Raw genomic sequence first — 72,089 nt, forward strand, 5'->3', positions numbered from 1 at the left:
CTCCCCGTATCGGGATCAACATTCTCTAATAAATAGAGAGGCCGAGTCGGTATTTTTGAGATTGCTAGCTGATATTTGCGTAAGTGACAAATTCAACGCGATTACACTGTTCATCGATAGAATAAAGACAGTCACATCCCCTGCGCGTCAAGATCATTTTGTTTGGTACAAACAGTCGACCAAGAGAAGGTCATAAAGGGCTTTTGAAACCTCGGTAAATATAATGTAAAGTGGACAAATATTTAGTATTGTCAGCGCCATTATCATGCTCAATTTTATATCTGTCTTGAACTTGGCAAGCGTTTCAAGAAAGAGAACCAATTCGAGAAACTGACATATTTGTTAAGTTCTCACAATTTGGCGGTAATGATCGCTCATATCACTCTCATACATCACACGCAATATTGCTGTTAGAGCAGAACAGTAAGGAGAGATGGAAACGGTTTCCGATAGGTTTTCGTGCAAATCTGTCAGTGTGGTCATAACATACAAATTACGAATCAATAACATATCATACTGTACCATCGATAAACACCCTACGCAAATATTTAAAAGCCACGACTGTGGTTAAGCGTATATTCGAACGACATTGTTACATAGCTGTCGAAAGCACCTTGGACAATTCTGATAGATCCACCGCCTGAGTAACAGCTGGCAGCTACTGTGCAATTACATCAGTGCAATGGATTTGTTAATCATATAGGTCATACTAGCAATCAATAACGACAACACAACTTTTTTAATATCTACGCTTACGTAAAGGCCTACTACTGTGGCAGAGAGGGATCTCATCATAAATACATCCCCGTACACTGCATATTTAATCTTCTTAAGTAAAAATTTTAGAAATAGTACTTTTTTATAATTCTACCTCACCTTTTTAAGCTTACGCTAAAGTCTGGAGTATGAGATGAGGAAAATTGTGCTAGCAGTTTAAGTGCAAAGCTGCCATCATATTTGATCCAATAATTTTTCTTCTTCTTGCCTTGTGATTCGCCACCTAATTGTTGATTTAAAGTGGTCAAAAATGCGGCTTGTTGAAACATGAAGACAATTTCAAGTATTCTAAGTATCCGGTTTTGCAAGCTTTTGGTGGAAAGGCTGTGAGTTTTAGTCGACATTCGTTTGTGCAAGACAGTGGGAAATGAATAACATTTATGACACTTTCTTCTCGTTTTTAGCTTTGTCTGTTCACACCGTCACATGCTTAGCCAGAGCACTAGAATCACCTCTATGCTTTATTATAAAGTATTGTGAGCACTTAACAGAAAGTTTCATTCAATAGTCATTTTTGGGTGCAGAAAACGTTGAAGAGTAGTGCAGTGCCGAGTCCTGATCATAAAACCTTTCAAATTAAGCGAAACAATTGACTCCGTTTGCCCTATTAACGGCACGATAGAAAGTATTTGTGAGCGCCAATGCGCCATAACGTAGACGAGTGATACGATGATGTCACAGAGGTGTTGAAATGTCAACTCACTTTTTCGATATCTGGCTGTATTGAACAGTTGCGATTGCAAATTAATACAATAGAATCTATTAGCATCTTTTGAAATCGTTGACAACGGGAGAGATTTAATGTCAAAGGGTAAGCACTTTCGAAGGACAGGAGCTGCCAAGGAGAATGATACTTGAATCGTTTTTTTAGTAGAATTTTGCCACACTGTAGCAGCTGGATCAGTATCATCAACTAACGATACAGGCTCGTGCGATTAGTTGCTTGAACCGAATCGTCAATCTTCAAATCAATTCATCAGAACCGCTTCAAAGTATGTATTTTCCGAACGTGACGTGAGTGAAGAGGCTATGTCTTCAGATAGCCTTACGTAATTTAGTCATCTTTGCAGGTGAATATCGTATTGCGTTGAAACCTTGTTGGAATTCGTATTCTTTGGGACGAGCGACGAGATGGGAAACGTTTTCGGTAGGTCTTCTTGCAAATTTGTCAGTGTGGTTAATCTGTACAAATTACGGATCAAAAACATACAATACTGTGCCATCGAACAGAACACCCTACAGAAGTATTTAAAAGCCACGAATGTGATGAAACGTATATCCGATCTACATTGTTACATAACTGTCGAAAACACCTGGCACCATTGTGAAATGGATTTGTTAATTGTATGGGCCATAATAGCAATCAATAACGACAAAATAACTTATTATATATCTGTAAGCTTACTTAAATGCCTAATACTGTGGCAGAGGCGGGTGTCATCATAAATACTTACCCGTATACTGCATATTTAATCTTCTTACGTCAAAAGTTGAAAAATTGTACTTTTTCAGGGTGTATTTCACAATTTTACCTCACCCGTTTTCGCTTACGCTAAAGTCCAGGCTATATGATGGGAGAAAATCTGCTAGGAGTTTCAGAGTAAAATCTGCCATCACCGTTAATGCCATATTTCGTCCAGTCATTTTTTTCTTCTTCCCCTGTGATTCATCCTCTCATTTACGATTTTAAGTGGTCCAAAATGCGGCTTGTTGAAACCTGATGAGAATTTCAAGCATTCTAAATATCCGGGTTTGCAAGTTCTAAGTGGAAAGGCTATGTGTTTTTGTTGACTTCTTCGTTTATGTGAAACAGTGGGGAATGAATAACATTTGTGACAGCCTCTTCTCGTTTTTAGCTTTGTCTGTTTACGCCGTCACATGCTTAGCCAGAGCACTATAGAATCACCCTCTATGCTTTATTATATAGGTATTGTGAGCACTAAACAGAACATTTCATTCTATAGTCATTTTTGGATGCAGAAAATGTTTCGGAGCAGTGAAATTCCGAGTCCTTATCAAAAACCTTTCCAATTTAGCGAAACAATTGACTCCGTTTGCCCTATTAACGGCACGATAGAAAGTTTTTGTGAGCGCCAATGTGCCATTAACCGGACGAGTGACATCATGAATAATGACGTCACAGAGGTGTTGAAATATCTAATTTTTCGATATCTGGCTGGCTATGGTATTATAGTTGCCATTGCAAATAACATATATTAGAATCTATTAGTGTCTTTTGAAAGCGTTGACATCGGGAGAGGTTTTTATTCCAAAGGGTAAGGACTGTCGAAGGACAGGAGCTGCTGAGGAGAGCAATACTAGAATTATTTGTTAGCTAAAGCTTTGCAACACCGTAATAGCTAGATCAGTATTAACAATGAACGATACAAACTCGTGCGATTAGTTGTTGGAACCGAATCGTCAGTCTTCAAATCAATTCATCAGAACCGCTTCAAAGTATGTATTTCTCGAAGGTGACATGTGAGTGAAGAGGCTATGTCTTCAGGTAGCCTTACGTAACTTAGTCATCTTTGCAGGTGAATGTATAATTTCGTCGAAACCTTGTTGGAATTTGTATTCTTTGCTTGCTACGGATTCTTTAACTTGTCAATTACAAAGCAACTGTTCAACAACGATAATGCACAAGTGATATTTAAACATACCAAGACAGAGTTATTTTGACATAAATGGCGTTTTGTTGGCGGACCCAATTCGTGACTGTAATTGCAGAATGATACTATGAATCTGCCGACAACAAAACAAGATGTTGGTCCAGTCACAGAGAAACATAGAAAGAGTCGCAACGGGTATTGTTTAAGGCGTGAAGCGGTTACGTAACCCATCCATGTTCGCCTCGCCTCAGGTTGCTCTCGCCTCTCTTTTCCGAAGAGTGCCGACCATGCATCCTTCGGTAATTTTCGGATTTTCGCCAATTGTTAAGCGAAAGTATGTTCGGCAAAGTTTGTGTTGTTGCTGTCGTGTGGTGCTGAGCGGAATTGACGTGCTGGCAAAAACGGGAGTGTTTTGAGCTTCAGGAAAGTGAGTTTTACCGTTTTAAAAATTCCTCTCATATTTTTATGAATATATAATGAGTGTGTTTGAACCAAATTTGAAAGTCTTTTATCAATACTGTCTCGTTTTACTCAATGGTTTCAGTCATACCGTCTTTTACACGTGCGTCAAGGAAGGACATCTTTATGAAACTGCTGGCGTGTTATGTTTTCATTGGCGTGAAGCAGTGTTTCTGGCCTGAGAGCTCACAAAGTAACTATGGTTGCTACGCGACTGGCAATACGATGCCATCTCGTCGTGTTTTTCGCATAATCTCGTGTAATTATCAACCACAAACAAAGCCTCCAAAACGTTTAACACCTTTGAAGCTCATTTTAATATGAAAAGCCAATAGTCTACCGAGACGACCATGGAACAAAAGGCATGCAAGCGTTGCGACTCTGTCTATGTTTCTCTGTGGTCCAGTGTATAACCCGTACCAGCAAAGGTGCTAGAATCGTATATTTATTTTTTCACGTAATTTTACCAACGTTTCTTTCTGTCTTGTAACTACTTTGACTGAAGTATATTTCTAAGTGTTTGTATAATGGATGGTAAACTATTCGTTGATCTCTTTTTGATAGAAACATTGCTTCTCTGTAATTTGCGAATCATTCACATTTTGCCATTAATTGCAATTTTTTAAATTTCCAAACAACTGACACAATAAATTGTTTGATACTATGAAACAATCGCGCAATTCCAAAATACTGGTGAAATTGTGCATGAGGAATTTGAAAGACGCAAAGCACAGCATGTCCTGGATACAACTGCAACACGACAATAAATGCCCCAGTACGTTAATTTTTTCCAATAAAAATAGAAATACATTACAGACATTAAAGCAGTTTTTCCTTTAACAAAGTTATGACGATATCTATTCATGGATGTCCGATTAATAGTCTAAAACATGGAAGAATTTACAAGGACACAATGGTCAAGTCAACAAATAGTTCATTTGCATATTTTATGAAGTTTTGTAATTGGTCATATAACTTTGAAATAACTGCACAAATGTGATGAAATCTGCTGCAGACACTGCCTAATAATCATATAACAGATATCTGACTGTTCTTATTACACGCCTCACACGGGTGTCTATTCTACTGGTATGAACTGGATTTATTGACAGGAATATTGAAAAATATAATACAATAAATCCTCATCAGAGATAGTTACTCTGGGAGTAGACCGTACACACGTATGGTCTTATCAGTAGTTTGTCTTCAACTCCGCGTCTTGTGCTCAATTGAACTGCTGTCAGAATATACAATATCCGTCTTTGTCTGTCTCTGTGTTTTTGTTAGTGATTATCCTGAGGTCAGCAAATGTTGCGGAACACCTCCTTGCTCGTTGTTTTGTCACTGTAAAGTGAGACAGGTCAAAAGTTCAATTGTTTTACACAACTTCATAACAGCCAAAAAGTATGCAGTAATTCATGTCATACTGTATTATTTCGTGCGTCCAGTAGTGTCTGATAAATGTCAATACATGTCGAATCATCAGCAGTCAATGCTTGATAACTAAATTTGTAATATTGTCAAACTCAAAATCTGTACAAGTCATTTGCATAAAACACGTCATTCCTTCCATTCAGGGGTCACATTAGTGGATCAAGTTGTTCTGTTGAGTAAATGCTAAAATTTTCTAGTCTGTTTACTAGATATCCAACATTCTGTGAAGCGTACTACTATTAATGAACCTGTTGTAAAACCCCTGAGCACATTCAGTTCACATCTGGTTTTTGAGATATATGACTAACTTCATAGAATATGAAAATGAGCTGTTTATTACCTTGACACTGCCCAATGCCCCTTAGTACAATTAGATATGTATCAGGTCAATGTTTGTAGCAGTTATCATCAAATTTGGTGCAGGAATTTCAGACTCAAGTCACTAATTACAAAAAATCATTGAATATGCAAATGACTTGATAATTGACATGACGCTCACAGTATCATCATAATGTTCTGCTATTGTCATCTGTGAAAAGTTTCATGAAATTTTGTGCAGTATTTCTTGATATATGTCGACACAGTCAGTACTGTGTCCATAGGGAAGCCATTATATGAAAAAAATGATTGTCATAATTTCATTAATATGCAAGCCACACTAACCAAAATCTAATCAGTTCTTGCAAGTAGCATATGGTACCTGTCTACCAAATCTGACTTAAATCTGTTCTTGCTTTTCTTAGTTATTGTGTAAACAGACAGACAGACACACACACACACACACACACACACAAACAAACAGACAGACATTGCTATGACATTAGCTCACGTGCGTGAACACGCGAGCTAAAAATATATAATACAAACTAAGCAACAGAGAAAATTCGAGAACAATATAACAATTCGGATAGTTTTCAATCGGATTCGAACCCACAACATACGGCATCAGTCGCCTAGCTGAGAGGCCACAGACAGAACCACTCGGCTAAATCTCCACTCCCAAAAAAGAGTGGTTCAATAGCCGGCTAAGTTGTTACATTTTTCTGACTGAGACCGCTCAACACGTTGTAGAGTTCGTGAAGCACTCACGCACGCATGCTCACTATCATACATCGCACATACACGCTTTATCGAAGCGAAGAAACGAATTTCATCGCTTTAACTGGGCGAACGATAACCTCGGGGACAATTCTGTCCACCAGCAGTGTTACCAACCCAGGGTAGAAAATTCGGATAGTTTTCAATCGGATTCAAAAGTTCTCTCGTCTAGCGAATTCACGTCTCGTTGAATCACAGATCCTGATGTCCGTCAGATAAGGCACTGCATTTAACATTTGTCGCTGCATTTTATGTGAAATACAAGCACGTTATACGTTCATTCACCTGAAAGAGATAAAATCACATTTTGTTATTAGAAAAACGATAGATAAAAAAACTTGGTGTCAGGGGGTTAAAACGACATACGTTCCAGATTCGACCCTTCGTCAAATGAAAGAGTTAAATTTCACAAAGATTAAAAATCTTACAGACATGATGAATGGCATTGCTCCAGAACAATGGATATAAAATAAGTGTCAGCCAACGACCTTGTCACTATGGGAAACAAATTATAATCATTATATGTGCCACAAGTGGTGCTCTTCAAATTTTACGTTCAATGAACAAAACACACAGCCTTGTTTCCGGTTAGACATCTGAAAAGCAGCTAGGATCATTGCTACAATTCGAATGCACCAATATACCGCTTTTACAATCTTATTAAGGGCTCTTAGGTAATATATTTTACAGTATTGGATCTTTTCCAATTAATGGATATAATTCCTATAGAACCTCTTTCTTCCAGTGTTAGAGGCTGGATCAAGATCATCTGCATAGTGTGGTACCTCACACAATAATTATTGACGCATTCAATAATTGATACCGATTCAATCGGACGAGAATATGTGCTATTGACAAGTTCAAAGAAAGATATTCTACCTGCGCCAAGATCACCTCATTAAATAAAGTCACAGCAGAAAAAAAATTAACAATAGGTACCAATATAGAATGGTACGATAACATTTTATACAAAATACAAACATTTTATACGCCCATTCATCTCAAATCGTTAATGTTCACAAAGCTTAAAAATTACTGACGTGATTAATGACATTGTTCAAGAACAGTGGGTTAACAGCTTTGCCTTCAAAGCTTGGGGCACGATTAATGTAAAATCAATGTCAGCAAATGACCTTGTCACTATGGGCAAAAAAAGATTTATGATCGTTTTCAGTGTAATCTACACATTCTACGTACACTGGGAGTAAACACAAGACTTGTTTCCGATTTGACATCTGAAGAGCCGTTTGGATCATTACTACATTTCCAATGCACCAATATCCAATATACAGCTGTTACAATCGTATTTAGAGCTGTAAAGTAACATATTTTCACTGTGTTGTTCTTTTCCAATGATAGGGAAAATTTCATTATCTATCTGTGATGAAGCCATAGCTACTGAAAATCCCTGTTTTTCAGAGACCCGAAATTTGAGGAACACGCTGTAGTACACAGCAATTGTGGTCGACTGGATAGCCGTGTAGGCAAATATATCAAACGAATTTGGCGAAGTAAAATATACGGCGGTTTCAATTATCTTATCAAGACATCACTTAAGTGAGCCGCGGAGGCTTGACTGTGTCCGGTTAGAGCATTCTGTTCGCAGTTTCCAAGCGCAATTTCTGCTTTTCTGGATTGTGTGTGTTTGTTAAAGATGTAGCAGTTGATTCTGTCAATGACTTGGGCTCGGAGATGCCACTTTATGCATGAAGCTCCCATGGAACATCTTTCTTTCAATGTTCACTTCTAGAGACAGGGTCAAGATTGTCTGCAAAGTATGGTAGCTATATATATATATATATATATATATATATATATATATATATATATATATATATATATATATATATATATATATATATATATATATATAATACAGTGGTGAATGAAAAGTGACCCATGTGGGACTCGAACCCACACCCCCGTATACATTACGGGGATCAGTCGGCTCAATGTGGGCGGTCCTGACTCTTAGATGGGGCTTTTTCATTCTATTGTGCGTTAATGGTGAGTAAGACAGCTAAACTCATCACCTAACCTTTCAGCCTAAGGATACCGCGGGATTCTACAGGGCCTCGCACACAAGACACCAACTTAGGAATCGGTTAATGGTAATGAGGATCAATCAAATAAATGATGCAAAGCCAAACAAGGGTATACTTGAAATGACTCACCATAGGAATGTTTTTTATGAAATACTGTGGTGAATGAAAAGTGACCCATGCGGGACTCGAAGCCACACACCCGTATACATTACGGATGCTCTACCAACTTAGCCAATGGATCAGTCGGCTCAATGTGGGCGGTCCTGACTCTTAGATGGGGCTTTTTATTCTGTTGTGCGTTAATGGTGAGTAAGACAGCTAAACTCAATCTCCTATGGAAAAATAAAGCCAGAAATAGACGGGAAAAATTCAATTGCTAGAGTCCAATTTGAAAACATTGGAAGGTCTCTCTGTTATTAATAACTCTACAGACACTTTAATGGAGATACATGAAGTCAAGAGAGAGCTGCAGGATGAGCTTTACTATTAGGTCGAGGGAAGTATTATCAGATCGAGGGCAAATTGGTATGAGTTCGGGGAAAAAATTCTAAGTACTTTATTGGTTTAGAGAAGGCCAACGCAAAAAAAATCTTAGATTATTCAGTTACTAAATAAAAGGGGGACATAATTACAGACTCTAAAATCATTATGAATGAGATAAAAGACTTTTATGTACAGCTATATAAGTCTCAACAAACTGACCATTCTTCATGTAAAGAGTTCTTACAAAACGTTACTTTACCTAAACTCAGTTATTCACATAAGAAGTCCTGTGAGGGACTAAAATCTCTTGACGAGGTCTTAGCGACTCTGAGGAGCATGCCAAAAATAAAACGCCAGGAAACGATGGTCTTACTAAAGAATTTTATCTTAGGTTTTGGCCGCTTATTGGTACTTATGTGGTGAATGCTTTAAATTTTGCTTATTCTAAGGGAGAATTGTCTTCCTCTCAAAAGCAAGGAGTGATAACACTTATAGAAAAAAAAGGTAAAGACAAGCGTCAAATCAAAAATTGGCGTCCAATTACATTGTTAAATCTTGATTATAAAATTGGTGCAAAATGCATTGCCAAACGTTTAGAGAAAGTTTTACCAAGTATTATTAATAAAACCCAGTCTGCCTTTACAAAAGGTCGCTCCATAGGTGACTGTATTCGGGTTATTGAAGGTGTCATGGAGTACACAAAACAGTGTGATCTTCCGGGTATCCTTTTAGCCATAGATTTCGAAAAAGCCTTTGACAGCCTAGAGTGGGAATTCATGTTTGAATCTCTACGTACTTTTAATTTTGGTTCTTCTGTTATAAACTGGGTTAAGACATTCTATTCAAATCCTTCCAGCTGTGTCCTAAATCGTGGTATTAGTACAGGTCTTTTCAGTATTCAAAGAGGTGTACGACAGGGTGACCCTCTCTCACCCGCGCTTTTTGTCCTTAGTTTGGAAGCGCTTCTTGTTGGTATAAATCAAGACTCTAATATTAAAGGGATAAGTGTGTTAGGCGAGACCATAAAGAATTCTGCATTTGCAGATGACCTCACATGTTTCTTAGCTGATGAGAAATCTACCTTAAATCTTCTCTCTATTCTTAAAAAGTTTCAGTTTGCTTCAGGTCTTAAAGTTAATTTTAGCAAAACGGAGGCATTGTGGTTGGGAAAGTGGAGGAACCGATCTGATCATCCCTTTGGTATCTCCTGGCCAAAACAACCACTTAAGATTGTGGGAATCCATTTTTCCTATGACACGGACAAAGCTTATAAGGAAAATATTACAGCCCCTTTGAAGTCGATAATTTCGTTGATTAATTTGTGGAAAATGAGAGGTCTTACATTGATTGGCAAAGTGCAAATTATTAAAACCCTTGTTATTCCCAAATTCCTTTATATCTTCAATATGATAAATATTAAAACTAGTGATCTGAAGTTAATTAATGGTATTATTCATAATTTTTGTGGAATGGTCCAGATAGGGTGAGTAGGAATACTTTAATTGGTAACATAGGGGAAGGTGGCATCAACATGATTGATATTTTTTCATTGTATAAGGCATATAGAATTTCATGGATTCAACGTTATCTATCTGACTCTGTCAATCATCCGTGGAAGCTTTTCTTTTCTTACTTTACAAAAGATATGGAAATGAGTTAATTTTCCATTGTAACTATGATGTTAAAGTGTTGCCCATTTGGCTTCCAAAGTTCTATGAAAGTATGCTGTACTGTTGGCAGGAAATCAATCCGTTTTCCTCCACTCCTCCAGTGGAGCAGGTTATATGGAATAATGCAAATATTCTTATTGATAACAAATCTGTTTTTCATCCATATCTGTACAAAAAAGGTATTATTTATTTATCAGATATTTTTGGGAACAATTCTAAATTCAAAAATCAAGCTGATTTTAAAGCTCTTGGTTGTAATTTAAACCATTTTATGTTTTGGTTGGGTATTCTCGATGCCATTCCATTGAAGTGGAAAAAATGTGACTCTGTGCTAGTAAGACCAGTATTGCCAATTGGAATCTTTCTCAAAACAAAGTTTGTTTGCTTATCTAGCTGCAAAGTAAGAGATATTAGAAAGCATTTTTCATCCAAATATTTCATACCAGCAAAATGTAAACTTTATTTCTCACAGTTGTTCACCATTGGTACAGAGGAATGGCCAGAAATATTTTTGCTACCCTTTAAAGTGTCTCTAGAATCCAAGTTACAAGACTTTCAATGGAAATTAGTACACAATTTGATTTATACAAACAGAAGACTGTACAAAATGAACCCTCCTCGTACAAAGAGTAGTCTTTGTACCTTTTGTGAACGAGTAGAAGAGACCTTGATGCATCTTTTTGTTGAATGTGAAAGTATCCAGTGTATTTGGAATGGTTTTGTTTTGTTATGGGGTGTCTCGACTGAAGCCCCACAAAAGCTATCCGCTAAACAAATTTTGCTGGGTGACACCTCTTTCTCCGATCTTCTAAATTATTTGTTATTGATAGTAAAGAAAACAATTTTTGACTGTAAAATTAAGAAGATTATCCCTTCTTTAAGATTAGTTAAGTTAAATATTAGAACTTCAAAGCAGACTGAACTTTACATTGCAAAAAGAATGAGAGCTACAGAAAGTTTTTAGACAAATGGTCGAATTTTGAAGTATGACTCCTTTGTCAGAGAGTAGAAGCATAATGTATGTGTATGTATTCTCTTTCTTTCTTTTCATCTAAGTCATCTGTTGTAAAAAGGGAAGAACTCGAATAAAAAATGTTAAAAAAAAAAAAAAAAAAAAGACAGCTAAACTCATCACATAACCTATATATATGGCTTTATGGCAATTTCTGAACTTGGGCACAGAGAGTACGGATATATATATATATATATATATATATATATATATATATATATATATATATTTATATATATATATATATATATATATATAATCCCATGGTATTTTTCTCTGTTTGACGTCATCGTATACGAGTGTTTTTCGCGGAGCCGTACAACTTCGAGCCTTCGGCTCGAAGTTGTACGGCTCCGCGAAAAAACACGAGTATACGATGACGTCAAACAGAGAAAAATTCCATGGGATTATATATTTATCACATGAACAGTCTTCTTGTTTTTCTTTGATGTGGATGGATCAAAATTATTGTAACAAAGTGCATGATTTTTATCGCGATTTTGTGTTTTATTTACGCGGATTAGTTTTATTTAATGAGTAAAGCGGCCCGTCACCCAGGAGATTTGCAAATGTTTACAGGTATACTTTCATTCATAAATCCGATTAAGCCTAAATTTTGTTACACCGAATGGTATCTCAACCAATCAGACATACGGATTCGGTCACGTGCGCCTGTCAATCATTGTCTCGCGCTGGACCGATGCCGAGGCAAGTCTGCCATCGGCGGACATAGCTTTCACCGCGCTAGCGACGGATAACAATAGTATTTTGAGTTTTTTAGAATATTTACAATTATATTTTTGAAGTTCATGCAATGACACGATCATCACATTACAGTAACAGTAGTTATCATTCTCAGAGATGCCGTGGCTTTTAAAATATCACAAGTTTACGACCTTTGCGAGCCCGCAAGATTCACATCAATGACACACAGAGTGTAAGCTTATACGCTTGTAGTGGCCACTGCCGTCACCGGTATCCGCCGGTGGCCATCTCGGTCGTCAATGTTTTCGTATTACGGACTTTGATGTTTGCTTTGACACATATATCGCCCGTAGGTACATCCCAATTTTGTTACTTGACGGGAACTCTGTTTTCTGTTGTGACTGTTGTCAGAGTCAACTTTCGAAATACATCGGATTCTACAACGCTGCACTGCAGGTCGACAGCTTATGTCTTCACTACAGCCATACGCTGCAGGTTTGATTCCGATCGAGAAACAACGGAATAATTTGTGTGATGAAGGAAATTTATCGTTGTTCGTCAGTAGTAAGATATTATTGACCTCCAGGACAAAATAAGAATTTTACACCCATTTTATTCATTTATCTACATGGAGCGAAGGAAAATTTAACCATCCATGTAACTAAAGTGTGACCTGACCTATATATGAACTCACGCAGCAGTGCATTGTCCTGTACTAAGCGGGGAAATTCCCTGCTGAGTCATTCACATTCCAAATGGTACTTGCGCAATACAGTAGCTATGACTCACCCCCACTGAGCAAAACAGAACGACATTCTATCTCTCTCTCATTTGTTAGATAGATTCTGACTGAGCCGTACCGGAGCTCTTACAAAGACCCGTATCGGAGCTGCGGGTCTCGTTTCTGGATGTGAATTTTATCTGCTGGCTGGTCCATTTTCACTATGTTGGAGTCGTCGGAACGAGCGGAACCATAGGGATGTTGCGCAATACCCTATCAGAAAACTGTTGTGCAATACCCCTATCGGTACGTTTTCAGGCAGGAACTTTCCAGTAGGGAATTTCGCAATACCGCTTTCGCAATACCGGGCTTCGAATGTTGCTTAGTAACTTGTGATGTCATGTTCAATGTCTGTCATTCTACAGTTTTCAGAAAATCGTTCCGATAGGTTTCTGTGGAATTTTTCTGAACGACTCTAGTTAACTTGTTCACCCGATAGATAAAATTTTAGTAATTTCCTCTGAACTTAAAATATGACGAAAGACCATTACTTCAAACAAAATGAGTCGTTTCAGATGAATGGTACTGATATCTAAAGTGTTCACTCTTTTATCTCTACGTACAAATGTAGTTCCTAAGTCGTTCTCTATTCTATTCCCACCAACAAAACATTCAATACTCATTTCCCCTCCCCGATCTTTATCAATACTTATGATAATATCACAAGTTGTTCTGTTATCTGTTTTCATAGCATAATATCCAACCAAATCGTCAAATTCATCTCCCGTAGCTAACTTTACACATCTAATGAGAACTGTACCATGTTGAAGTATTTTCATATTATCAGTCATCTGTTGATTTACTGTCTGTAAAGTGAGAACAGCTGCCTCATCACCGACACTTTTAAGACCCAGTTTCTTTAAAGTTGTGTCCCAAAATAATCTAACTGGAACTCCGCTAGCTGTATACGAGCAATAATTCTCCCCCTCGTTTATCCACCTTCTTAGTGTATTATCTGCCTTCATTATTGTATTAAGAGGACTAATTTTAAGGTGAATCGGTATACCAAGAAGTGCAATGTATGGATTCGTAGGAGTAAGCCAACTACGAAAATCTAACAATTTATATTTGTTTACATTGCTATCAAAATAAATCACATTCGGAGTTCCTGGTGGTTCAGCAACACCTCCTGCAATTTCACTATCCAATATATCTAAGATGTTACGTGGTACATTATAAGGCATGAATTTCTGACTAGCCGAATCCCATGTCAGAGCAAAAGGAGTAGAATCATTCGAAGCCTTTGTGGCGTCAATTACAGTTTCATCAATGTCTTTAAGTTCGGAAAATTCTACAGCATGTTCGTGGGGTGGCGCCGCGGCATTGGCTAAAACGAAATATTTTTCGCGGTCTTTATAACGAAGGACGTAATCCTTATTATGATTAGCAGCCATTTTAGTATTATTGTTAACTTTAACATCACTCAGATCTTCAAGCTCAAGATTTTGCATACGAATTGTACCTAGACCGAAGCCACTTGGATCAGACATACTCCGTAGGGACCTATATACAGTGAAAATTAAAATAATACCTTGTAATATACATACACAGTCATGGCTTCAGCAATAGGAATGACAGTTCTCGGTGCTGTATTAAATGCAACGGCATTCACAGGAGGAAATATTATCGGACAAAAGCTTTCTGGGAATGGTGACGCTCTTATTGAAGAAAAGGTCCGACATGATAAAGCATTGAAAAAATTTGAACATGATCGCAACGTCTGGTCAGAAAAAAGATTACTACAGGCTGACTGGGAAAGAGAAAATCAGGCAAAGGACGCACATGCTGCGGCAGAATTAAGAGATACAGATGCAGAAATCCTGGAAGAAGCAGAAGCGGTGCAAAGCAACTCTACGTCAAGTCCAGCGCAAGCGTTAGCGCAATTCTCAGATTATTATCAACCCAGCCTGAGCAAAAGAAATATGAGATGATCTATATTGCTGGAGGATTAGTCGTGGGATGGTTTATGTTACACCGGTAGGCGGAACGACTACAATAATTCAATACAAAAGCTAATTGGCCAGTTATTGAAATCGATCATGTTCCCATCCTGATCTGTTATCCAGATACGCATTGAATTCATGTAATCTCCCCCTTTTCTCAATGGCATAGAAATTGCTCCGTTTTAAAATCGTAAGTAACCTTTTCACTTATTTCTCTCGTATCCCGGATGGGAAGTATTTGTAAACAGTTCGATACTTTCCCCTGTATGTATCCTCCGGAGGCACCCGAACCAAATGAAACATAATTTCCAGTAACATCGACTACATCTGAATGAACTATATATTTAGTGACTGTTAAGAAATCCACTTTCTTCGGACTCATAGTATTTTTTATAACTGGGTTGTCCTCAGGTTTATCTGAAAAACCAACTACGTTGGCGAAGCTACCTGTGGCATTGAAATAGACTTTAATATCTTTAGCCAAAGTTAGATAAACATGGTTTGTCGGCAGATGTTTTTCAAAATTAATTTTTTGCTTCAACCCGATTGCTTTGTTTAACGTATCGATATTGTAGTTACCTGGACGTATTGATTTAGTCTTCTTCGGTTGGTCACCTTCTTGATATTTTATTACATTATTCGTCGATGTTATGTTATGCCATGAATTATATAGTCCACACTCTAGCAGTCTTATCTTCGTAAACTGCGTCGTGTCAATGCAAGGGTAAAAATTAACAGTGACTGGTTCACCTGTTTGACTTTCAATCCAAATGATCATTGTTGTGCGCTGTATATATTACTAAGTATAAATGTTCGATGAATAATATTCCGAAGGTGCCCATTACGAAGTATAAGGTTCTGCAGGAATAATATTTTTCTGTTCAAGGAGATCTTTGGTTGCTACAGCGGCAGCAGTCGCACCGCCTAATTTTGCCAAGCGAGTTAAATTTGGTCGACTTGGATCGCCAACCTCTATTTTCAGAAATTTGCTGGAGATCATTAGATATCCCATCGCAAGTCCTGCGATTACAATACCATCGTACATTGTGTTTACAACTGTTTTAATATCCATGATTGCTGACTAGTATATAAAATAAAAAATAAAAATAAAAAATATGGGGAGTTAATCCATCTCATACAATGTAGAGGAGCTGGGAACACCCCCCTCCCCCTCCCCCTCCCCTGTCGGAACTGTTCCAGATGGAGCTGCTACGTGCTCTGTTTTTTTCGCTTTCTGGGGAGGATCTTTCCGGGCGGAACAGGGGGTATGCCGAGCACGCCCCCAATATAGCCCTAATGCAGTCAATGAAACTCCCACAATTCCTAAAACAAGATAACATTTATTATACCAGCGTGAATTATTATCACACTGTTCTTTCATTGTAGGCGGTAGGCTTATACAGTTTGTCGCTACCGCATCGATCCCCTCCCCTCCCTCCCCCTCCATTGCTTTTAGTTTCTTCTCCTTGTTTTTCCTGTTCCATTCCGCTAATTTCTTGCCCGCAGCAACTCTCCCTGGATGCTTCGTCGGTAACGAAATTTTCTCTATGTTGCGCTGTGTCGGAATCGTTTCCGTTTGCGGTGTGGGCTCCGTCGGCGGGGCTTCTGACGGAGTCCCTGGCGGAAGCGTTTGCTGAGTCGGCGAAGTTGAATCCATTTATTTCAGGTACTATATTAAACCCGATTTTTTTAAAATTTAAATGTTTACCCGTAATTAAACCGGTGGAAATTAGAGCAATCACGGGCCCCCACGTGTAGGCTATCCGTCCTGATAATCGTTTTATTTCACTGTTTAGAATAAAATCCTTTTTAAGATCAGTGGCATAGTTATCTCGATCATCGATTGGAACTACCTGACTAATTGCGCGGGCTCCTAGATCGATGAAACTTTGAGTGATGGTATCACTTATAAGAGAACTGTATTTCGCTTCATAGACTTTAAAGGCTCGTGTTATGAATTCATCTTTCCACGTTTCCACTTCTCTAACTGTAAACTCCTTACCAAAAAATAACTTACTTTGACCACTTGCGATGACACAGAGTATTTTTTCACGTTTTGTCTCTATTATGGATTGATTATTGTCCGAAGGCGCCGAAGGTGCCGAAGCCCCTTCGGAATGCGCTGTCGTATTTGCCGCTGCCGATGTCTTTATTAAATTCTCCATGTTTGCAGTATGTTATCTATTCTTAATAAAAATAAAAAATTCGTTTAAACCTGAATCCGAAATATAATATTAACATGGTCTGGAATGTTAGAATGATTCCGACAGGGATTCCGAGTATGAAAATTCTCCTCCATTTAAATCTATCTGTATATAGAAACACAAATCATGAGTACAGACTTATTCCCAGTTGCTTTTCAATTGAATAAGACGAGCGTACCGACAGTACAGCATGCTGATATTCCTTCCAAACCGAATGGAGGAATAAAACCTATTCTCATGGACTTAGAAATATATGTAACGCCGACAGATAAATTTACTTTTCATCCACGGGATATATTTAAAGATAACGTAATCACTCATCGATCAGCGAAAGAAAGTAATGTCTGGCTGGGCGGTCCAAACATGAAATATTGGGACCAGCAACTGAATTTTGCTGTATGGTGCAGCACTACTGGTTGTGGTATATCATTCGCCCATCTCTTCGATAAGAAATTTCCTCCGCAAATACGATCATTCTGCCGTTTCCATGTATATTTTACAATACGTAGGATCCTTCATGAAATGGGCGTTGCACTTCCAGACGATACCCCCACCTTCAAAGCCGGCGACAATCCATACAATCTCGTCCAATATGAACTTCTATGTACAGAATTTGGAAATATAAGTCCAACGAAGTCCGACTTTCGATATCGAAAAGGCCAAAATAAGGGTCTTGGTTATGGATATGAATATTACACTAATCGTGGGCCTGTTCGACAGCCAAAAGCGATATACAACGGTCATGACTTTTTCCTCTCCGCCGACGGAGGCGTTTTCTATACACATACCATTTTTGGAAAGAAAAAACATGTACTGCCCGACAAAGACAGACCACACTATTATTTCTTCCGAAATGATGGATCGGAGGGACAATACAATAGTTTCATTCCTCTGAAGGGAGACTCGGGACTAACAAAGGCTGGCCTAGCCCGCCTCAATGAAAGCCTTGAAGCCTACGTATATTGCATACTCGGCGCACAAGCAAATATTCGCAGTACCATAGTGGGCGATACTGGCAGTGCACAGCAAGTAAGAAAAGAATTCGGTGTTCTCCTCGAAGATGAAATTCGTAATACCGACAAAGTAATTAGTTATAGGCGATACCAAGACACAATAATGAATACTGGTGTCAAACTTGATATGGCAGTTTCGCCCAATTTACTTCTCTTACCGTCTGAGATGGTCATCCTTTCGGGCCCGGCGATCTCAGGTTATAATAATGAATTGCAATACGCTACAGAATCTATGTCCTTCGGGGTGAACGGTGATATAAACACGGAAGTTCGAGAAAGTGCTGTACACGAGATGGAGGGGGAGGCGGATCCTGTGAAGTGGCAAGACGAGCCCGGAGAGTCACCTCACAATGACACGACTCGGATTCGGTCCCCTCCCCTCCCCTCCCCGGAACGGGCAGCAGCCGTGACCAGCGTAGACCCTATTCACGAATATGGTAAAATTGGTTTGTTATCTTTAGCAATATTCATTACTATTGTAGGTACTGGAATAAAGTCACTAACTATATAGTTCATTCAGATGCTGTCGATGTGACTGGGTTTCATCTAACTCGAACCAGTAACTTAAAAGAACTAGAAGAGATTCATTAATTTACAGTATATAGATCCAGAGGAAATGTCAATATACGTAACTCCACCATTCAACATGATTATAACTGGACCGACATATTCTGGCAAAACAGAATTTATGTTGGACCTCCTCACCGGTCCGTACTTAAGGAAATTCGAATATGTGATATTCATTTGCCCAACATTCATGAATAATAAAGCGTATAATAGAAGATTCATTTTCACCGATGATAATGTGTTTATATTTCCAGTCGGACTCGATGCAGTGGATGATACATTAACCTACGTGCATAAAGAATGGGCCGGCACGAACACTTTAATAATCCTCGATGACTGCGCCTCGTCCAAAGATATGAAGAAGCGCAGTAACGTTTTAGTCCACTTGGTTTCAGCGCAAGACATGACGGATTATCTGTCTGGGTTCTGACTCAACAATATACTAGTATTAGTAAACCATTTAGGGAAAACATACAGATGTTAGTACTATTTTACACACCGAACAAGATAGACAACAAAACTATTATAAAAGAATATGGAATGGAGGTGTCAGAACGGGAAGCCGTGGGCCTAATCAAGCAATTGAAAAGTAGGCCATTCAGTAAACTAGTATTTCGTTTACGGAATCCGTACGACATAAAATTATTCGTATAATATAGCAATTATGGAAGCTGAAGCCGAAGGTACTCTTAGAGAATTATATTACAACCCGAAAACTGGTTTTGGAGGTGTACAAAAATTGTATGACGCAGCACGGGCCAGCGGACCACGAAAGTGACCAAGAAAGAGGTGCAGGAGTGGTTAAAAACTCAGCTAACTTATAATCTACATAAACCGGTACCTCGTTCTCATGCTACGGGCGGCCGTCGCGTTTTTGTAACATCGATAGACTCTCAATGGCAAGCGGATCTCGTGGAATTCCCTCCCCCGTTCGCAAAAGAGAATCATAACATTCGATACATGCTAACAGTAATCGATGTGCTCAGTAAATACGCATGGGCCAGGCCGATACAGTCAAAAACGGCTGATGATACGTTGCAGGCGCTACAAGACGTGATTAAGAAATCCGGGAGAAGGCCCGACAAACTTCAGACAGATGAGGGGCGGGAATTTACAAACCGAAAAATGCAGGGGTGGTTGGAGGAGTCAGGCATTCATTGGTTTCACACCTACAGTGACAAAAAAGCTAGCGTTGTTGAACGTTTTAATCGAACCCTCAAGACGATGATGTGGAAATACTTTACATATAAACAGACACGAGAATGGCTCCCCATTCTACCAGAACTTCTTGAGAATTACAATAACACCGTTCACGGAAGTATCAAAATGAAACCCAGGGACGTAACAGAGGAGAACGATTGGCAGGCATTTTATACACTATTCGGTCCTGAGTTGGCAGCCGGGGGAGTTAACCCTGAATTCAAGCCGGGAGAACGGGTCCGAATTACAAAATACAAGACCACTTTCAAGAAAGGATATTTACCAAATTGGACAGAGGAGATTTTCGTGGTTTCAAAAGTTGTGTACGCAGCTGGACTAGGAACGCCACCAGTTTACAAAATAAAAGATCTGAATGGAGAGGAAATACTTGGCACTTTCTACTCCGATGAACTTCAGAGCGCACCTTCAGAACGTGGTGCTGACGAGCTGTACAGAGTAGAACGAATTTTGAAGACGAAAAAAATTAGAGGAAAGAAATATTATCTGATAAAATGGAAAGGTTATCCAGAAAGTTTCAATAGTTGGGAGCCAGAGGAAAATGTTATTAGAACTTCGTAAGTTCCTGTCCATGGTACTTGTCAAGTACTACGTAAGTTCCTGTCCATGGTACTTGTCAAGTACTACGTAAGTACTAACGTAAGTATTTACGAAAGTTATTCAATAAGTACCATGGAAAAAGTCTTAATTTCTTGAAAGCCGAAAGTGTCAGTTTACCACCCCACTTCCACCCCCCACCTGGCCAAGTATTTATCATGTACTGTCGTAAGTAATGTTCACTTACTGCATCTTTTTCGGCAGTATGTGGATGAGGTGGGGGCCCCTCAGTTCCTGAACATATTAAGTTTGCAAGATCTTCAAAACGACTTCTCATGTTGCCATAGTCCGTTCTTTCGAGTCCCCCTTTTTCAGCTTTATCTATAAGTTCTGGTTGAAGTATAATGTACACAACTGACATGAGCCATAGACAAGTAACTTCAAAGTCCCTTTCGGAACCGTAGGGTTTCATAATGTCAAGTGCTCGTAGGTCAAACGAAGCATTATAAGCACACACAGATTCACAAGCGTTAAGAAGTTTGTGTAGGTTCTTTAGTGAGACTCGAGGTTGTTCTAGTTGTTCTTGACCAGGTGGAAGTACGCTTTTTCAAGTTCCTCCTCCTTGAAACCGTCTATTAAAAATCCCTGGCTGCCGCCGCTCCATGCAATTCCAAAGTCAAAAGCTCGTGGATATTCTACTGGTCCGACTGTCTCGGTATCAATTGTTGGATTAAGTATATTCTTGAGAACGAGGGGGGTAAGAGCATTCCGAATTACCAAACATGGAAGTCTGTAGTCGTGGCAAATTTCTAAGAAAGTCTGTTTGAACTTGTTGTGAATCTCTTCTAGTTCTTCTAAGGCGCCTATTTCGTACGACCTGGCTCGAGTCAACACATTCCGCCTGCAATAATCCCAAGGCATATCTTTGAATATGATAATGAAACTGGGTAAATGGTCAAATGCTCTAGAAACAATCTTTTTTTCTTCCGACTCCGTGGAAACGCCCCGGATTCGAGAAAAAGTCAGATGTTGAATTATGGAAGAGTCACAAATAATGTATTGTTCTGAAGGGAGGCCCCCCTCCCCCTCCCTCCTCCTCCCAGCCTGACATTGTAAACTAAGCGTATGTTCTATAAACTGGTTCTGAAAATCGGCAATCGAAACGTGGGAGCGCCCATTATAAAAGTCGGCAATGTTGCTGGAAAAACTAGTGTCAAATTCTGGTACGTGATACGGATCCAAATTTACTGCATCGTAACTCTTACCACTTCCAGTTGGTCCATTTATGAATATGTATGACATTTTGGGGATACTATATCATAGAAAAAATTTTTTTAAATTATTTTTATAAGATATATACGATAATACAATGACAATCCTTTCTATTTCAGATGCAATAAAAATACTTGAAACCGGAGAAAACATCAAAATTGATGATGGAGGCAAATTAGTATTTGATGAATATGTAGATCCTTTCATATACGTAGACAGTGAGCTAGAAGTAGTTTTCAACATCGGACCTAAATATGGTTCGGGAGAGATCCAGCTACATGTGATGGGTGTGTGTCCGTTGGCAACCGAGTCTTCAAAAGTTTACTGATTTAATAATATTCCGTACCCTAGGTGAAAGTTTCGATGCATCTACTGCTAAAAGTTATGCTGCAAGCCTGGCCGCTCACTCCAAGAATACTACTGGATTTTACAATCCATCTAAAGTGTATCAGAAGCGAGGGAGCGAGGGGCCTCAGCCAGTTGCGTATTTTAAATTTCAGTTTAAAAGAGGGAGAGGGAGAGGGGCTCACGATTTCGCTACATGTATTGATATGGTTCAAGAAATTGACTGTGCTTTTAAAGCAGTGAGCCCATTGCCAGTCCGAGAAAATCCTGCTATTGTACCTCGTAATATCAGGAAAGGTAGTAAGATAGAATTCTTAGCATTTAAACCGCGCTTAAGTAAGCGTGCTCTTTCTTTCACTGTTGAGAGATTAATATTTTGTGCTGCGCCTAATAAACCAGAAATTCAAGATGTGGAAGAACTAGTCGACTTAGAAAGATTAGGTGAGATATATAAACAAATAAATGCTGCCAAAAAATATTATAGTGGATTTTGATGAATTAGAATAGATATTTCTTTTAAGAAAATTTTTTATGATATATATAGGACAGTACAATGGATCCAATCGTGAATGAATATAAGATAAACCAATTGGCCGATATACTTGACCTCGATTTAAATAGAGGGCTAGACACTCAGAATTATCTGTATACCATGACTCACACAGATTTAACAGATTCTTCAGGTAAAGGTTTTACTCTAGAAAATCCCTTCGGTAAAAAACCATGGATAGATTTCAATGATCTTAGAGAAGAATTGGTGAAGAAATGGGAGAAGGTGCCGCCGCAGTTTATTCCAAGGAGACTTACTGTGCATTACAGCATAAAAAAACGTCGCTTACGGAGTGCATTCAAAGATGTAGTTATAGAAAAAGATTTTTCCTCCGAAGTCAAGCGAGTCGAGGATATCGCGCAGATTGATATTGAAGGTATAGCCAAAGAAAGAAAGATGTACCGTGTTTTTACAGAAATGGAAGTCAAATTTTCAAATCCAAAAGATCAAAGTGTGCAAAATCGTACACACTATGTTAACTATAAGGAGGGTATATACACAAAAGATAAGGGAGGGGTGGCAGTGAAAGAACAATTAGTAAAAGACTACAAAGAATGGCTTGATAAAACTGAAGCTGTTGAGGGCTCTGGTCTAGTTCTCGAGGAGATACTTAATTTTAAAGTAAGACTGGTAGAATTACTACTTGGGGCGCTGGCCCCGGCCCCCAACTGCCGGAATGGTTGAAAAATAAGAAATGTGTGAGCGATCTGGTCCTACTCAGAGGCGCCGAGAACTGCTTCCAGTATGCCGTCGTAGCAAGTTTAAAGTTAGCCGACCCCGAGTTTCGTAAAAAGAAGGCTGGTAATACCAGAAAAAATTGGAATACGTACTCTCCATTTATAGCCGATTACTGTTGGGAAGGTATTCCCTTTCCTACACCCGCCGATGATACTATTTTCGAGCGTTTTGAGCGACAAAATCCGGGCATCAGACTCAAAGTATTTCAGATCTACGAGTCCGATCCCGATCCGTCCGGTATAACTGTGTTTTATAGTAGCGGAGCTCCTAACAGAACCCGTCCCGGAACCGTCCAGACAGCGAAAATTTTACTAATAGTCGGTGAAGACGGCGGGGACCACTTCGTACCAATTACTGCGGAAAATCGCCTTATTAATTCTAATAAAAAACGTAAGAATGTGCACAGACGGAAGTGTATTTGCCTGGTTTGTGGAAAAGGATTTGCGTCAACAGGAGAGTTGAAAGAACATGAGAATTATTGTGGAACAGACACTGCCCAGCCAGTTTTTCCTAAGGAAGTATGTCAATTTGAAGGACATCGGAAGAAGGTCCCCGCCCCCTACGTCGTCTACGCAGATACTGAAGCAATTATTGAGCGGGGCACTGGCCGACACATTCCAATCTGTCTGTCGTATGTTATGGTGGAACGGTGGGGCGCCTTCGGAACGGGGCGACCACCCACTGTTTATGGTAAAAGAACATTCACCGGGCTATCCTGTGTTACAGACTTTCTGAAGGATATGAAAGAACGGGCTGAGGATTATTCGAAATCGTATTATTGGAAAATAAAACCGATGGGGGATCCTTCTAATTACGGCAATCCAGTCTGTATTGCATGTGGAGAGCCGGCAGGATACCAAGACGGTGATGATACTTTTTATTGCGAAAAGTGCCGTCCGTCGAGAACCATTCCTATCTACTTTCACAACCTCAAGGGATACGATGGTTCTTTTATTTTGAAAGAATTACATGAAATAGATGATGGTCCCGGACAAGAGCCAAATTTAATAGCTAAGACGAGCAATGGTGGAATTATGGGTCTCTCGAAAACATTTATTTTTCACGCCTCAGTTGTTGTCGATGGGGAGAGGGAGCCAAAGAAACGTTTCTTTTCTATAAAGTTTATGGATAGTGCTCAGTTGATGTCTGGGTCATTGGCGAAGTTGGCAAAAACTGTGCCGGACCACGGATGGGCGGCGGTGCCACTTTCGTACCCGGACATTCAAAGAGCGAAAGGTTTCTTCCCGTATGAATATTTAGATTCTCCAGAGCGATTGGAAGAAGAGGAGCTACCACCGAGGGGCAAATTTTATAGCGAATTGACGGAAGAGGGGATTTCAGAATCTGATTATGAGCATGCATTGAAGGTGTGGGATGAAGTGGGATGTAAGACGATTAAAGATTATATGGAATTCTATTGTGAGACGGACGTTCTCCTTCTTGCGAATATATTCGAAAATTTCCGCGACACATGTTTAGAAGCGTACAAGTTAGATCCGGCCCATTACATGTCGGCGCCCGGTCTAACATGGGATGCTATGTTACTTTATACAGGTAATAAATTTGAGCTCATTCAAGATGCTGAGCAGATGAATTTCATTCAGAGGGGAATTAGAGGTGGTATCAGCCAGTGTAATATTCATTATTTACAGACAAATCATCCAGCTTACACCACAAACGGAGCTGGCGGGAACTGGGATCCAGAGAAACCGTTAACCGAAATAAAATATCTTGATGCTAATAATCTTTACGGCTGGGCAATGAGTCAGGCAATGCCCACGGGCGGACTTCATTGGATGACGAAGGAAGAATTGTTAGAATGGTCTGCTCAGAATGACGGAGCAGGATTTGATTGGGGACCTGGCGCCACCTTTCCACCAAGTTTTCTAGAAGTAGATCTAGAATATCCGGCCGAATTACATAAAGAACACAGCGATTTACCATTAGCGCCGCATCACTATGAATTTCCGAGGCAGGGCGGTCGACTGATTACAAGTGTGTTGGACAGAGAGAGATACGTCTTACACTACAAGTTGCTGGAATTCTATCTTCGGATGGGAATGAGATTGAAAAAGATTTATCGGGTGCTTGCTTTCGATGAGAGGGCATGTCTCGCAAAATATATTGACTTTAACACTAAAATGAGGACAAAGGGGAGGACAGATTTCGAAAAGAATTTCTATAAGCTGATGAATAACGCGATGTTCGGCAAGACAATAGAAGACGTTCGAAAGTACAGAGATTTTAGATTTGTTTCGGACCGCGGTTCCGGCCGTAAAAAGATTCAGAAGTATAATCCAAAGATGAAACATATAACTTTCATAACTTCCGAAGAGGATGGCGATTCCTGCGACAGTGCCCTACTGGAACTGAAAACGGATGAGCATAGATATGTAAAACCAGTTTTCATCGGCGCCGCAGTACTGGAACTTTCTAAGCTGCTTATGTATGAGACGCATTACAATTACTTTCGGATCCAGTTCCCTGGAATACGATTAGCCTACATGGATACTGACAGTTTTGTTTACAGTGTGCCCCTCCCGGACCCGGACATAACTTTCAATGATATAGTTCGGGAAGATGTGGAAAAGAATGGTAAGGAGTCGATCTACGATACTAGTGGGATGAGCTCCGCAATAGCCCCCAACTTTCCGAAGATTAATAAAAAAGTGATAGGTAAATTTAAAGATGAGTTGAATGGTGAACCTATTCTTGATTTTGTCGGCATACGCTCGAAAGTGTATGCTTTTCGAACTCCAACTTCGGAGACGAAAAAAAATAAAGGGGTGAAAGATGTTTGTGTTAGAAAACATTTGAACTTTGAAGATTATAAAGATCTATTTGAAACTGGGAAGAAGCCGGAGCCGGCACAATTTGTACAGTTTGTACGGAAAAAGGCTGGAGAAATCCGTAGTGAAAAGCGCAGTAAAATCATGATGGCGCCAAATGATATCAAACGTGTGCAGTTATATAATCCAGACACGGCGAATGGTTGCAGAAACATGGCCGATAGGACGGACGACGGGTCATGGTTAATATTGTAAAGACATTAATCTACTATTTTCAATAGAGACTAGGGCATCACTGATAACATAAATGTGGGCAAATATATTGTCATCGCGAGCGACATCGCCAACCTTAATTGAGGTGTCTTTCTTCAGAATTTCAAGTTGAATTCCGTCCTTTGTGTTCATTACTTTTAAACCATTTCCATGAAACTCAATATCTTTAAAACTACGCAGATCGATAAACAGACAGAATTTATTCTTCAAATAATCAGCCTCATCTATATCAATTTCACACCAATCTTTATCTTCAGCAAAATACCGTCGCACCTCTCGCCAAAATTGTCTTGGTATCATCTTCTGAGCGTACACTTTATTTGCAATGCCTTCGATTGATACAGACACAGATTCAATGGAGGGTTAAAGAAAAGTTCACTGTTCAGTTCTGTCTGATTCTGATTTTTAGTGAAGAGTATAGCGATACCTCTAATGCTACGTCGTGGTACATTTATATTTTCATTGATAACCGTGTCCGATTCTTTGAATGGTATTGTTCTAAAATAATGTATATGCTCGTAAAGGTAACTTTTTCCACCGTTGTAATAACCAGCAGTTGACCTCGCGAGATCGAGGTCAGAAATTGTCTCGTATTCCATTTGAATGTTTTTTAATTTATAATTGGTTGTAATAAACTGATTACTGACAAGTAATTGGGGGGCGGGTGCCAACGTAATTTCCCATTCAATATGACTCCCTAACGCTTTTGGATATGCAACTCCATGACCTGTCACGAGGGGGTGAGTGAGACGAATAGCATATTTTGTTTTATATGTGTCGAAAAGTAACTTATCGCCCACGACGTTTTGATCTGCATCGGTAGAACCGCTTCTCAATTTTCTTAGATTTTCGTTCTGAATTCCGTACAGTGTCATGTTAGTTCTCTCCTTTTTATGTTTGAAGAGATCGCGATAACATTCAATAAGGTTATATTTATTCAAATCGAAAAGTGTCTGACCCTCAAATGTGAGTTTCATACGCTCCACCAAATTTTTTGCAACATTTGTACTACTCGGTTATATTCATCTCCCATTACTTCGAGATCAAAAACCAGGTCGAAAGTATCTGGAACTAAGAGTACTCCGCTTTCTAACTTCGGACATCGTATGATAAGTGTCTGGCCTGGATCTGCCTCACTTGGATTATGAGCAATCACGTGATGAGTTCTTTCTGACTTTGTTCCATTCGGTATTCGGTTGGTGAAAGTCGGTGATAATGTTCTATCGTACCCCATTTTTCGTGTAATGTATATAGTAGAAGAAAAAAAAGAAAATAAATCACATCTTACGTTTCACTTCGTGTATATAATGACTTAGAAGAAAAAATCACATCTTTACATAAATATTTCCGTCTGCCTGAAAGATAAATCGATTGCCTGTGTCGCGAATCAATCGAAGAACCAATATTCTTGGAGATGATGAGCCTCTTGGTCATCCTCAGTATCCTGGAATACAGCTATGAATTCTAGTCGCTTAAAGAAGTTAGTCTTCTGACATTCCTTCACGAAAGCTAATATGTTATGATATAGATTATCATCTTTGAGTCGGACACCTGGATTTGCTCGAAGTATATGTCGATTTACTCGTCGGAGTTTGCACCATTCCAATTCGACGGAGAAACCAAACAGGTTTTTTTTAGAAAGAAACTTTGCAATATTCTTTTCACCAAACATGTTGATGCCATATTAATACATAATTTTATTTATAATGACTAATGTTAATCCAGTTAAAAATATCCATAGCTGTTCTCCAACAAATCCGACAACCGATCCTGCTGTTTTTAATAGAAAACTGACGAGGGAACCGATTAAACCTGGTATTGCAGCAGCACTTTTTGCGGCCAATGTTTTTAACCATTCACCAAATTGCTTTACAATTTCTTTCGCTTTTGTATATACTTTGGGCGGACCTGAACCAGACCCGCCAGTTCCTGCTCCTGCTCCCCCTCCTCCTCCTCCTCTAGTCACAGCCAGGGCAATTGTTGATATTGTCATTCCAAGGGCAGTCAGTATTGCAGCTATTGTAATACCATTTCGTTTAAATAACTCTGTCAGCTTCAGCCTGAGTGACAATTCTGGATCGGAAATTACATCACGAAGAGACCTAGTCGTAGCTAGACTTTCACGTGCCTCACTGATCTTACCATGTTCGTATTCAATTCGATTGTCAATTTTAGCTTCTCTTGTTATGAGCTCAGCTAGTAGTTTCTCGGCTTTTTCTTTTGCTTGGGTGTGTTCTACAGGAATTTCCTCTAACTGCTTTTCAACTTCTCTTTTCTCTAGCCTTATTTTAACTTTTTCATTGTTAAGGTCGCTAATACGCATATTCGCAATCCTTAATTCATCATTAATAGCTCTATACTCAGGGTTTTCATTATTCCATTTTTCGATTTTATTTTCGATAGTACGTATTTCATCGGCATTATCGCTAAAATTTTCTCGTAAATCTGTTATTCTATCTCTGAGTCGTCCAATGTCGTAGGGTTTGAGTTTATCGACCGACCTTTTCAATAACATTTTTGCTTCATTATCAGTCAATTCTGATACAAAATCTGAATCTATTCCTAATATATCTTTTTTAAATTCTGCAGCTCCCTTACCTTTTATTGAGGAGGGCATTAAAGATTTCGTGCTTTTATTTGATGTCAGCCTAGCGTCTCGATAATACAGCTCTCCATCCCTAATACTAGCATTCGTATGCATTAATTCTCGTTTATGCGCATCAGTAATCCTATTACTATCTAAGTATTGGTTAGCCGTTATATCTGTAATTTCTCCTCTCTGTCTAATCAACGACTCACCTGCGGGTCTGTCGCTTGAGCCGGCCTGGAAAGGCTCGGCTTCTGCAAGGGCATTATCGTTGTTTATTAAGGATGTTTCAGCAGTAGCGTCATCATCATCATTTAAATTTGCATCAACGAAATCCTGGATGGTATATCTTCTCCTCCTTCTGCCATATTGTATTTCTATATTACTACAATTATTTTTTATCATCCCTTACATATACAGTAAAAATGCACATCTCAGTTGTTGAAAGCGTTGAACAATTGGCTGATTACATAGAAAGAACAAGTGCTGCATATCGACGAAGTTATAAATTAATGGGTCGAATTGATATGGCTCTCAATATTACTAAGGGAATTCTTGTAAGTTCTGCTGTAATAGCAGCAATTCCAACAGTTCCAGTTCTTTTAGCTTTAACTCCTATACCAGGTGTTATTATTGATGTAATACAGGGAAAAACGGGTGTAGCAAAGAGACGAGAGAAATATAAACATTATTATGTGCAATATAAACAGCTGCTTACACAAATACAAGAAAAAGGCGCAACCCTTCGGAACGAGGAGGCTCCGGGTCAGAACTTATTCAGGACATATTTCATCAGGCGCTAGAAATACAAAAACAAGAAGGATTTAGTCCGCCGCTGGAGCGATATCTACGATATATGGATTGAATGGATATGAAAGTTAGATTCAGAAAAAATTCCACAGAAAATTTTCTGAAAACTGTAGAGTTTCAGACCTCTGAAACCACGTGACAAGTTGCTAAGTAACTGAAGTCCAGTATTGCGAAAGCGGTATTGCGAAATTCCCTACCGGAAAGTTCCTGCCTGAAAACGTACCGATAGGGGTATTGCGCAACATCCCTATGGTTCCGGTAGGGGAAAATCTCGTTCCGACGACTCCAACATAGTGAAAATGGACCAGCCAGCAGATAAAATTCACATCCAGAAACGAGACCCGCAGCTCCGATACGGGTCTTTGTAAGAGCTCCGGTACGGCTCAGTCAGAATCTATCTAACAAATGAGAGAGAGAATAGAATGTCGTTCTGTTTTGCTCAGTGAGGGTGAGTCATAGCTACTGTATTGCGCAAGTTCCATTTGGAATGTGAATGACTCAGCAGGGAATTTCCCTGCTTAGTTCAGGACAATGCACTGCGCGTGAGTTCATATATAGGTCAGGGTCACACTTTAGTTACATGGATGGTTAAATTTTCCTTCGCTCCATGTAGATAAATGAATAAAATGGGTGTAAAATTCTTATTTTGTCCTGGAGGTCAAAAATATCTTACTACTTCGTCAAATGACTTTATGCTTGTGCCTTCTAGGTCGCTTTCCCGAAGATTATACGGTACTCATTTATTAAGTTGAACTTTCGTTGAGGTGTATCTCTCGGGTTTATCGCCAACCGGGATTGCCAGGTACGTCCTGCTTGGCGATCGATCACCAGGTACGACGACGTCCACATTGAGCCTTACGACTGGAGCCGTGACGTTACTGAGCCATTAAAACGATCGACGGTATCCTCATTCGATTCTTGGGAATAGCTAAAGCTTTAGCGACTCGAAATTTCGTGGGCATGGCTTCTATGTTTCCATATCTGGATATATCGGGTCACCTTTTTGTCAAAATGCCATGAGAGCACGGCATCAATCACGACAAATCGGTCTGTGTCGCGACGTGCACGTACGAACGGTACCATTGCAGGAAAAAAGTTCCGGTTGATGACGTACAACAGGGGTAATATGGATTTCTTATCTGTGCTGGTGTACGTCACACAGATGGAGATACGGGACAGTTCATGTGATAAATATATATATATATATATATATATATATATATATATATATATATATATATATATATATATATATATATATATATATATATATATATATACACACACATATATATATATATATATATATATATATATATATATATATATATATATATATATATATATATATATATATATAATATATATATATATATATATATATATACACACACGTCAAGTTAGAAATAACTTTACATAAATGATTTGAAATTCCCTTTGGGCAAATGAAATACTAATATGATACAGTTTAATTGTTCTTTTCAGAAAACAAAATCGAGTATGTTTACGAGCGTGCTCAACCCCGTGTCTCCGTCTACCTCCCATCGTATTATCGTTTATTTCTCTCGAGTCATTGATTTATTGGTCAGACTACGTATAAGCAGGTCTTTACGCTTCATTTCTACGGAATGATGTGTACAGTGGAGTCTCTGCAGCTTTCTAACCATTTGCTATTGCGAATAAAGGCTAAGAGAAATGTCCAAAAGATTTAGTTTTGACCCTTAAACTATTTTAAAAGACAATCTCTGCACAAAGGAAGATCATTAGAAAGGTAGTCTAACAACCTTTACTAGAACACAGGTGCAACTCGAAGAATTGATGCTTGATGATTGACGTATCTATTTTCAAACGTCTGCCTAAATAATTGTTGATGTGATATCAATCAATACAGGATTAGTTACCTTGACAGCTGGAGCAATTCTGATAGGAATAATATCTTGTCTCTCAATATCCGGGGAAATCACTGTTGTACATATTAAATTGAAACAGTGAGTCAAATCACATCGAATCGTCGGAACTGCGTCATCGTATCGAATTTTCACTCGTGAAAGGTAGGTGTACCGGCAATCTCTCATTCAGGAGATATCAGAGAGTGAGCTATTAGCGCTTAATGATGAATGTAACTATGTTTCCATGTATTTGTGACATTTTTCTGCTAAAGGTATGTGCAAAGGATCGGTTTTAGAGCCAAGATCACTGTTTAGTTTGAGAGTTTGGTCTTTTCGCGAAACAACTTTAAGATTGAAAAGGATCGAAACTTCCTTTTCAAATGGTATTTTTCCTAACATTCTGTATAGAGTTCTGTATGTACATACATATGTAAAAAGAAACTGATTGCAATATCGTTATGAGAAAGATTCAAACACGAATTATATCGAATTATATTGCATTCACCATAAACACTATGGTAATATTTCGAGTCTGACATCACGAAAACTGGAAATTTGATTTTGTGATCATGTTCTTGGCTCGCAATCAAAGCCAAAATTCGAACTCCTATTTTGGATACGTATATCGCATTTTTCATTAGTATATCGCATTGTCAAGTCTCGAACTTCCCGCTTTGAAATTTTGGATTCGTAACTCCCATTTTTTTTATTCGTATATCGCATTTTCACGGCGTGCCCACAATTTTCGAACTTCTACCACCAAGGTTTTTCTCAGCGGTCTCCAGTATTTGTGTAGGTATCCGTAGGTTGCTTCATTGTAGTTATCCACGTTTTTCCTTCTTGGCTATTCTACGTCAGGACGCGTCATCGATACGTCCCATGACGTTATCGGATTTCTCGGATTTTTCCTGTGTGATGCTCTGGAGGGCCCACGAAAATATGAACTGGCTCAGTGCAGTTTTTTATCCCTCGCCGATCTTATCCCTCACACATGCCTCGCCTGGATTTGAATGGCAGCTGCCGATCCGATTCTGTAACACTTGCAGATTTCGATCGCCATTACAAATCAAAGCGATTGTTCTAATGTATAGGCAGTGGTACATAGTGTTGAATTTCTACATTGTATTAAAATATGTTATACTTTTTCAGAAGTGATGAAAGGCTTAAAAATATGAATGTCTGCCTATTTATGGGGCCATGATGACTATCGATATTTAAATGACTGATTCGTTTTCAGCGTTTTATTTATTTTATTTATTTATTTAGCACAAATAATACATAAAACGAAAAAACAGCCCTGTAAAATACACTGACACCTACAAGGAAATATTTGTGCATGGATAACACAAAAACGTCCGTGGACTTATTTCCACTGCAGTCCAATTAATTAAGAGTAGACAACCTTATACAAATAACATAGACTTCACAAAATAAAGTTACAGAAAACCTTACAAAAATGAAAATCCTGAACGAAATCCCTGCTACCGGTAAAAAAAAAAAGTTAATAAAAACACTTTCAAACGAATCTCCCATTGTATGTATACGTGATAATATAGAAAACTTGCAACCATTCTAATGTACAAATTCACTGTAAAAATGCCTCTTCAGCAAAACGTTTAAAAATATTGTTTGATGAATTCTGCTGTATATTGCATTGCAGGTGATTCCACAATTTCGATGCAGAATAGTGAAAGCCAGTTTGAAAAAAATTGCGCCGAGTGGAATGTAAATGATCAAATCACTATGGCGAATATTGTGATTGTGAACGTTTCTTTTCATAAGAAAGGTTTTGAAATATAAGAAGGGCCTTTCCCATGAATAGTCCTATGCATCAAATTTAATTTTAAAAATGCAACTCTTTTATCTACCGGGAGCCGCCCTAATTTTTCAAAGTTAGAGCCATCAATATGTGTTCGTGGATGCAGTTTTAGTAAAAACCGAATGATTTTTTTCGTGTAGTTTGCAGACGATGTTTAGTGTATGTTTGCAGCCCAAGATAGCGGCCGCCACTTGCATAATTAAACAAAAAATTTATCAGGGCATTTGCCAGGAGTTTTTTTGAATCGGTATCCAAAAAAGAACCTTTACGGTAAAGAAATTTTAATTTGGAATTCGCCTTAAGTATCACCTGCCAAGCCATACTTTCACCCGATAACCTTCGATCTAGATCAACTCCTAAATAATTGACAACATCCCTGGATACGATGTTAGTGCCATTACTCCTTATAAAGTTAGAACATCTTCGCAGTTCATGGCTAGACCCAAATAATATTGATTCGGTCTTCCCAACTTGAAGATGCAATGTTAACTTATTATCTATCAACCATTCATTTCAATTTTCCAATTCAGAACTTAAACAATTCTGTATTTAACAAACATTTTTATTCGATACAAGTAATGCAGAGTTGTCGTCATAGAGAGAGAGTTTACAACCAACATGTACAGCTGAGCTCATGTCATTTACATAAAGTGAAAACAGCAGCGCACCTAATATCGATTCCTGGGGGAACTCCGCTGTTGATTTAATTCAATGAGGAAGTACATCCATTCACACTAACAATCAGTTGTCCATCTGTCAAAAATGATTTAAACCAATCAACAGCCCCGTTTGTCAAGCCCACAGCTTTCAATTTACGTAACAAGATAACGTGGTCAACGGTGTCAAATGCCTTTTGTAGATCAATGAGAACCATTCCTGTCATATTTCGCCGGTCAATTTGACCTTTTACGTAATCTATGAAGTGAATTAGACAAGTATCTGTGGAATAACCTAAAACCTGATTGGAAATCATACAACAAATTATTATTTGATAAATATGTTTCAAGTTTATCATAAACAACTCTCTCTACAGCCTTTGAGGCAACTGATATAAGTGATACCGGCCTATAGTTTCCCTCAAAACTTTTGTCACCTTTCTTGTGGACGGGCCCCACTGTTGCACATTTAAAACTGAAAGAACAGAACAATGGAAAGATTGAAAATATGTGTTGAGGGCGTGGCGATCACTTCTGCACTGTCTTTGAGGAATCTTGCAGAAATAATGTCTAAACCTAACGCTTTATAGAGGTCGATAGCTGAAATATGTTTCAAAACGTCAGATTCATCAACCACGGATAATTGAAGAGAATTTTCTAGGACACCTTAATTTTTGTTGTCATAATAACGGTTGACATGATCAGAACCATATTTACCGGAAACTGATGCTAATTTGTTAACCAATGTTGAAGATATATTACAGAAAAATTATTAAATCTCGTTGGGGCTTTATGCTCATCAAAGCAAAGACCGTCGTCTGTGACCAAGCCAATGTTAGTTGAAATTGTACCTGATATTTTTTAATGGCATCCCTATTTTTAAAGTTTTTCAAATATGTTTACTATTATTCCGACAGTCGCTGAGTTTTGATTTTAAATAATCAGATTTTGCATTCTTAACTACCCTTGTAACTTTGTTCTTATATTTTCTAAATTGAAATAACAGGGATTTATCACCAGTGAACTTAATTGTTCGAAGAATCTTATCTCTTTCTCTATTTCCCTGTAGAATTACGCCATTAATCCAAGGTTCAGACCTCTGTTTTAATCGGACCTCTTCAATTGGTGCAATTTTAGCTAACATTCCCACAAACAAGGCCTTAAATTTATCCCGGGCATCATTAGCTTGGTCACAGTTGATCACTTGATACCACTTTATCTCTTTGAGCATTGATCTAAATAGATCAGCTGAATAACCTTCCATCGATCTTATCCTGACATGTTATGAGAACCAATAAAGCCTTTATAGACCTTCCTCGTACAGTAAGTGACGTAATGGTCTCTAATCCCAACTGGTAAAACACCAGAAGTCAGGATAAAATCGATGATTGTCGAACTCTCGGCACTAACTCTAGTATAATCAGTTATAATTTGTTCCAAATCAAATATATGGCAAAAAATATTGAAACTATTAAGAAGACTAGCTTCATTTGGTCTCTTAACATTACAATTAAAGTCGCTATGATTATTGTTTCTTGTTCCTGACAATCTACTTGTAATAAGAGATCTTCTAGTAAATTGAAGAAATTGTTATTTTTTGGCGGTCTATAACACACATCAATCAAAAGTGGTTTCGTTTTTGGCAGGATAGGATCTATCTATCGATATTGTCACTTTGCAGATTAATTCTCCGTTTAAAAGCAATGTTTGATCTTATAAAAACCTCCACCTTCCCGATTACGATCGTTTCTCTCCAGTGTATAACCAGGTATACTAATTTCATTATCAGAGATCGAGTCATCCAACAATGTTTCTGAAATACCGATTATAGCTGCTTCGGTATTTTGAGCCAGTATTTTTATCTTTTGAATACTACGAGCATTCAAATGGATAATATGAAGACCTCTTTCCATGGAAGCAGTCGTAGAGTGTCTTATCAATATCCAACTTTTTCATGTCTTCTTCGTGATGAAGATTACTATTTGTAAATTTATAAACTTCAGGCATTGCGATTGAAGTATGGGTTACCTCCTGATCTTCATCATTAAGGAATGACTCAGTGAAATGTGGAAGAGAATAAAGTAAACATCACCAAGGTTCATTTGGATTATCATATAAAACGGCATAGACGTCTTCTGAAATATTCTGACAGTTGATATGAAACCATTTCTCACAAATAGAACATGCAACAAGTGCCGCACGGAAATTTGATATTTGGACCTGGATTAATTTCGATATCACCCGCGAGTTGCAGCACGTGTACTAGAAATGTAAATATGTTACCGCCTGTTACTTTACGCTATTCATTGTAATGGTGAATTTGCCTACTGTTGAACACAAAAGTTGGCATAATCAAATCAAGGCAATTCGTATGGAGAGTACCATGTGAATGCACCATAAATGCGTATCTCCCTGTGAATTTTACATTGAGACGACAGGTTAGAAAGCGGATAGTTAACAATGCTAAAATAAAATATCAGTTCCAACCCTATGTTCTGACACCACCATATTCAACATGTAGTAGGCCCTATATGTAAAAAAAAATATTTAAATTATGTAAAATCCTATTTGAAACGTCCATGTTCAGAGAGATGGCGTACATTTCTACCCAATTTGAGTATCTTCACAAAATTGATGTACAGAAAAACACTCTATAGAGCCGTCTTTTCAAAATCGTGCGTAAACCATAGCGTTTAGAAAACATTTAAGTGATTTGGAACAAGGTCTTTTCTGAAGAAAACATCGAACTAAGTACATGAAATATAAACTATGATTTATATACATTACATCCAAAACAGGTGATTATACTGAATCTCAGTAATCAATTTCAAGATGTAAACAGGCGGAACTTCTTACCCATTTCTAGACGGAATTACTTACTCCATGAGATCATGATACATCTAGATTTTGAGTAGAAGAAATTTAATTTTGAGCACTGAAAATGTCTCTTTGACACCGTTTTAAGGCTCAAGGACTAGAAATAGCCTCTTTAAGTTCTTAGAATTCTCTGACGAATACTGGAATAGAAACCCCCAGTATGGTGCCTAAATTTCAGCAAACCCTGGTATTATTCATTTTAGGAATAAAGCTTACTGCAAATGTTTTAATTCAAAGAGGATTTAAAGAAAAGGAACGAGAACATGATCTTATCGCCGACAAGTTCATGTTGGGCGTGCAAACGCAAACTCCCTTAAAACGTATCAATTTTTTGAACTAAATTGAGCAACACTTTATCCATTGCCATCTGGTAGGTTTTTTGCTTGACGCGGCCCATATACAAGTGGAAAGCCTACGTAATTGACAACCCAGCTGGGGGTCGTTTCACTTTCATCTTATACAGAAGGATCACATGATAGGAAAATCAGTGTTCAGTACTTCCTTTGACAACGTTGGGATGTTTCCGATCGTAAATCGTACCTTCTCAAAAAGTGTGTCTGCGATTTCTATTTGTTTGTTTTTATTTAAGTTAAGGGCGGATAAATGTTTTAGACTAAAATTTAATTGCTCAAAAAAGATACCCTGTTATGAAAAATATTGAAGGGCCGCATTGAAAAATGGTTCAGTGTCATACAGATGCATTCTAACCGGCCGCTAAATATAATAAAAGATGAGAGTATTGCTTTCTCAATTTTCTTTATTCTAAGCGTGGTCTATTTGGCAAATAAATGTGATAACATAATCGTTTTGTCAAGGTCAAACCCACCATTTCACGAAAGAGTAGATCATAGAATATATATCACCAGGAATAAATCAAACATTTCTGCACAAACTTCTACTATGTTTCGTCAATTATATCATGACTCTCTTAAGTTGGAGAACACCAACCAACGGTAGGTATGGAAGTCTAGCGTCTACAGTGACATGTAAAACTTTGTTTAGATTTACTTATTACATTGTAAATAGGACTTTAAAAACAGGAAAACTAGTAGTTACAGAAACCTTCCATAGGGGTGTCGGAACATAGGGGTGCTGAAACATAGTGTCGTGGGAATATAGAGGTGTTGGAATATAGGGTGTCAGAACATAGGGGTGTCGGAATACAGGGGTGTCGGAACATAGGCCGGTCACTATTTTGGTTCATTTAACGTATTATGCAGGTCATTTGTTGACAGCTTGACTGGATGTATGGAAGTAAGTCAAAATATGAGAGTTCGAAAGTTGAAAATGCCATATACGAATCCAAAATGGAAGTTACATTTCCAAAATGCTACATACACGAATCCAAAAAGGGAGTTCGAATTTTGACCTTGATTACGCGCCATATCATGTTAAAGGAACCATCACGCGCAATTTGTTGTGAGGTACCCGACATCACAACATATCACATAGTCAGAATTACTTATTTAAGATTAATATACTGTTTCCGTTCATGTTTAGCAATGTAATGTTGGTATCAGACCAGTTTCAATTTTTCCGTCTTTGTGCTCTTCTCAGTATACCCAATTCTCCAACTTTCCATATTTGTCCCCCTCGGTTGGTTATGATCTTCTATGACACATCGGCAAGATCTCCTCCTTGGCCATCTTGTGACAATTTATTTTCAGTTTAAGGTACTTTCCATATGTCAGTTAATTATCAATCTGGTCAATTCGAATAGCTAAATTCATGAATATTTACATTTTCCTAATACTTTCTCGACGTTCCCAACCACTTACGTATATATTTCTTGAATTTCAGAAAGTATGATGGCAGAGCCTCCTTCATTTAAGCTGTCTGTGATTCTAAGGGCAAGCTTACTGGTGGTGTTGGGCGTTTTTCTTGGCATATACGTTATATTTACGGTAAAGTCAATCTTTGACGCTTAAAAATGCAGTTCTGTGTAAATACACATGAAAATGAATATATATTGCCTGTCGAATTCCCATACCACCCACTTATACTTAATCAATATACATACATCTAGATACATAGATATATAGATACATAGATACATGTATATATATATATATATATATATATATATATATATATATATATATACATATAACACAAATTACTTCAAGTACAAAGTACAATCTCTTAAGTTTACTTAAGTAATTTGTATTATTGTATTATTTATAACGCTCTGCTTGCCGAATCGAGCACTGTAATTTCCCACAAGGACATCTCAACCTCCATCAGTATTCTTAAATCGACTTCTTAAAATCATTGGAATACCGAAAAGGCTGCAGGCATTGACATTATTCACTAAAAGGAACAGCCTTTATTGGACAATGTGGTCTGAATGTCCTTTGAATACTTATGCACTGTCCGTGACTAGTACAAAATGTACGGACTACAGAAAGTGTACTGGCCTCGAACGAAATATTATCATTTATTTTAATTCATAAGCTCAGTTCGTCAGATAGAAGTGTGAGAAGACCTTTATCAGCGCTCGTTAATTCCAACTGATCATCTTGGAGACCGTGTTATATCATTTGTTTTCCCCTTTCGTTAGGGGAACTCTGCATACATGGGATTAAAGAATGACAAAGGGCAAACTTTGGCGAATGTACACGTAGAGGAAGAATCAGCTACCGTAAGCCAAAGCAGTCTCCATGCTGAAAGTGAAAATAATAAGGTTCACCGTCAGCAATATGACGTCAAATTTCCTTACAACGCCTACAACCGTTTTTGCACGGGATGGAATGCGATCATTGAAGAGTATGAATGGTCCTACAAACATTTGAGACAAGAATCCACTTATTCTGGAATATACAAATCTCTGTCACTTGGTCCAGAGTCGTTTACTCCAATATCAGTGTCAAAATCTAGGTAAGTGGTTTAATCAGACAGAAAGACAGAGACAGAGAGACAGACTAGAACACAAGTCGACATACAGACAGCTAGGCAGAGACAGACAGACAATCAAACAAACAAGAGGCAGACAATAGACTGACAGACAGAAAAACAAGCAGACGCAGACAGAAAACAGACAGAGACCAGTAGACCTACTTAAAGACAGAGCCAGGGTGAGACATGTGCAGAGACAGAGGGACAGACATGGCCACGGACATAGACAGATATAGTGACATTGTAGACAGAATTACAGAAATAAAATGATACAGACAGAGAGAAAGGTAAAAAAAGGAAAATAAATAGAGACAGAGATAAGACATTGAACGAAAAATACAGGTAAGGAGATATACAGAGACTGATCAGACAGGCACAATGAGAGGGAAAAGACAGAAAGCACTACTTTTATAATTATATATCTTGTTTTTCGGCCGCAGCATGATCAGTCGCATTATTTAATTTCACCATTCTCATATCTCTTTTTGTCTGAAGGGTTTATCTTCAAGATCAAACATCAACTTATCGGAAAGGTGACTTTATACAGGTCATAATAGAGGCTAAAGATGAGCATGGTAACCCACGTCTAAGGGGAGGTGACTTTCTTGTGGGAGTAATGTGGAATGAGAAGTTACAAAAATATACTGCTGGTAGATCTGTTGATTACGGCAATGGCACTTATAGTATGTTTTTCTACGCGGCATGGAAGGGAGCTGCATCAATAAATGTAACACTTTCCGTCCCGCGTGAAGCTGTTCTGTTTTATGAGCAAATGAAGTACAAAGATCACCGGATTCTTTGGTCTGTTAAGTTTACTGATGGAAGTATCACCGAAAACAGTAACTGCACCATATCGAATGAAGGAACATGGGATAACAAGTGTAGTTTTGAAAATCATCGGTCTATGGGAAAGACGGCGATCATCTGTGACAAACCAAAGACTTTGAACTGTCAAACCTTGAATAGCACGAGTCAAAACCTAACTGCCATGGCTACCCTTGCAAACGATGCCGTCGCAGGGCTGAGCTACCTTTTGAAAGGTAAGTAGTGATTGTGAGAGAGAGGATTAATGTGAAGATAACTGGCTGGCATATAGTAAAGCTTTATGCAAAACAGAAAACCATTATAACCCTTCGTCAAATATTAATAAGAATGTACATTTGATCTCCACGTCTTATTTCTTGGTCTGTTGCTTGCTTGTCTAACCTTGGCTTAAAAAATGAATTGTTGTTTGAGAACATTACTTGTCATAATCATTCTTTCAAGAGAAAACGCTCAAAACCCGTGTACTGCTTTATTGTTCTTGTCTACAGTTGTCTACCCGGATTCTACTCCAATCGTTACAGATTTTTTCTAAAAAGTCCTGAATTCTCTCTATTCCAATCCAAAATCTTACATTTCAAAGCCTAAATAGTTCCTTTTGTTGAAGAATTGTGTCATAAGACATACTTTTTCGAGGTTTCTACCTTGATTATCCTGTGATTATTTCAAACCTAACATGGAAAAAGTGGACGTGGTAAAAATGCATGTCAATGATAATTAGACGATAAAAAATCATAAATATCAGTTTGCATTACCTAGTGATAAATGAAAATTCTCTTGATTATTATTATTATTATTTTATTGTTATTTGTTTAAATTATGCGTGACCAAATTAAGCTGATCCGAACTCGGGGTCATGTCTATGAAAGTCAGATGGGGTTAGTTTATAATGACTTCATGATTTCCAGTTCTACACAAGGCCTTAGGAAGTTTGTTACCCTAGCTGAACTGAACTTTTCAATTTTCTCAACCTGTTCACTCAATAACAAAACTGTTTTCTCTCAGGAGTTTCAAAGGTGCAAGATTCCTAGCCAGTCCCATCAAGGTGAATATAAAGGGTATGTACGATAAAGCTTTACATTTCTGAATATAGGAATTGCTTTTCCTTCGTTACAGAATTCCTGAACTTTCGACAGCAAGTTCACAGTGATTCCTTAAAACAATAAATTGTCTCTGACAAATGTATGATTTCATATCTAACGTATGTACAAAACCAAAAATATTATTTAAATCAAAACTAATAAAGATCTCCGATACAAACTACTTACCTGCATATAAGTCATCATCTGATGCCAAGGTTACATTACAGAATTCACATAGTCCAACAGAAAACGGTCTAAATAACGTATCTTTCCCATTTTCTCATAACACATTGACCTAAGCTTTGATTAATGTTGCCCCGACACTTGTATTTTCTATCTCTGTAGATGACGTCACTAAAATGAACCTGCCAAAGTGTGGTCCTGATCTTCCCGTTTCCATGACAAGTGGTTATTGGACCAACAATCACACTTTTATTCCAATGATGTGCCGGAGCCAAGAATGGACACCCATACAAAGATTTCAATGTTCATCACCCAAATGGTTTTTCTTCGTCGGTGACTCCACTATATTGCAAATACGACGTCGTTTTGCCGATGTGGAGATCATTCCTGAGAAACCTAAAATGACCTGTAGTTACGTAGCACTTAGAGGAGGGACTCCCGTACAGTATGTAAACGACCTTATTTTCGAAAGTGACTTCATAGACATGATCAACAAGTCCGTTTGTAGATCCTATACACCAGTGGTCATGTTTAATTTCTGCTTTCATTATGCTTCGTGGTCAGTGAGGGCCTACCTTGACAGAGTTTACCAAACCAAATTATCCGTTTTGAGACTTTTCCAACGATGTCCAAAGGCTATTGTTATTATTAAGCTGGCTCATCCTCGAGATAATATCGATGTATCACAAAGTGTCCACAGTGGAAATTATATGTACTATGATATGAATAGAATGCTACGCAGAGTCTTCGGTGGTATTGGTGTGAACTTTCTTGATGTTTGGGACATGGTTCTTTCCCATCCTAACAAAAATGAAGTTCATGTGAGACCTGCCATTATCACCCAGATAATAGATATGATGTTCTCCTACATTTGCCCAAATATGGTAGAAGCTTAGTAGAGCGTTAGCATGACGGTGATCGGTCCCATTGATAGTTCAAACATTTCAAGTTAAAATTATGGGGCTCAGCCCTTGGTGTCTCATCAGGGCTTTTAAGATTAGAAATTTTATTTCCGTCTGAAATGCACAGTCAACGCATACATGGTCATTGATACTATTAATTCGTGATTAGTATAAGAAAGAATAAAGTAGAATTGATTTTCTATATTAGTAAGACCACCACGCTTTGCGTAAACAATAAATTCAAACATTAAATTTACTTGGTCATTCACTGATGTGGGACCGTTGGCGACTAGTAATTTGCATAGTTCGCTTTGTCAGACCAGGGTAGGTATAGATTTTCTTTAATATTTTGTCAAAAAGTTAGACATAAATGGCAATTTTCGTACGTAACATTTGCATTTATCATGAAAACAATCCACTGTGTTCAACAAGGGACGTATAATGCAGTCATTATCTTTGCCATAACAACTGTTCTACTCAACGTCCACTTGCTCAGGCTGAAAGCCATTCTGAGTAATATTTTTCAAATGCTTGTACTTAGTCTTCTGTGTACACTTTTCTCCTCTGTTTAATTAAGTGTCGAGTCAATAGAGTGCTGCAATATTTTTCCTTGCCTGAAACATGTATTCATGATATTATCATAGATAAATATTCAAAAAGGGTACAGAAAAGGGTAATGTTACCACTTCTAAACATATGTTGTTGGTTTTAAAATAACAATTTAAACTTTTTATGAATTAATGCTTTAATAACATTAGGAACATTATATTACATACTCGGTAAGAATTAGATACATCCAGGCTTTTAATGATCGAGTTATTCTTATGGAAATCATCCTGATATTTAAATGTGTGATGATATTGAGTTTTGATATTAAATGTGTGATGATATTGCGTTTTTCTGTATGAAAGTTTAGCAACAAAAAGTACATGCATTCAAATTATTACCTTCTGTATGAAACGGGTAGTAAAATTATATCAATTTCAAACATGACGGGCTAGTCTTATCGTATGATCAGCTTGTATATTCGACAAAGCACCCTCTGGTGATTTTCTTCCGATTTGATGTACATGTAGATGTTGACGTATTCCTTATCTTCCTATATCAACTTTCACTGTATATAATACACCTGTTGTCCAGTAATCACCAAGACTTTTCAGAATGACAGGAGCTAGATTTACGTAATATGTTCTGAATACAGTTGGGAAATTTTGATCAAAACGAGGCAATAAAGCGAGGTCATGATATCAAGTGACCCTTGCGCTGATCATTACTCATCATCTCAGAAATCACCTGCGCTAATTTTGACATTTGAGGGTACCTTTCCGTTTTGTTGTTTTTGTGAAATTCGAAAATTTACTCATCCCAGAATGGTTCACAATCGGCCAAAGTGTTCAATTTGTAATGTAGAATATTAGGAAATGAAGGGAACTATTGTAATCTTCTGTCAAACTTTGCACATTGACCCCTGACTTGTATTCATGATTTTGAATAAGAATGATTTCAAGTTTCCCGGAGGATGTTTTGAGCAAACGTCTGAACTTTGCATAGCGACACCGCCCTGACTATATTCTATCCTGTATTCTGAAAGGGAATGGTTTTTAAAGGGATGCAGTCGTCGGAACTGTGCTCAAAGGTCGTTTGGGACCCATGAAAGTTAAATGTCTGTCATAATCTACATCGTATAATTTAAATGTTGCAGCTATGATGATGAGGTGCGTCGAAATATCGTGCACGAAATACATTGATTGTGAACAAGAAACTCGCACATGCGCAGTTCCGACGACTGTGTCCCTTACAGCCTACTGGAGGAGCATTTTTGCAAATCCGTTTCAAGGCGAGATTTTTGCTAACAGCATTCATACTTTCCTAGCCGTTCACATCCCTAAAGTTCTAAGCCTCAAAACTGCACATTTTTTCGTAATTTTGCCTTACTCTATATTGCTTTGTTAAAGTGTTGATACACCTAGGAAAAGGCAAGAGGTTGTAAACACCTGCCTTTATGTCCCCTTCAAAGTCTATTAAAATTGGTACTTTCTCAAACCATACATGTAATCATGAAGAATATTAATGAGAAAAAAGTACAGCTGAGAAACTCAGCCATTGCAATACTGATGTTCATCCCGAAAGGAGACAGCGCCCTCATCGACGAGAAAGTAAATTGCGATGTGCAGCGATACATTGTCATGTCATGTGCCTCACTGCGACTAAGTCTCGTCACTTTGACAAAGTTAAGTTCGTTTTTATGGATTCATTTGTGACAAGATTCAGCTATGATGATAAATCCGGAGCAGCTGCCTTGAATAATGTAAATACGGGATAATTATGGTAGCTTTGGGTAAAATATTCATATTTTTTTTAAATTTCTTCTCTAACTTTTTTGTTGTAAGCTATGGTAGCAGCCCTGTACAGAGAACGCATCGTGTAAAATTTGCAATGACTTGACGAATGAATTCAAATCCGGAGCAAAATTCTGTTCCGGGAGTATTTTATAAACAGAAGACGGCAAAACACACCAAAAATAAAACGAAAAACAGAGGAGAATACATCGAAATTGGATCTCCCTGCCTGTTTTATTCTCCAGGCGACCCAAACGGTATGTTTTATGGTAGAGTGTGACTCGGATACAGATATTTGGACTCTCAAACTTGTCAAAGACTTATCTGGTGTATCGCTTGTGGGGGCTCATTTTATACTCTTGGGGCAAGAAATGGTTAAAGTGTTAGTTTTTTTTGAAAACGAAATCTGTAACCCCCGGCCCATTTAGTTAACATAGGGAATGCAACCATTTTGAATTTCAACTATTGGTCAAAGTTAGGAAACTTGTTTCTAGTACGAAACTTTGCGCGGTGAGCCTTGTATTTTATTCTTGAGTTGGCAAGGCAATGGTTGAAAGTTCAGTGATGAAAGTTTGAACAAATGTTTAAGTCTTTCACTTTTGAGGCGCATACTACCTTAAGAGTGGGTTGTAAGTAAATGGATCGTTTGAATTCGATTGATGGCGCGCTTCTGATAATTTACGACATTACCCTTCAAGAGGTGGTCTGCCACTTACGCTTCGCTCAGATTTATTATCCCACACCTTATTCATTGGATATAAAGTGCTTCACGCGATTTCCATTGAGCTGTATTAAATCTCAAGTACCTGAGTAAGGTATGCCAGAATTCTTTATGTTACGGATATTTGAGCTTGAAGAGATAATTGATAATTGGGACCAGCAAACGACAAGGGAAGAAAACGAACAGTCGATGTGCGCATTCGCGCCTATCTCTCTCGCCCATTCTCCTTTAAGGATGTACGAGCGGTACGCGCGCGTGGAATTTGTCACTTCCCATAGGATTACATTGAAATTTACTGGAAAATCAATTTCTACTATTGTCATTTTCATGAAAATTTGCACAAAGCTCAGTCTAGAGAAATAAATAATAGTGATCAAATAAAATGATATGGTCACCGCGCTAACTTTTGAGATAAACAGCATTGAATTATTTCGTCATAGAAAATGCATTGGTGAAAAAATGTTGACTCAGCATTTTTTCTCATAAATGCAAAATTCATGGTCATGTATCTCGAAAACGAGTGCGGTGACCCCTATATTTTATCACACATTTTGATAATACTTACAAAGCAGAATCCAAAAATCGACAATTTAGAGAAATGACATTACTTTTAATTTACCGATCGTACATCCTTAAGTTCTGTTCCACTATTGATGAAATAGCTGAAAAGATGCTTATTTGCATATTCTATTCTACACGTTCTGGTTACCACTGACCAAATCAAAGTAACTGAGTGTACTTCATGTTTTTGAAGAGAAATGAAATTTATTGAATTGTCATTAAATTCTGTGAAGGTCACGTTGTTTGTGAAAACGTTTGAATGTTACAAAATTACATTTACTTGTGACGCTAAAGCAACTAGCTTACCCCTTCAGAATGTAACTGCTGGGGCAAATTTCACCGACAGGCAAAGTATACGTTTAAACTCGAACTCGTCATGAAATTTTACATTGTCTACCAGCACCAAGTCCAAAAAGCAAGCATGCAAATATTCGCTGCAAATGTATACCAAATTGCACGAGTTCAACCTAAGAAATGTTTTCATTTGCCCGTCGGGTTCAAAATCCAAACAAAATCAAAGAAAATATAAAACCCTCTGCAGGAACGCCTGACACATTGTGTTTTTCAATATAGGAATTGTCAAACTAGCTAAATAATTTAAAACGCATCGGAAAGTCCCTCGGATTGTGGAATAAATCCATGAATAGGGCGCCCTCTCACAACACTATTCCGAACTTCGGTCGGTACACTCTATTCAAGGAGAAGAAGATTCCGGCCGGCGGCTAACTTCTGTTATCATGGTACTAAGGTTTCTATAGAAAGAATTTCCATCGTTGACAAGTTGGCAGCAACCATAGGTTTATTTGTCGATGTAAAATTACCTCGTGGACATAAATTGTGCGTACAATATATATATATATATATATATATATATATATATATATATATATATATATATATATATATATATATATATATATATATATATATATATATATATGCTTTTCACCCCAATGCCAATTTAGACAAGTTAAAATATGGGTCATTAAGAAGTCGCTAATCGTCTGGGTAAGAAACAATCTTACAATTACTCAAGGCAAATAACCGTTATTGATCTTAACTATAACCAATTAATCTAAGTACTACAAAATAATCAGATAAAAACTAATGAAGAATTCTGAAAAGTCCCGGCAAACCACCGGATATCTTACGCCACGTAAGAAACATGCAGGCTTAGTGTTTCGCTGTACAAGGAAGGTTTTCTTTGAATGCGATTTTCTCTGTTCTTAAAGGAGCAAAATATTTATCATTGATGGTACAGTAAATCTTAAAAAATACTGAGCAAAAGCATAGAACCCATTTGAGCTTAGAAAAGTCAAAATTCACAAATGGTTAAATCATCGGTTGGCACGGCACATTCTGTGCAGGGCCGTCAAGTCAACAAACTGAGGTATTGATGTAAATTAAAAACACATCTCAAGATGGCTTGTCTAAACATATACTGCGTAATATAATCCTGCCATGGTGTGATATGTAAAACTCAAGAAAGGTATTTCTGCCTTGCACTCGTCTTTGCGTCATTGTTCCAGTTGTTTTTATGCTTAATATGCCTGCACTTTAATATCCCAATCTTTTCCAATCTCCCAGCATCTTCAGCCACGACCTAGAGTTCTCACATTTGTCGAGCAAGGATTGATATATCGTGAAGATACTCGTCGCGAATGGCACAGCTTCCTCAGTGCACACGTTTAGCGTTTCATGATGTTACCATGTGATCGTCACAAAAATGGAATCGCCCGTGAAGAAGGTAGCGTCGCCATTCTCAAATTCCTGTCAATTTTGGTAGGATGATCCCGGCTCCGATTAGGAAGATGATGACAAACACAACGAGCAAAAGCCGATCAAGAACGTTGGCAAGATCAACCCATTCCTTGTACATCTGCAATTGAAAAGAAGAGAGATATTATAAGCAATCATGTAAAAAAACTCTTTTCTGAAACTGACGCAGACCGCCATTATGATTGTTGACACTTTTTCAATATTAAAGTAGTATTCATCTCGAAAGTTAAAACACTTTTTGCTCAAACTTTCCTCAATGACGCTTTTGACCATTCCCTACCATATCAAAATAAGCCAGGGGTCATAGTACAAAATCTGGTACTAGAGAGACAAATTACCTGAGATTTCCCGATATTTGAAATTCAAAATGGCCGCCATCCCTGTGTTAACTCTACAGGGAAAGATAAAACTTTCGATTTTCGAAAAACTAAGATAGTTAAAGGTTTTCTTACACCAAGAGCTTTAAAATGAACCCCCACAAGTGGTCGATCAGAAAAGAAATGGAAAAGTTTGAGAGTCCAAATATCTGTCCCCGAGGCGCATTCTACCTTAATACAAGTCACTCCATTTATCTGTGACTTCAAGCTGCGATATGTTGACAAGACTACCGTCGGAACTATTCTTGAACAACTTTATATGTCAATCTTACATTTAAGTTGTAACATTTTGAAACAACTGACGTTTTCATGCACTTTCTCCCCAAGTTTATATCATTTTTTCTCAACTGCTGTTGTGCGTGGATAGAAAGTAGACTTGGCTCTGATCATAGAATTCAGTGACTTATCAGGCGCATCGTGTTTGATCAATGCCTACAATTCATTTCGCCAAATATCACCAATACCGTGATTGTCAGGATATCTACACTGCGCTCGATACAGCACAGAGCTAGCGGTCAATGGTCTGTGTAAATTTTTTGAAAGGGGGAACGTGCAGAGAGAATGAAGCTGAGAGCTGACTGAGAGAGAACTCGACGGCTACGATTAATCACAGCCATTCATCTAGCTTAATATTGTCAACATCAAAAACGACGACATTTTGTCATACAGTGTCACAATTCGGCATTAACTTAGAAAACTCTTGTGCGTCACATAACGTTTCACAATTTTACCGAAAGTCCTTCAGACATAATCAAATAATTGCCTTATTACGCTGAACTCATCTGCGTAAAGTCACTCGTCTTATAAATAGATTTTTCGCGAAATGGACAATTTTAAATCCCAGACGTCTCAAATAACAAAAAAAACCCCGCGACAGCGTGTTTCTGCTCGTCGAATTCACAAGATCAGCTTATGCTAAAACTATTGATATCAACACAAAACATCAAATGAATGTGTTCATTGTAAATGTGTACCAACAGTGTCGGTCTGCCCCGTGTTTGACTTCAAAAACGTCACAAAGAGAGCTTCAAGAAAACAAGATATTATCAGTGGCCAACACACTAAACTCTATAGTTCAGTTGATACGTACTTTTCTGTGAAAATGAGAATACTTGTAGGTTGTTATGACTGTTAATATGAATCTGATTAAAATCAGGTGTAGAGACGGCGCAGCTGCCACCGTTGCTTGCTCTGTAGCTATTCTCGTCAGTTGATTGCCGGCGCACTTCATCTGACCCACTGCCGCAAGAAATCGCGCGTTCAAATCTCGCGCATCGGCCAGAGCAGCCGACCAGTCAGACAGGGGTGTACAACCCCGCCGAGAATTTTCACTGTGAGACCGTGAAGTCGCTGATAAGCCACTTCTGTCTCTATTTCCTTCATAGGTTCTCAACATAGACTGTCTATGGTCTCAATGAACTGGTGAACTGTTTGCAATGAGTGTGTCGAGTGCACTAAAGGCCGAACGCGCCTCGGGGACATATAGTCGGACTCTCAAATTTATACAATTCTTTTCTGATCTTCAACTTGTGGGGGCTCATTTTCAAGCTCTTGGAGAAAAAAAACATTTCAACGTCTTAGTTTTTCGAAAATTTAATTTTTCTCCCATGGGGTTGACACAGGAATGGCAACCATCTTGACTTTCAAATATCGCAAAATGTTGGGCAATTTGTTTCGCTAGTTCATTTGCACGGCGACCCCGATTTTTATTGTGAGTTGGTAAGAGAATGGTTGAAAGTTTGATTCAGGAAAGTTTGAGTAAAAGTTTTAAGTCTTTCATTTTCGAGGCGCATACTACCTTAGATGTTGTGTAAACAAGCAGTAAGCCTATAGTGTCTGTGCAGTTAATTAGTAAACGGCTCCGCTGTGTTAATTCACCTGCCATGGGGACGATGTATATGTAAAATACAACATGATAGCTTCTGAACGCGATCTCTTATAGTGGTTCGGATATATTGCGGAGGCGACCATATCAGTGAACGATAACAGCAAAATATATGCAAAGCTGGCAATGTCGTCATCTCTACATCTGATTTAAATAATCCGTTCGTTAAATTTGCTTCCGAAATTGTTAACTTTAACCCGGTATAACAAACGACAGAGACACGATGAATTCTCAAGGTATTGTTTAAACTGTTTGAATATAAAACGATGTGATAAAGTTTCACAGTGTAAATTGGAGCCCCGGAATTGAAATGCATCTCTACGTTAAAGACCGTACTCCTTCGCGCTGCCATCTGTAAATGAGCCAGACAATGTGCCATTTATTGCATGCTAAATTTGAATATCTCCGTGACATATCAGAGACGTCCTACTTCAACATGACAGTTTGATTAAACTCTGTATAAATCTCCTTTCATACAATTAGTAATAACCGCCGTCCACACCGAAAATACTGATCTTGCAAAGACAACACAATTACCTGAGTAGCCTCCCTCCTTGTTTGTCCGCAAGAGTAATCTTAATCTCGAAGTCAGAATTCAGAACGTGTTTCTCATTCTTTCGATCTAAGTAATGTGCGGTTCAAGTACCAGTCATGTGCTAATACAAATGTCAAACATCATTTTAAGCCAGAATTCTATTTATGTACGTTTTATTTTTGAATTTGAGATTAGAGCGCTCTCTCTCTCTCTCTCTCTCTCTCTCTCTCTCTCTCTCTCTCTCTCTCTCTCTCTCTCTCTCTCTCACACACACACACACAGTTGTTCAACTTGTAATTGTGTGGTCGACGTAAAGAGCAAATTAATTCATACCTTATCTAGCGCATCAGATATTACAGTGTATCGCATAAATCTGTGCCAAAGTGGATATAGCAAATTAATACCCTCGAGTTCAACCACTCCTGGTTTCTTTAGCATTTTCGTAAAACGTTTCCTTGGTATACACAGTTCATGGTCGGTTAAGTAGCATTAAAACGCCTCGCTTTCTCTGTGCAATATACCAAACACGCCGATCAAGCGGCGTACGTGTATGCACAGTAACGTGGAAATCAATGTATAAAGTTTTTCAACAGTTTGTAAATATCAATCGCATAGTTTCAATATACAAATAACTCGCGATCGCCTCTTTTAGGACAATCCTGTCAGTCGGCATATAACTGGTATATGTTTTCTTTTAAACGACGTGCACCCAGCGGGAGACTGCGCAGAGATGAAAAGCCGTAGCTCCTATAGGTCGAAGTTGAGGTAGACTGTACGTTTTGACTTTAAACGAAGATATGTGGAGATGGCAAACAGACACTGTCGTCATTCACATCGACACGAGTTTTCAGTTCCCATCGGTTATCACGTGGAAACGAGTTACAATCCTTAGCATATGAATACACACGCATTCCGAAAAATCTTGTCTACATACGCTGCATCTACTACCATCATTCCTTCTGGTGATTGGATACCGTTTAACACGAGATTTAGATTCCAGTGAATTTAATTGAATCGATTATGGGACGTACTAACGACCATTATGTATGAACGATAATGCATTGTGCAGATATGTCTGTATGTTTTGACATACAGTCACAATGGTCATTAGATGCATACCATCTGATGACAGCAGCCGTGAAATACATAACCAAGGCTGTCAGAGCCCAACACCTGAGGAAAGTTCTTTAGCATAACGCTAGCGTTCAAGTGGTAACGCTATGAGAGCAAAACGACGGTAGGAAAATACTGGCATATCGATTGTAATTTTTCTTTGACTCTCTAAAGTCGTATCGTAGGTTTGGAACATTAACATGTAAAGAATAATACTGTTCAAATTTTGTTGGCCCTCTGTATTCCGTGTGTTTTGAACATGTGTATGCTAATCACCCAAAGGTTTAAAAACAACGCCTATGGCTTGACAAAGATAAACATGTAAAGTCTCAACAGGAGTCATATATATATATATATATATATATATATATATATATATATATATATATATATATATATATATATATATATATATATATATATGTTTGTATATATATTTATATATGTATATATATTTATACACATACATATATATACACTACCTGTTTATTATGTATGTATATATGTATGTATGTATGTATGTATGTGTATGTATGTATGGATAAATAGATAGATACATAGATTGATAGATACATAGATAGATAGACAGATAGATAGATAAATAGATTAATAGATACACAATTACTCAATATGCAACGTAAAAGACCTACCTGCTCGTTCGATCGGTTTGGAATGAAGTGTTTTGCCATCCGATCCAGTATATCTACCATCTTTTCAGAGTTATTTAGTAGCCTCTTGTCATGCCCTGTGGTGTGAGAACAAGGACAGCGGCAGTGTCGCTGCCGTTGTCGATAAATTTGCAGTTTTGTGGGGAATCTAAAGGTGGAGTTTGTGGTAGCACAGCACGTTTTGGGCGTCACCATGTTCTTTTCGAATTTATTGATTCTGCAGAAGATGGGCGAGTCGTTCTCCTGGCGGAGGATGGGTTTCAGCAGCATGCTGTCGTCGTTGCTGTAGTGGTTCACTCGGTGGAAGATCTTTTTGTTGTTGCCGCTGCGACCGGTCCGAACGTGCACGAGCAGAAGCCAGGCCAGTTTCTCCAGGAACAATTTCCGAACCCAGCTCGGCATTTTCCTGTCGTTGCTCTGTCGCTTGTGGACCTTCAGCACCAGCATAGTGGAGGCAACGGAGCAGCCGATAATATTCATGTTGAACAACAGGTATCTCGTCAAGTAGGGGACCGCGGACGAGACTTCAGGTAAAAAGGCCAATCACAAGCATGTTGAAGACGTACATGGTGAGGAGCAAAGAAATACTCAAGTCCAGTTTTTCCGTGGACGAAGAGGAAAGACAGAAACTCACAGTGCTCAGCACAGATACCACAATACACAGAAGGATAACATTAAGAATGTAATAAAGTGGTTTTCTTTGTATTCTAATTTTTATTATAATACTTGTAAAACTGTCATTTCCACCTTGCATATTTGTGAATGTTTTCTTTACAGATTCTGCTTTGGAACCGAGAATATCCTATTCCACGTTCGCGATGTAGTTTTCCAAGGGCGCTTCGTCAGCTCCCGTCTCCAGTACCACCAGCCTGTCGAAGTACTTCCACAGTCCGAACTCGAACTTGCACTCTTGCAAATCCACGGGAAAGTAAGTGATATCCATTAAGCAGGGGGTCCGCAAAATTCCTGGAGTGACTTTGATTATGTGACCGTCCGAGAAGATCTGGACGTCCAAGTAGGCCAGATGAACCCTGGGATAGCCTTCCGAGTCGCCTTCAGCACTGGAGTAGAAATGGAGATAAAAGGAAATTAGGTATTTCAACGAATGTGATGATTCATCTCTTAAAAATCTATCTTGTTTGCCAGTGCATTTCCCATGCCTAAAAAGTGTACCATACAATATATTGTACCCATCATCATCATCATCGTCATCATCACCATCATCGAGAAATTCGTAAAAGCTGCGAGGATTTTCGAATGTCCTAATCTACGACTGTATGGCGGTGTACATTAGCAGCTTTTTTCCTTCGCCTCGGAGGAAAAAAGCAATGATCGGGCTCCATGATTATCGCATTCAATTGTGGGTTACTTGCAAAATAAAGGTAGCAACATGCTAAACAGTCTAAACATTGTAGGCCAACTAACTTTAAGGTAACATCCATAAAGTCCGAATAATCGTTACAGACTCTTTCAGTGTCATATAAATCAAAAGTAAGTCAGGACTTTAACTGTACACATTACTACAACAAATCAATCGATAAATAGCTGCTTTACCATAATATTCGCCTACATTGCTATTTGATTTTTTTAAACGTGTCCCGGTAGGAAGTATATATATATATATATATATATATATATATATATATATAATATATATATATATATATATTATATATATATATATATATATATATATATATATATTGTTACGTGCAGAGAAAACGAACAAAAGGGTGAACTCAGCAGTTAACGTTTAAACAAAATTTATTACGAAATAAAACTAATTGCTAAGTCAGGGATAGAGTACAAGCTTTAAAAGTGTACAGATTACTTATCTCAGCTGGGACGGCAAAGCTCCAGTCTCAGAGTTGTAACAGTCAGTCGGATGAATGAACAGTCCTTTGGCTTGCAGGCTTGAAGCTGCACAAAGTCCACAGTATAAATCCAGCGTTGACAGTGAAGGTCTTGAAAAGTCTTGAGAATGACTTCTGCTGGAGTTAAGTAACACACAAGACGATCCCAAAAGTCTGACTGCAAGCCTGCTGTCCCAGTATTTATACTCATGTGCTTACATAAGCATATAAGAACAATCTAGAACTTTTATTGACATGCTAATTACTGTTCTAAAATTATCTCTCTTACACAACTAATTAAATTTCTAGAACATTCCAAACATGACTAATTGAATTCAAGGTTGCGAGGTCATTAAGGGCAGTGACCTTGAGAATATTCTAGACTACCGGTAATTGAACTCAGGTCATGATGATGTGGGGGAAATGACCTACATAACAATATATATATATATATATATATATATATATATATATATATATATATATATATATATATATATATATATATATATATATTCAGATCTACTTGTTCTCATGCCATAAAGTTGAATCATGTAATGTCAGTCATACGGTTGGTGATTGGTGCAAAGCAAATAAGTTCACCATCAACGCAGATAAAACAAATTATATGGTTATTAAAGCACCATAGAGAAAGATTACAATGGAGAGTAATTGTGTATTGGTTTAACAAAAATTAAAAATGTCTCTTCTGTTGGATATCTTGATGTAAATCTTGACCAGTCATTTTGTTGGAAGTCTCACATTACCTGAGTTGTAAGAATTATTACGCCAAAAATTTGTATTATTTCAAAAATCAGGCATTTCATTCCAAGGTCTGTACTTATCAATATTTACAATGCTTTTATTTAACCCTACCTTACTTATTGTATAGAAATCTGGGAAACACTTATACAAGTTACCTTGAGTCCATTTTGCGTCTCCAAAAGAAAATAGCTCATTTGATTACTTCAGATATTTTTACCTATTCTGATCCCTTATTTCATAAGTTAGATATTGTGAACATTTTTTAAGTTAACCAAATATTACTCATGTATGTTTGTATTTGATCTAAAGCATAATAATTTACCCCGTGACATGGAACCTTTTCAGGACTTTCCCCTGCACGGTTACTTAATACGTACCGCTCACGATGGTAATCTTCGAGTCCAACCCACAAAACTTTGAATTACTCAACGCAATCTGACGTAGCACATTTGTCAAACACTGGAATTCTCTACCTTCGTCACTGAAGCAGTTGCATTCTCGACAATCTTTCAAATCAGATTTGAAGTCTTAAAGAGGCACTCCCACATTGTTAAAACACATTTTTTAATGCCAACGGTCGATATTTGACGTGGCGAGTCCGCGCGGATCGCGAGATATCGATAAAAACATGTCTTTCCCGAGCGTATTTTTCACATCCCGAAGTTTTACGATCGTTTCTGGTTATGACCCGGAATCCCCCGAAAGTGTTTTATTGTACATGTGCTGATTGACGATATTCTGAGGAGCTAAAAACGTTCGAATGACGAAATTAATTTACCTCCTACTGCGATGACTTTATATACATCATTATCAATGCCTTTACCTCTGGTAATTCTTTTTTAAAACTTCTCAATAGTTTTTGTCGTTTTCATTATTCTCAATTAGATGTACTAAATTTTTAAACAATACCACATAGATATCAGTTTTTACGTGTAAAATATTAGTTGCCTCTGATGACTACATTTTGTCGTCTACCACACAGTTACGCGTGGTTCGATACATAGCGGCCGCCGCGTGTGGTATGCGCGCATACCACGCGGCGACCACTATGCATACTATGTATCAACCGCACCTATCTGTGCTAGTCACCTATTCGAATTCTGGTGGAATCAGCAAACTTTGTTTTTTCGTTTTTTTGCCGAGTCAGTAGGACTCGGCTTTCTCCCATGGGACATGACCGCTCACGGGCGCGAGTGGTACTGCGCGCTGTGGCGTACAGCAGCGTCATCGTAGACTCGTACTCCATAGCTTAGTTGACAATGCCCCAGTGCCGGACGTTCTATGTTCGGAAGCTGAATTCAGGTGGGCCACCGGAATTCAAACTTTACCTTTTTTGAGGACATGTTTTTATCGATATCTCGCGATCCGCGCGCAGTCGCCATGTCAAATATCGACCGTTGGAATTAAAAAATGTGTTTTAAAAATGTTAACAAGTGGGAGTGCCTCTTTAATTGTTAACTCGATAGCGTTCTGTCTTTGCTTATCACTATTATCAGCTGACAAGTTTTCTCTTTCCCGTTGCGATTGTCATCCGTGATTTTGCTTTGTCCATATTCTATAAGTTTAGGGCAATTGACTAGACTAGTCCTAATTGACATAGAGAAAGATAGATAGAGTGGCAACGGGTATTGTTTAAGGCGTGAAGCGTTTACGTAACCCATCCATGTTCGCCTCGCCTCAGGTTGCTCTCGCCTCTCTTTTCCGAAGAGTGCCGACCATGAATCCTTCGGTAATTTTTGGATTTTCGCTAATTGTTAAGCGAAAGTATGTTCGGCAAAGTTTGTGTTGTAGTTGTCGTGTGGTGCTGAGCAGAATTGACGTGCTGGCGAAAACGGGAGTGTTTTGAGCTTCAGGAAAAGGAGTTTTACCGTTTTAAAAATTCCTCCCATATTTTTATGAATATATAATGAGTGTATTTGAACCAAATTTGAAAGTCTTTTATCGATACTGTCTGGTTTTACTCAATGGTTTACGGTCAGTCATACTGTCTTTTACACGTGCGTCAAGGAAGGACTTGTTTATGAAACTGCTGGCGTGTTATGTTTTGATTGGCATGAAGCAGTGTTTCTGGCCTGAGAGCACACAAAGTAACTATGGTTGCTACGCGACTGGCAGTACGATGCCATCTCGTCGTATTTTTCGCATAATCTCGTGTAATTATCAACCACAAACAAAGCCTCCAAAAAGTTTAACACCTTTGAAGCTAATTTTAATATGAAAAGCCAATAGTCTACCGAGACGACCATGGAACAAAAGGCATGCATGTGTTGCCACTCTGTGCAATTGACTATTTCCGTGGTCCTCACCAGAAACACGGATTGAAATGTAGTGTAATCGTTGTTACAAAGTTTATTTACTTGTTTTTTTTTTCAAATTAATGAAAAAGCCCAAGCAATAAGCTATAAGGCTAGGTTTATTTCTATATCAATGTATGATTTGAAACTCTATTTACATTCGTGTTTGGGTTTTCTCTTGTTTGTATGCGCTTGTAGTGATTTGTAAATAACTAGGATACTTTATGTGGACGACATCAAAAGACGCCTTCACTCGGTTGCGTTAATTTTTTTGATAGGTTAAAAGTTTTGCAAATAATTGACAGAAATCACGATCGATGAAACAATTAATCAGAATGTATTGCGGTACCGAATGTTGCCTCTTTGGGGCCTCATTCAGTTTTTTGGAGCATGCGTTAGTGGCACTGAATCACCTGAAAGACGACAGTGATGCTAATAACACTTCGACCGGAAAGACAATGTTTGAATTTCTGTGAAGGCTTCTTTGTCACCACTTTCATCCGTCTTGCACGTTAGGCGTTAGAAAAGAAGGACATGACCTAATATTAAAACATGTGAAAAAAGTCACTGCACAATGATCACTTCCCTGAGTTGGACTTAAGTATTGTTTTCTGCTTCAAGTGGCTGAAGAGCTCTTCCCGGGAGATGAGAAATGCGCTGACATGAGAAACCTAGTTGAAAAGATGTAACATACGTTTTATCTTTTTGTTACAGAGAATGTCGTTGTACAACTATGATTTATTCTTTCTGTTTGTTCCGACAGCTGCTAAAATGAGTGACATTGTTTCGCAATCAGCATGTTAGTCGTTTTACCCTCGGGGTCATGCGGCATCAAATTGGCAAAAGATGCGCCGACAAAAGATAATGGTTAAGAAACACAGTCTACCCTCTTAGAAGCCGCCAGCTAGAACAAACACTGCAGTGGTGTTTCTTGTAACATTTCTGAAGAACTCTGTTCTCGTTGATCATCCAGCGTATTGTCCTGTTGAAATGGTTTCATATTCAATAGCACATTGCCGCGTTTCAATCATTCTTTAAAGATGTATGGCATTGAAACATTCTCAGAAAAACACATTTAAAGGACTTACAATTTATGATGCTGAATACCATCTTGTTTCCCTGTATATCACTTTCAATCTCATTTTGTTTCATCAGTATTGTATTGACTATCGATTTGAGAGAAGACGGATGATTATGATTCCATTTCTAAACATCTCACAACGTTTTGATATTTTAGTAGGCTGCGTAAACAGATATTTTCCTCTTAAATTACAGTAATCGAAAACATTTTAATGCACAACAACTTAGGTTCGGTTACTTTAAAACGCTTATTATACACTCTGAAATCTGGTGATACCAAGAGCGCATGTGTAGCCGATATTGGTGTATGACCGTCACGGTGACTTCTCCAATTAATCGGGATACGACAGGTGCGACTTTTGAACCGTTGAAATCGATAAATTATTCGATAAGGTGCTCGCTCGCTCATCGTGAAATCGTACATAGTATATTGTGACCTGCATCAACCTTCCCTGAGAGGGAAGAGTGGAAGAAGGTCCAATAAAATTTGTCAAATTCAAATTTTCGAGACACCAGCTACTGCCCCCTTCACTTCTGACGTACTTCTTTATATTTCCTAGTTCGGTGCTTGTTCCTTTTTAACCGGAAATAACGAATTATTATGGAAAAATTCATGAAGTGTCCGTATCACATGATCAAATGCCTCTGTAGGCTGAGACATCTGCAACTATTTGAGAATCGTTTAGAAATTTTGAACAGCCACCAGCAATATACACACGTATTTGTACAATTATATATATATATATATTATATATATATATATATATATATATATATATATATATATATAATATATATATATATATATATATATATACAAACTTATGGATCACTGTCGCAACTTCTCGACATGGAACAGCTACGATACATCTCTACTCCCCGTATCGGGATCAACATTCTCCAATTACAAAGAGGCCGACGAGTCGGTAATTTTGAGATTGTTGATATTTGCTTAAACGACAAATTAAGTCCGATTACAAGATCATTTTGTTTGGTAACATTAGTCGACCAAGAAAAGGCCGTAAAAGGGCTTTTGAAACCTTGGTAAATATAATGTAGAATATACAATTATTTATTATTGTAAGCGCCCTAATTACGCTTCTATCATGTCTCAATTTTATATCTGTCTTGCACATGGCAAAAGCGTTTCAAGACTGAAAGACGATTCGAGAAATTGACATATTTGTTCAGTTCTTCTCAAAATAGGGCGGTAATTATCGTTCATATCACTCTCATACATTTCACGCAATATTGCTGTTGGAGCAGAACAGTGAGGAGAGATGGGAAAGGTTTCCAATAGGTTTTCGTGAAAATCTGTCAGTGTGCTCATAACATACAATTTACGGATCAATAACGTACCATACTTTGCCATCGAACAGAACACCCTACATAAATATTAAAAGCCACGACTGTGGTAAAGCGTATCCAAACACGGGCATTATGTTGTTCTTAAATGATGGTGTATAAGCGTGTAAACATGATTTCGTATTTTAGTTTCCGTTTGCCTCTGGAGAACTTACATCGTGATTTAAAAGAAATGAAAGCCTCAACAAAAATGAGGTATTATTAATACAAAAGAAACAGTCGCATTCTACTGGTTCACCCAACTGATTATTCTTTCTCTCACACCCGGTCATTCTGCACCGCGGCATGCACGGCAGAGTTCTTACCAGCGCGTATTTGAAGTACGGCGGAGAATGACGATCATGGTACGTTGCTATGACTGCCGCGTACATGAGCGCGGTGGCTGGAATGGAACGTGCACGCGACGACAGCTATGGACGCGAGCGCCTCTGAACTGTCGTCTGCTGTCCCGGCCTCAGAAATGTATAGATATACAAGGGTATGCTCATATGACCATGGAACCTGACGATGTGCGTTACAAAAAAGGGGGGATTCGCTGATCACTGCGTCTCACGTGACTTGACTAGACGCAGCACGTAGTAAGACGCAGATACCGGCAAACCGCCATTTTGAAATGAGACAGTTTTTGGTCTCCCGGAAGTTGTTGATTGCGCATGCCCGCACATAGTGCATCATTTTTTATCGCGTGCTTTTTAGTCTAGTCTGGTACCTGCCAATATTTCAAAACTTGTAAGAATGTTAATTAAATCCTCGATTAAATTCTAGCCACGTTCGCTGTGATAATTTTAGCTTTACTTCCAAGTAAAATTGAACAGCCAATGACAGCGCCCCATGATTCAACCAATCAGATTTCGTAATTCGATACATGGCGGTTTCCCGTTACCTGCCTCTTTGTGCTTGTCACTGAGGCGGGGACCAGCCAAAAGGGGGGACAGGGGGGACAGATACTATTACCCTCTAAAACGTCCGCAAAAGGTAAACACATTTTTTATTTTTGCAATGCAACTCACTGACGATAGAACGTAAATATAGAATGGAAGCAAAGAAAAAAATGTGAAAATGTAACCCTTGACCTGCAAGGCTTGTTCACGTTCCGTACGACCAAAACAGACTGAGTAAAAAGAAATGCACATTTGAAAAAATCTTTCGGGTTCTATTGAAAAGCTTTCACTAAAACTGAAAAAAAACTTAAATGCTCTTCTTTGGAATATTATATTGGAAGGTTTTTAATATGAAGAGAAATAAAAATATGTCCTTTCTTCTGCGCATGACGAAACCACAGAACGGCATTTGCTATATTAGCGTATTTTGCGACGTTCGAACATCCAAAGTCGCTACCGGATAACGTCAATTTGTAACGCACATAGTCAGGATTAGCGATGCATTTATTCTCGGTCATATTTCGAATATCTACTACATGTCATTTTCATAACTTGATGTGTGCTACGATGCCATTTCAAATTTCATACGTCGTTTTCGCGACGGAATACGACTCACTTCATCGGTAAATAATAGTCGCGCCAGCGGCTTACTGACTACGCATGCGCTTATTCATAATATACTATGCGAGTAACCGGAAGTGTACCCTTCTTTCTCATTGGGCGCCGCCATGTTTTTTTTTTTGAGTACTCGTAAATAAACAAATACGAAACAAATTATTATGATATAACATGCCTTTTATAAAATATACCTCTTTTATTAGCCAGTAAATGTTATTATACACCTTGTCGCTGATACAAAGTATCGTTGATACAGATAAACGGAGAAAACTGTCGTGCATATGAACGGGGGCATACGCAAAGAATGCTGGGATTGAATTATAGAAGAGCGCCCCCTGTGTCAATAATTAGATTCAAAAATTGCAAGTTTTTAGACGGAACGCTGTAGTTTTCAGCTTGCAAGTGGAAGGTGGGCAGTGCGGTTACCATTGCAATGATAATTATTGCATAATACGTCCCTTGTTTAACGCCATAGGCTGTTATCATTGTAAAAATTGCCAATTTTTGTCCAAAATTTTTACACGCTACAGAAAATCTATACCTGCCCTGCTGCAGGGTTTGACGTCGTGTAAGTACGTGAACTGCTTTCATCAGAGGGAAACTGGGCATAGTTGTCATATAAACGTTTATGAAGTAACAATTACAGTTTATCATGAATCAATACAAATAACATTGCCAATCTTAACCCCTGGCGCGACACCTAGGGCTGAGCCCTATATAATATTATCGTCGAGAAATGATTTGCACACCCTTATGTATATATCATCATGTGAAACGACACTGTGCAGGTCGCGCGAGCGTACGTACGCGTATACGTGCGTCGTTCCGCCGCGGCGTTTAGCATCGAAAGAATGCGGTCGATGTGGTCGCTTATGACGTTCACGTAGACACGGTCCGACCTTGATCTGGTTTTGTAGCTAAGTCGGCATTTCAATCTCAACGGCATTCTGTTATAAATTTCTTACACAGTTATCATCAAAGTTCGTATTTACATATAAGCTGCTTAGTTTATTCAGACTATCAATTCAGAACAACAGAGTGCCCGTGATCCAAACGACATTGTTACATAGCTGTCGAAAACACCTGAGACCATCGTGTCAGATCCACCGCCTGAATAACAGCAAGCAGTTATCGTTACCATCTGTGCAACGGATTTGTTACTTATATGGGGCATAATAGCATCAGGAAATGTAATCAATAACGACAGCATAATTTTTTTTAAATATCTACGCTAAAGTAAAGGCCTAATATTGTAGCAGACGCGGATCTCATCATAAATATTTCCCCCTTTACTGTATGTTTAATCTTCTTAGGTTCAAATTTGAAAAATAGCGTCAATGATGACGCTGTTGCTCCTCAGTGCATTTAGCCGCAGGGATGCAAAGAGAGAGGTTTTGGGAATGCTGCTGAGAAAGATGCAAAGAAAGGGTTGAAATGTGAAATTGTAATAAAACCTATTGTTTTTTTAGTAGTCAGCGTCTAGCTTGGTAAACGTTCCATCTAGTACATGAAGGCAAAAAACATAATTTTCACTTGTCCACCAAACTTTGAATTTGCATAGATCAACAATATCATCCAAATTGATTGATCTGCAATATTTTGTACCTTGCTTGCTACAAAATTCTGACCCGATTGAATTATAACAGGAAAACATGCACGCATGACTGGACAGTGTATATCGCATGCACTACATCTGCCGAGCATGATGATTGCCAGACGACAACACTGCATCAAAGAACTGTAAGTTTACAAAGAAAATATAATTCCAAACAAACTTTCTTCGTGTCATTGACAGCCTTGACTTTCTTTGGATATGGACATATTTATAAAAGACGTCACTTTAGCTTTTCCATGACAATGAAATGATTTTTGCGGAAACTTGATCGGCCCATGCCAAGTACACAAACTTACACACAATAGCTAGACAGCGATGATCACAACATTGTTTTGTGATATCCCAATACAAAATTAAAATAATGTGACTAATATGTCGCATTGACTATAAAGTTGCAAATGTTTCTTTGGGTGTTGAAACATGTTAGAACAGTACATCACAAATCCACACATCAAACAGCGATGTCCATGTAAGAACAACCTGCTTAATTTCCATGGATTTTCTGGCCGCCCAATTGCACTGGTATGCCTGTGTTTCCTCTGGCTTCTGAAAATTCCTAGTAAATTTACAATTCAGTCTCAAAAGTTTGAGTAAATTTCAAAATGTGTTAGTAAACTGGGAATTTGCAAAGTGAGACATTTTGTATGGACTACACTGAATGATGGTACAAACAAAATACTTCATTTAATAACACCTTTATTGTCATCCTTCGATCAAATCTCAGGTTCAAACTGAGCTTTCCCAAGTTTCAGACAATTCTACAAATGTGCACTGTCTCTAGCTTAAGCAAGATAGCTGTTGCCATTCTCCTTGCTTTGGGCATGTTTTCAACACTAACTGTTGTCTTTGTGATAGAGTAGCAACCTTTATAACTTCTTCCCTTTTGCACCATCATACATCATGACATGTCGTTCTCTGTCATGCTAATGCCACATAAGAGTTATCCAAGGGTTTCACTAAGTATTGAAACAGGGGCCATATGAAAATTACAGGGGCCAAGCCATACCAACCGCAAAGAATGTGGATGTTTGGTTATATGACACGTACAACCCCAACCCCCCCCCCCATACACGGTTCCAAATTAGCTATAAAAACTTGACAGATCAGTAAGTTACATTTTTATTTACATGCACTGCTTTCAGAAATATGTCATTATGTCATAATGATCATTTACAAAGGAATCTGCATCCAGCCAAAGAACTTAAGCGGTTATTGTAATCTCATTTGTACAATTTAGGATGCAGTTTGCCCCTATCTATAGTTCACTGCACTGATTTTCATGAACTAACAAGACGCTGTGATAATGTAAAATATTGTTATATAGGTCATTTTCCCCACACTCACAACCTGACTTCAAATAGTCGAGAACATTCTGAAGGTCACAGTCTTTAACGACCTCACGGCCTTCAATTCAATTAGTCATGTTTGGAATGTTCTGGAAATTTAATTAGTTGTGTAAGAGAGATAATTTTAGAGCAGTAATTAGCATGTCAATAAAAGTTCTAGATTGTTCTCATATGCTTTTATATAACCACATGAGTATAAATAGGGGACCGGGCACAGCTTACAGTCAGACAGTCTCTTGCGTGTTACTTCAAGTCTTTGGGAACTCTAGCAGCATTAATTTCAAGACTTTTCAAGACCTTCACTGCCACGCTGGATTTTTATCTTCGTGCAACTTCAAGTTTGCGAGCCAAAGGACTGTTCATTCATCCGACTGACTGTTACACTCTGAGACTGGAGCTTTGCCGTCCCAGCTGAGATAAGTAGCCTGTACACTTTTTCGAAATAAATTTCGTTTTATACGGAAACTTCTAAATTCATCGTTTGTTCGTTTTCTTTCACGTAACAATATATGCAAGAAAATTCATATTTGGTTTTAGACGATAGACTGTAAGTTACAATGACACCAGTTTATTCCTTTGTTTATGGTATACATAGGTTAGTGCTAAAAAGGATTTTAGCATCGGTAGAATGAGCTCTTGTCCAATAAATGTCGCATGGTAGCATGTTGTTATATAATGTAATTTCATATAATATAATATAATACACTGCGTCAAAAGCAATTATACGGATAAATTCACACTAATGAGTTGACTTTATTATTGAATAATACACGTGAATTCACATAATTTCACATGAATACAGCCTTGCTGAATACAGGCAATGGATCATTGACTGTATTCATCTGTAAATGCACTTTTCAGCTAAAATACAGGCAATAATTAGGGGTTATTACACGAAGTTTGGGCGATACCGCGTCGTATTCGAGTGATGTGTCCGTATTTTGACGAGTTGCGCAGCAACGAGTCAAAATACGGACACATCACGAGAATACGACGCGGTATCGCCCTAACTTCGTGTAATAACCATGCCGGAAAATGCCGAGAGAGTTTGACCGGTTAAGAAGGGCTTGACTACGCAGTTTCTGCGTAGTGAAGCTTCATTACGTATCGATGGTGACCCCTGGCCAGCTGTCAATAACTTTGGGGGCTTTTGTCTTTTGGCGTGCTTTGCATATGCGTCGTTGGACACGACCTGCCAATCACCCAGGTAGTCAATGAAACTATTAATTGACTGTTTACCGACCCAATTAACACTATCCAGCAGTATCAGTCATATTTTAATCGCGTGGCCCGGGTGGCACAACGTAGGAACGCGTGTATTTCTGTGTGTACGTTTAACTTGTGGTGTTGTTTGTACCATCGTGTGTCCTTGTTTCACCTACAGCATTACCTTCAAGGTGACAGGCTTACTATTAATGTTCAGTATCATTGCACCGAGTTCTGCCCACGGTGAAAACCACCTGTTTTGCCTACTAATTACTGCCCGTCGCTGCCCGTCCTGAATGTAGCCTATCTATAGCTACGGTAATCACATAAATCATTTATCAGTTTTGATATATACTCCTAAATTGTAAGTTTGATCAAAATCGAGACCACATTCAAGGGCTATGCAGACTGTCCATGTAAGCACACACAGTGACAAGAAGGCGGCAAACACCTACTCACCAAGCACATCGAATCGGCGAAAAGAAGCATAAAAGCTAGGCTTATCGCCAAAACAAACGCGCCAAGCGCTAACAAAAACCCATACCAAGCGGCCCTTTTCAGGGCCACCAAATACTCCAAAAGGGAACTACCAAAAAATACGATAAGATGACATAGAACACACAAACACTTAAAAGAAATAACAAAAATCGTACACATAACAAACAACTGAAACACAACATTAAATACAAAATAAACAATCACAGTAACGTAACAGAAAACATGGCGGTGGAAATAATCAGCTATTTCCAAAGAAAAGCCGACAACAACATGAAATTCAACAACAACCTATCATCGCTCAAACTATGAAACTCCGAAAAATAGTACTAGGCAAAAGCCTTAAATTCATTCGGACACCAACAAAACCAAACAGAATAAAACCACCTCAGGATTTCAACAAATAAAGTCGTATAATGTGACTACGCTACATCATGAGACACAAACAATCGCAACAACACCAATTCAAAGAAAAGTCAAATTGGACTCCACGAACAACAAAAAAACAAAAACTTGAAAGCTATCTGAAGCTGCTAAACTCGCACTTCTAGAGATACCCTTTCAAACAAGGAAACAAAACATGTCGCCGTGCCAAAAGAATCGCGATAAACCAGCTTGCAAACATTGGACAAATTTTGGGAAAATAACCCTTCGACAAGGTCGGTTTTTCGTTATTGTCAACACAAACGATTACGTACTCGAATGCGAAAGGCAATTACGTAACACTCAGTATTATACACAACAAGCCAGAACAAACAGTAAACAAAGTAAATGAACTATTAATTAAAATGTACGAGAACAAGCACATCAACCAGGATACTTGTAAGTATCTTGATCAAATAAACATAAAATCCGTACCCCGCAGTGGTACTTATTGCCTAAAAATTCACAAACCTCCGCAAAAATCTAAAAGACACACCAGTCAAAACAAATTTTACCGAAGTAAAGAAATATAGAACAAACAAACCGAACCACCAAACAGACTCACAACGTGACCAAATTAATATACTTGCCTCGCTAATCGGAAAGCAAGACCACTAAAATGCATTAAAATAAATTTTCACAAACACAAACTAAGGAAAGAATCTACACTGCGACTGATGAGAAACCACACTCAGGTTTCGAAACGCAAGCGTCAAAGGGCGACTCTATCAACTTTTGTAACAACATAGGTCCGGCTGCGTCTCGCCATAAGCTTTCCCCACACAAACAAAACATTACCGTACACACTAATCCAAACTTCTCTACAAATATCCAAAGCGAAACAAACATTTCATTAACACAAACAATCGGATAAGAATGTAGGAACACATTTTCGAAACGAATCAAACACAAACTCGACACAAAAACATTTAGGATAGTTAGGTGGGGAGCCTGTTTCACAATTTTTACATCTCGCTATACTGTCTATGATTCTAAAAATAAAGTCATCTGCCACTTTTTCTGTATACGCGGTTTGGCAAACTCATCTCTTTAATCGAAAGTCGGGCGATTTCATGGTTCTTTGGGGCACTAAGTGTACGTCGAGCTTAAGGAATGTAGTTACATTCGCCATGTTTTATTCGAAAATTATTTATTCCTTCAAGGGCAAATGCACATAATTTATGCTGTTGGAAATACCGGCCGCTCATAAACAAGACAATAAACTCAATATATGTGCATTTTTACTTATATTGTCAAAGTACCACCGACACCCACAAAAAACCAAATGGTTCAGTCCAGGTATTTGCAACTCTGCCATCCGACTGGTCAACAGGAAATCAACCATAGTGTCTTTTGGCACGCGTATACGCCAGTCACCTAGGCGACGGTAATCTGCACCACTTATCACACATCGGGAAGGTACTCCTCCCCATATACCACTGGTGATCCCACCCTCAAGGCACTGCGTCATTCGACCAAGCATTGTTATTGTAATTTCCTGCATAAAATTAACAGCGAGGTCAACCGGTCAAACTCTCTCGGCATTTTCTCTCATGACCCCTTTATCATACATGCATTAGCGACGAAATCAACTTGAAATCGACCTTGCTTCCTCCAGGCTGTACTTATAAAAAGTTGGTTGCTAAGGAGTAATGACAACCGTATCACTTCTTGATATTATTCCGCTATTGGGCCATTCCACTTCAAAGGAGGGTTTATGGAGCACTTTTAAAGCAAACAATTTAAATATTACGATGTCGACACAGGTTTTCACAATTTGAAGAAGATTTATTTTTAGTTTAAAATGACGGTGGATGTAAAACATAGGCGGGAGTTTGTAAAATGGGTGTGTTTTCGTGTTTTGATACATAACCTCATCCCTGCGTGAAAATTATGAGGCCGCAAAAATCGGGTCAAAATACTCGCGCCACGCTCAAACTGGAACAGCTGAGAGCACAGAGAGCGAGCAGCTCTAGCTCTGCGACATCTATGAATGCACATACAGTGGATATAATACCCGTACCAGTCAGTTTATCTCGAAGAATTATACATGTTCCCAGACGTCAAATATGCCGAATTTACCATTGTTAGCCATGTTTTCTTTTGAGTACTCGTAAATTAACAAATACGAAACAAATTACAATTATATAACATGCCATTTATAAAATATACCTCTTTTATTAGCCAGTAAATGTTATTATGCACCTTGTCGCCGATACAAAATATCGTTTATGTAGATAAAGGGAGAAAACTGTCGTGCATATGAACGGGGGCATACGCAAAGAATGCTGGGATTTAATTTCAGAAAAGCGCCCCCTGTGTCAATAATTAGATTCAAAAATTGCCAGTTTTTAGACGGAACGCTGTAGTTTTCAGCACGAGGGACCGTGTTTTCAGCTTGCAAGTGGAAGGTGGGCAGTGCGGTTACCATTGCAATGATAATGATTGCATAATACGTCCCTTGTTTAACGCAATAGGCTGTTATCATTGTAAAAATTGCCGATTTTTGTCCAAAATTTTTACACATTACAGAAAATCTATACCTGCTCTGCTGCAGGGTTTGACGTCGTGTACGTACGTGAACTGCTTTCATCAGAGGGAAACTGGGCATAGTTGTCTTATAAACGTTTATGAAGTTACAATTAATTACAGTTTATCATGAATCAATACAAATAACATTGCCAATCTTAACCCCTGGCGCGACACCAAGGGCTGAGCCCTATATAATATAATATAATATAATATAATAGTCGCGCCAGCGGCTTACTGACTACGCATGCGCTTATTCATAATATACTATGCGAGTAACCGGAAGTGTACCCTTCTTTCATGGGCGCCGCCATGTTTTTTTGAGTACTCGTAAATAAACAAAAACGAAACAAATTACGATGATATAACATGCCATTTATAAAATATACCTCTTTTATTAGCCAGTAAATGTTATTATACACCTTGTCGCTGATACAAAGTATCGTTGATATAGATAAACGGAGAAAACTGTCGTGCATATGAACGGGGCATACGCAAAGAATGCTGGGATTGAATTATAGAAGAGCGCCCCCTGTGTCAATAATTAGATTCAAAAATTGCCAGTTTTTAGACGGAACGCTATAGTTTTCAGCTTGCAAGTGGAAGGTGGGCAGTGCGGTTACCATTGCAATGATAATTATTGCATAATACGTCCCTTGTTTAACGCAATAGGCTGTTATCATTGTAAAAATTGCCAATTTTTGTCCAAATTTTTTACACGCTACAGAAAATCTATACCTGCCCTGCTGCAGGGTTTGACGTCGTGTAAGTACATGAACTGCTTTCATCAGAGGGAAACTGGGCATAGTTGTCATTAAACGTGTATGAAGTAACAATTACTGTTTATCATGAATCAATACAAATAACATTGCCAATCTTAACCCCTGGCGCGACACCAAGGGCTGAGCCCTATATAATATTGTAATATAATATAATATAATATTTAATATAATATTTATTTCTTACACACACTACACATACGTCTCAGTGCGATTTACATATTTTAAAAGAAACAAACAACTAAAAACCAGCAAAAGCAATAAAAGAAAACGAAAATAAACAATGTCAAAATCTGTCAGCACCTGTACCATTCTCGTACAATAAACAAAAGACGGTGATAAAAAATGTAAAAAGTTAATTAATTATAAAAAATGAAATAAAACAAAAGACGGTGATAAAAAAATTATGAAAGCAGTAGAATAAATTAAAAAGTCCCAGTTAAAAGTCCCAGTTAAAAAGTCCCAGTGAAAAACCATACAGAAGATGATCCTAAAAACTCAATCACCAAAAGAACTGATTAAAAGATGAGTTTTTAAAAGACGTTTAAAACAGTCCACAGATCTGGCGTTGCGAATCACTGACGGCAGCGAATTCCACAGAGCAGGTGCACAAACAGAGAATGCTCTCTGCCCGTATGCTTTATTAAAGTTTCCGTGAGGTGGCACCATCCGCAAAGAGTCAGCTGATTTGGGATCTCTGACCGGGGTGTGAATCTCAAGTAAATCAATTAAATAAAGTGGTGCGAAGCGATGAATGGTTTTATTGGTGGTTAACAAAATTTGAATTTGATGCGAGCATCAACCGGCAGCCAGTGCAGATCAATAAGAACAGGTGTGATGTGATCGAATTTCCGAGTCTGTGAGACGAGACGAGCCGCAGCATTTTGAAGTGATTGTAGACGATCCAGCTGAGTCTTATTAACATCATACAGGAGACTATTGCAATAATCAAGCTGAGACGTAATGAATGCATGAACCATCTTTTCCGTTGTAGGTTTGTCCAATAATGGGCGGATCTTGCCAATTCTAGATAGTGCATAGAAACCTTTCCTGCAGACATGGCTTATATGATCAGAAGCAGAACCGTCGTTGTTGAGCTTAACACCTAGATTTCGAACTGAAGTGGACGGGGCAATATCAACCTCGCCTATCCTAAGGCTGGAAATTTTCACCGCATCTGATCTCAGGCGTGACGAAAACTGAATCACCTCTGTCTTATTATAATATATAATATAATATAATATAATATAATATAATATAATATAATATAATATAATATAATATAATATAATATAATATAATATAATATAATATAATATAATATAATATAATTAAGCAATAAAGCACATTCAGCAATGGTATACCGCGAGATTTTGACCAGTTCACGACATATATGCACGAGCGAAAGCGACTGCATATTTAAAGTAAACTGATCAAAATCGAGTGGTATACCGTCGCTTGGTGTGATTCATTGCTGTTATATCAGAAGAGAATATTAAAATTCTGGCGTGGAAGGTCATTAACGGACTTTTGCTCAAGCTGAGAGCTCGCGCTTACTCTAGCCGTGGTATATCGCCAATATACCACGGTTCTTTTCGCGTCTCGACCAATCAGATCGCTGTATTTGCGCCATCAATATACTGGTATGATATGATATAATATAATATATCTTTAACTGAAATAGAAATAGCAAAGCTAGTTCTCACGCAGCAGATGTATATTCCGTTTTCAAACTTGATAAACGACTAAACGCGAAGCATTACGTATAATCGCAGTGGAGAGCGGAATGTATTCATTGATTTAAGACTGCAAATA

The 72,089-nt window shown here is 38.2% G+C and overlaps 1 protein-coding gene across 1 annotated transcript; it reads left to right on the forward strand.

The window, feature by feature from the left end:
* The first annotated feature begins 31,912 nt into the window (after positions 1-31,912).
* Positions 31,913-44,566, forward strand: LOC139147519 (NXPE family member 3-like). The gene is made up of 6 exons (XM_070718640.1): positions 31,913-31,973; positions 38,964-39,067; positions 39,724-40,040; positions 40,554-41,098; positions 41,886-41,938; positions 42,308-44,566. Exons 2-5 carry the CDS (start codon positions 38,969-38,971, stop codon positions 41,909-41,911), a joined length of 987 nt encoding a protein of 328 aa, XP_070574741.1. The 5' UTR covers positions 31,913-31,973; positions 38,964-38,968; the 3' UTR covers positions 41,912-41,938; positions 42,308-44,566.
* Positions 44,567-72,089: the final 27,523 nt, after the last annotated feature.

Source organism: Ptychodera flava, chromosome 2 (genome assembly GCF_041260155.1).
Source record: "Ptychodera flava strain L36383 chromosome 2, AS_Pfla_20210202, whole genome shotgun sequence".
Classification (NCBI taxonomy): domain Eukaryota; kingdom Metazoa; phylum Hemichordata; class Enteropneusta; family Ptychoderidae; genus Ptychodera; species Ptychodera flava.

Excerpts from the sequence above, each read along its gene's own strand:
- LOC139147519 (XM_070718640.1), top strand. The coding sequence starts at position 38,969 with ATGATGGCAGAGCCTCCTTCATTTAAGCTGTCTGTGATTCTAAGGGCA. Across the intron at positions 39,068-39,723 it reads GCATATACGTTATATTTACG|GGGAACTCTGCATACATGGG; the intron begins GTAAAGTCAATC and ends CCCTTTCGTTAG. Across the intron at positions 41,099-41,885 it reads GCTGAGCTACCTTTTGAAAG|GAGTTTCAAAGGTGCAAGAT; the intron begins GTAAGTAGTGAT and ends GTTTTCTCTCAG.